This window comes from Pan paniscus, chromosome 10 (genome assembly GCF_029289425.2).
Source record: "Pan paniscus chromosome 10, NHGRI_mPanPan1-v2.0_pri, whole genome shotgun sequence".
Taxonomy (NCBI): domain Eukaryota; kingdom Metazoa; phylum Chordata; class Mammalia; order Primates; family Hominidae; genus Pan; species Pan paniscus.
Window position 1 is genome coordinate 33226514 of NC_073259.2, and position 72089 is coordinate 33298602.

A 72089-nucleotide genomic window follows, 5' to 3' on the forward strand; every position below is an offset into this window, starting at 1 on the left:
AAGCAAAGTTAATAAAGTTGCAGAATACAAAATCAATATACAATAATCAGTAGCATTTCTATCACCAAAAATAAACTAGGTGAAAGATAAATCAAGAAAGAATCCAATTTAAAACAGAAACAAAAATAGTAAAATACTTAGTAATAAATATAACCAAGAAGGTGAAAGACCTCTATAAGAAAAACTGCAAAACATTGATGAAAGAAATTGAAGGAGATACAAACAAGTGGAAAGATATCTGGATCAAAAGAATTAATATCGTTAAAATGGTCTTACCTCTGCCCGGACGCAGTGGCTCACGCCTGTAATCCCAGCACTTTGGGAGGCCGAGGTGGGCGGATCACAAGGTCAGGAGATTGAGACCATCCTGGCTAACATGGTGAAACCCCATCTCTACTAAAAATACAAAAAATTAGCCAGGCATGGTGGTGGGCACCTGTAGTCCCAGCTACTCAGGAGGCTGAGGCAGGAGAAAGGTGTGAACCCGGGAGGTAGAGCTTTCAGTGAGCCGAGATGGCACCACTGCACTGCAGCCTGGGTGACGGAGTGAGACTCCATCACAAAAAATAAAAATAAAATAAAATGGTCTTACTTCCAAAAGCAGTCTACAGATTCAATGCAATTCGTATCAGAAATAAAAATATTTTTCTATTTCATAGAAATGAAAGAAACAATCCTAAAATTTATAGGGCAACAAAAAAGAGCCTGGATATCCCAAACAATGCTGAGTGTGAAGAAAAAAGCTGGAGGCATCATTACCTGACTTAAGAATGTATTACAAGGCTATAACAAACAAAACTGCATGGTATTGGTATAAAAAAAAAAAAAAAAAAAAAAAAAAAAAAAAAAAAAAAACCTTTGATGAATGGAACAGAATAGAGAACCCAGAAATGAATTTACATATTTTCAGTCAACTGATTTTTGATAGAGGTTCCAAGAACATACATTAAGGAAAGGACACCCTCTTTAAAAAAATGATACTGGGAAAACTAGATGTCCATATGCAGAAGAATAAAAATAGATTTCTATCTCTCACCATCCACAAAAATTAACTCCAAATGGATTGAAGACTTACATGTAAGACCCAAGACTATGAAACTACTAGAAGTAAACCAGGAAAACAGTGCAGGACATTGATCTAGGCAATGATTTTTTGCCTAAGACCTCAAAAGCACAGGCAACAACGAAAATATTAAACAACCGAGACTTTACTAAACTAAAAATCTTTTGCAGAGCAAAGGAAGTAATCAATAGAGTTGAGTGACAATGTGTTCAATGGGGGAAATATTTGCAAACCATGCATCTGACAAGGGACTAATATCCACAGTGTAAAAGGAACACAAACAACTCAACAGCAGAAAAACAAATAATCACATTAAAAAGTGAGCTAAGTTTCTGAACAGAAATTCCTCAAAAGAAAACATACACATGGCCAACAAGTGTATGAAAAAATGTTCAACTTCACTAATCATCAGGGAAATCCAAATCAAAACCACAATGAGATATTATCTTATCCCAGTTAGAATGGTTACTAATATCAAAAAGACATAAAATAATAGATCATGGCAAGGATGTTGAGAAAATGGAACTTTTATATACTGTTGGTGGGAATGTAAATCAGTATAGCTTTATGTAAAATGGTGAAAAATTTATCTTAAAAACTAAAAAATTTCCATGTTATCCAGCAATCCCAGTAACTGGCTATTTAGCCAAAGAAAATGAAATCAATATTTCACAAGGGTATCTGCATCCTGATATTTATTGCAGCATGATTCACAATAGCAAAGATATGGAATCAACCTAAATGTTCATTAATGGCTGCATGGATAAAGAAAATATGGTCTATACATATAGTGGAATACTATTTGACCATAATAAATAATAAAATCTTGTCAATTGCAGCAACATGAGTGAAACTGGAGGTCATTATATTAAATGAAATAATCCAGGCACAGAAAGAAAAATATTCCATGTTCTCACTCAGATGTGGTAGCTAAAAAATGTTAATCTCATGGAGATACAGTGTAAAATAATAGTCAACAGAGGCTGGGAAGGGTGTATTTTGGGGTAATAATGGGCAAAGGCAGAGTATAAACATACAGTAATACAGAAAAAAATATGTTCTAATGTCCAATAGCAGCACAGAGTGACTATAATTACCATCAAAGTATTATATATTTCAAAATAGCTAGATGAGAGGACTTGAAATGCTCCCAAAACACAGAAATGATAAATGCCCCAGGTGATGGATATCCTAAATAGCCTGAACTTAACCATTGCACATTCTCTGCATGTAAGAAAATATCACATGTGCCCCATAAATATATACAAATACTATACACCAATAAAAGTTGAAAAATAGGGCTGGGCGCAGGGCTCACACCTGTAATCCCAGCACTTTGGGAGGCCGAGGCAGGTGGATCACCTGAGATTGGGAGTTGAAGAGCAGCCTGATCAACATGGAGAAACCCTGTCTCTACTAAAAATGCAAAATTAGCTGGGCATGGTGGTGCATGCCTGCAATCCCAGCTACTCGGGAGGCCGAGGAGGAGAATCACTTGAACCCAGAGGCAGAGGTTTCAGTGAGCTGAGATTGTGCCATTGCACTCCAGCCTGGGAAACAAGAGCAAAATTTCATCTCAAAAAAAAAAATAAAAAGTTGAAAAATAAAATAAAAAGTATTCCATGCTCAATTATTTTGTATTTTGTATATTTTTAATAGAATGTTTAAAGTTGATAAAGATCTACATCTAAAGATACTTGTTATATTAGATTGCGAGTTTGTATTTGGCTTATATAACCAATATCCCAATGTTTCTTTCCCCTAAAAGGCTTTGCATTTGTGCTTGTTCTGTGATAGGGACACAGCATCCCGAGAACAGCTTAACCTCTTTCCAGCATTTAGCAAGCATTTTCCATAATTATTCCTACCTTTTGGAAATGCTTATAAATCACTGTTTCTAAATTTTTATTTTCAGATACTTTTAATGTGGGATTGATTTGGATAATTTCCTTCACATGCTTAGACCTCCACAATAAATTACAATTTCTGCTACATTTTCGTTCCATTTCTCTTTTATGTAAGGCTCATAAGTCTGTCTAGTATGCTATGCCATTCTGTAATTGCTCTTTAACTTTTTTTCTTTTAATTAAGATGGCATCTCACTGTGTGTCCCAGGCTGATGGTCTCTAACTCCTGGCCTCAAGTGATCTTCCACCTTGGCCTCCCAGTGTTTTAGGATTACATACAGGCATGAACCACCCTACTCAGTCTAACTTTTTGTTTCTCTTAGTAGATTGTTTAACATGTGGTTTATTTGTATTTGAGTGAAGAAATGAGAAAATTTGTGTCACATGATTTGTCACATCAATACAGGTAACAAAATCTATGTTTATTTAGTCTTTTACCAGAAGCACTGGATGAGATTAAGTAAATTTTACAGAACTTGGTGTATTAGTTGATTCTCTTATTGCTATAAGGACATAGCAATAAGAGACCATAATGACTGGGCAATTTGTAAAGGAAAGAGGTGTAATTGACTCACAGTTTTGCAGGGCTGGGGAGATCTAGGAAAACTTAAAGTCATGGCAGAAGGGGAAACAAACATCTCCTTCTTCACATGGCAGCAGGAAGGAGAAGAATGAGAAGAATGAGAACTGAGTGAAGGGAGAAGACCCTTATAAACCCATCAGATTTAATGAGAACTTACTATCATGAGAATAGCATGGGGACAACCACCCCCCATGATTCAATTACCTCCACTAGGTCCCTCCCATGACACATGGGGATTATGGAAACTACAATTCAAGATGAGATTTGGGTGGGGACACAGCCAAACCATATCATTCTTCCCTGGCCCTTCCCAAATCTCATGTCATTTTCACATTTCAAAACACAATCATGCCTTTCCAACAGTCCCCCAAAGTCTCAACTCATTCCACCATTAACCAAGAAGTCTAAGTCCAACGTCTCATCTGAGACAAGGCAAGTTCCTTTTGCCTATGAGCCTGCAAAATCCAAAGCAAGTCAGTTACTTCCTAGATACAATGAGTGTACAGGCATTGGGCAAATGCAACTACTCCAAATGGGAGAAATTAGTCAAAACATAGGCGGCACAACCTGCAGACAAGTCCAAAATTCAATAGGGCAGTCATTAAATCTTAAAGTTCCCAAATGATCTCCCCTGACTTCATGTCTCACATCCAGGTCACACTGATGAAAGAGGTGGGCTCCCACAGCCTTGAGCATGTGGCTTTTCATGGTACAATCTCTCTGTCAGCTGCTTTCATGGGCTGGTGTTGAGTGTCTGTGGCTTTTCCAGGTACAAGGTACAAGCTGTCAGTTGATCTCATTCTAGGGTCTGGAGAACAGTAGCCCTCTTTTCACAGCTCTACTAGGCAGTGCCATGCCCCAGTGGGACTCTGTGTGGGGGCTCCATCCCCACATTTCCCTTCCACACTGTTCTAGTAGAGGTTCTCCATGAGGAGTCTGCCCCAGCAGCAAACTTCTGATTGGACATCCAGGTATTTCCATACATCCTCTAAAATCTACGTGGAGGTTCTCAAACCTCAATTCTTGTCTTCTGCATACCCACAGGACCAACACCACATGGAAGCTGCCAAAGCCTGGGGCTTTCATGAACCTCTGAAGCAATGGCCTGAGCTGTACCTTGGCTTCTTTTAGCCACAGCTGAAGCTGAAGCAGCTGGGACTCAGGGCACCATGTCTGGGGGCTGCACAAAGCAGGTGGGCCCTGAGCCTGGTCCATGAAAATATTATTTCTTTCTAGGCCTCCAGACCTGTGATGGGAGGAACTATTGGTAAGGTCTCCGGGATTCCTTAGAGACATTTTCTTCATTCTCTTGGTAATTAACATTCAGGTCCTTGTAACCTATGCAAATTTCTGCAGCTAGTTTGAATTTCTCATAAGAAAATTTGTTTTTCTTTCTATCACACTGTCAGGTCGCAAATTGTCCACACTTTTATGCCCTGCCTCCTCTTGAATGCTTTGCCACTTAGAAATTTCTTCTTCCAGATACCCTAAATCATCTCTCTCTGGTTCAAAGTTCCACAGATCTCTAGGGCAGGGGGAAAATGCAGCCAGGCTCTTTGCATAGCAAACTGACCTTTACTCCAGTTTTCAAAAAGTTCCTCATCTCCATCTGAGACCACCTCATCCTGAACTTCATTGTTTATATCACTATTGGCATTTTGGTCAAAGCCATTCAACAAGTCTCTAGAAAGTTCCAAACTTGCCCACATTTTCGTTTTCTTCTGAGCATTCCAAACTGTTCCAATGTCTACCTGTTAACCAGTTCCAAAGTCACTTCCACATTTTGGGGTATCTTTTCAGCAGCACCTCACTCTACTGGTACCAATTTATTGTATTAGTCTGTTCTCCCATTGCTATAAGGACATGCTGAGACTGGGTAATTTATAAAGAAAAGAGGTTTAATTGACTTAAAGTGCAGCACAGCTAGGAAGGCCTCAGGAAACTTACAATCATGGTAGAAGGGGAAGCAAACATGTCCTTCTTCACATGGTGAAGGACAGATAATGAGAACCAAGAAAAGCAAGAAGCCCTTATAAAACCATTAGTGCTCATGCGAACTTACCCAGTATCATGAGAATAATATGACAGAAACTGCCCCGATTATTCAATTAACTCCTACTAAGTCTCTCCGATGACACATGGGGATTATGAGAACTACAATTTGAGATGATATTTGGGTGGGGACAGCCAAACTATATCACTTAGGTTCTCTAACTTTTGTTTTTTACGTAAATTGTGAAAGAATACCTTTTTTAAAAAACGCTTTTTATTATTTGTCATATATTGCTCTAGATTGAAATCCATTCTGATCAATTTCAATTTTACTTATCTTTAATACATTTAAAAATTATTTGACTTAATTTATAGATTAGATTTAAGTTTACAGAAACGTTGGACAGAAAGTACAGAAGACTCCCATTTACTCTCTCCTCTCCACCCTCAATTTTCTCCTATTACTAACATTTTTATTTAGTGTGTTGTTGTTGTTACATTAATTAATGACTATAAATGTGTTTATTATTATCTTAAGGCCATGGTTTGAGTTTACTCTATGTGTTGTACATTCTGTGGATTTCGACAAATACATAATGAAATGTATCTACCATTAAAATACGAAACAGACAATTTCACTGCCATAAGAATTTTCTGTGTTGTGCCAATTAATCCCTCCATCATGTCTAAACTTTGGCAGTCACTGACCTTATTGTTGTCTCTCTAGTTTTGCTTTGTTCAGAATGTGACACAGTTAGAGTCATACAGTATGTCACGTTTTTAGATTGGTATTTTTTTCTCTTAGCAATATGCATATATTGCTAAATTTCTCTATGTCATTTTGGGATTAATTGTTCATTTCTTTTTATCGTTGAATAATGTTCCATTACTTTCTGTATATACCACAGTTTATCCATTCACCTATTGAAGGACATCTGAGTTGCTAAAAGTTTTTGCAATTATAAATAAAGACGTCATAAACATTTAAGTTCTGGTTTTTATAAGGATATATACTCCTTGGTACATTGGCAAATACCAAGGAGTATGATTAGTGGATTATATGGTATAATTATATTTAGCTGTGTAAGAAGTTGCCAAGCTGTCTTCTGAAGTGGCTATGATGATGGCTGTTGTGAGACCTTGGTTTTTGTCTTAGTTTATTATAATTTTTAAAAAAGACACACAGCAAAAGAGATACAGCATAGAGTAACTTTTGCAAAAGAAAAAAAGTATTCTGATAGTTAAGTATAGAATAGACAGTACACCCTGAGAGACATTTCAGGGAATGCTGCACGTAAGGATGAGACATCAAAGACTGGCACCATGGAGACTCCATTATGGAAGTCTTACATGATTATTCATAAGGGGATGAGGAGAGATGTTACTAGTAAGTATGTTTCAAGTGGTCCTTTCGGTGTGTATGTGCAGTAGCTGTACATGCTTTTTCATACATTGCAAGTCTTAAGGATGTTGTGTCCCAAGGACATGGTCACCTCCTTGACTACTAACCTGCCTCAGCCATATACCATTTTGTTTCTCCCATTTTGTTTCTCCAATAGTGATGGATGAGAGTATTTGTAACTAATAACACATCTTTACCAGCATTTCATGCTGTTAGTCTTTTGGATTTTATCAATTCTAATAGGTGTGTAGTAGTAATGTCTCTCTGTTGCTGTACTTTGCAATTTTTAAATGACATGTGATGTTGAGCATATTTCCATATGCTTACATGCCATCTTTACATTTTCTTTCAGATCTTTAGCTCCTATTTTAATTGGGTTGTTTGTTTTCCTATTGTTGAGTGTTCAGAATTATTTATTGTATCAGATAGATGTTTTCTAAGTATTTTCTCCCAATTTGTCACCATTTTTTGTTCTTAATAGTGTCTTTTTTTTTCAAAACTAAACTTAAATTTTATAAAGTTCTACGTGTCAGTTTTTTTCTTTTATTTCTAATGCTTTGGATATCTGAAAATTCATTGACAAACACAAGTTAAAAAATTTGTTCCTATGTTATGTTCTAGAAGTTGTATAGTTTTGCCATTTACATTTAGATCTATGATTTAGTTTGAAATAAATTCTGTAAAAGACGAAAGATCTGTGCCTAGATTATTTTTTGCATGTGTATGTCCAGCTGTTCCAGCACCATTTGTGCTGTGTATCTATATATGTATATATATCATACATAGTTACCATATTAATGTTTCTAAATTGTTTTTTGTCCCAAAAGATACAATAAACCTGTTAGCATTAGGAAAAGAGGAAGTCAAATTGTCCCTGTTTGCAGATGACATGATTGTATATCTAGAAAACCCCATCATCTCAGCCCAAAATCTCCTTAAGCTGATAAGCAACTTCAGCAAAGTCTCAGGATACAAAATCAATGTGCAAAAATCACAAGCATTCTTATACACCAATAACAGAGAGCCAAATCATGAGTGAACTCCCATTCACAATTGCTTCAAAGAGAATAAAATACCTAGGAATCCAACTTACAAGGGATGTGAAGGACCTCTTCAAGGAGAACTACAAACCACTGCTCAATGAAATAGAAGAGGATACAAACAAATGGAAGAACATTCCAAGCATTAATATATATTACCAAATCAAAACAGCTTCTTATTAAAGGAACTCAAACTACAAAATAGTTTAATTTGTGAGTGAAGGTGAATTTGTTTCACCAAAAAAGTCATATGTCTTCTATACTTCAAATAATGCTTTTTAGCTAATAGTGTCTTTTTGGGGGGCTTTACCTTCAGTTAAAAATTAAGTGATATCTAACATATGAAGTTAAAATAAGTGCTTTATTGCACTGAATCTTCTTTTCTAAACCAGGCATATTACAAGGCATGCATTTTTATGGAATGATGGAGAAAATATTACTTAAAATACAATTGTTTATTTGATTCTGCCAGGAAACAAAATCTTTTCATTCCTTTTTCTAAATTTTATTATCCCAACTAGTGGACTGAAATAATTGCTTTTATCTCCTGGGTCCAATAAAGCAATTTAGCTTTTTAATGTGTCTTGTTAGATTTGAAAACCAGTCCCTTTTCGGGACTTTTTTTTTTTTTTTAGCATTAGTGGTACATTACCTGCTGAGTCATCAGCATGGAAATCAGAGGTTAATTTCCTTCCTACTAAATGAAGCAGATAATCAGCCATTGGAGAATGGCTCCTACACTGTAAATAAGTCTTGACAAGCTGAGGGATAACACAATGCATCACTCAGTCCTGTTCATGCCATCTGTCCACAAATTAGGATGAAGTAAAGATATTAATTTGTTACATTTCAAAAGCTGTACTGACAAACCCATATGGACATTTTAAATGGCAATGGATAACTAAAACACTTTTCTAATATTCCATTGAGTCACGGGTTATAGTTTTGTGAATTTTCTTTCCAGCAACAAACATGTGGACAGTATTTTTTTTTTACCAGATGTACAGCTAATGACTATCAAAGCAGATGCTTCCCAAAGCTTTACACAAATAATTTTTTAAAAATCTAAGTTAGAGGTTACATCAGTTTGATGGCATAAAATTTATTTATTTTACTGAAAATGAATTACTCAGATACATGACTGGGATTGCTATGTGCTTGACAAAGAGATTATATTTATGAAATACTGCTATCTCCTTCAAAGAAATGTGTCACAATCTAAAACTAGGAAATTGCAAAGTTTGCCTCCTCCTATGTAGGAATAACATGTCAGACAACAGAGAGGCAGAGATCCAATTAATCTTCTTGCAAAGAAGAAATCAGCAGGTAGGTTTTAGGAAAGCAAATGACAACAGTCATAACCATATAAAGGTTATCTTGTTTGTCTTGTATTAAAAATAAATGTATATCTGCACACATATGTATATTTGAGACAAACTGTAGGACACATTGGCAAAAGATATTTTAATGCAAGTCCTTTGAAAGGATGTCATTAATATTAAATATGTCATTATATGAAATACCTTGATAACATATTTGTACAATTAATGTGATAACTAGCAAGAAATATATTTTATTCCTTTTTTGAATACCTTTTATTCCATTTCCTATTTTTTAAAAACTTTACCGGAAACATGTCATTAAGGTACATAATAGTTTACTCTTTTCACCCTCATTCTAAATAAAAAGGAGTGCATCTAAGACTGTGTCATGTAAAGCATCTCTTTCAAAATATATTTACGTACAATAAAAGCAAATAATAATTTACATAGAAACATATTTGGAGAGAAGTTCTGATGACTGATCTGGAATATAAAGTAATTCATTCCCTAGCTATCATTTTGGATGGACTTTATAAACTGTCAGCTAAACTATTTTAATGTAATTTCTTAAAACCTTTTTTTTTTTTTTTTTTTTGCTTTCTTCATATTGACTTACTGATCAAGGGAGAACTTGCAATACGATCCACAATTTACAGACGAGACAAGTGAGGTTCAGAAAGTTTTTCTGACTTGTACATGATAACATCATTTACCTTTGAATCTGATGTCTCTTTCTTCATTATTGTTATAAATTAAAAAATGGAACTTCTGGCATAGATCAATCTTAATAAAGCATATAGCAGGGGTCAGTTTTGCCTCTGTCATGTTAAGACATCATTGAAACACATCATGTCCAACCTGAAAACTGTTCTTAAATTGTCTTAAAACAAAGATGCCAAGAACATACACTGGGCAAAGAACAGTCTCTTCAATAAATGGTGCTGGGAAAACTGGATATTCGTATGCAGACAAATGAAATTAGATCCCTGTCTCTTGCCATATAAAAAAATCAAAGTGAATTAAAGAATTAAATCTAAGACCTCAAAATATGAAACTATTACAGAAAAAGGATGGGTAAGAAAAGGATGGTAAATTCTCCAAGACCTTGGTTTGGACAAAGATTTCTTAAGTATGTATGTATGTTCTTGGCATCTTTGTCAGAAATGAGTTTACTGTAGGTGTGTGGATAGGTTTCTGGACTCTTAATTATGTTCCACTGGTCAATGTGTCTGTTTTTATGCCAGTACCACATTGTTTTGGTTACCGTAGCTCTGTCATACAATTGAAGTCAGGTAATGTGATTCCTCTAGTTTTATCTTTTGACTTAAGACAACATTGGCTATTATGAATCTTTTGTGGTACCATATAAATTTTAGAATTTTTTTTTCTGTTTCAGTGAAGAAAGTCATTGGTGTTTTGATAGCAATTGCATAAAATCTGTAGATTGTTTTGCATAGTATGGACATTGTAACAACATAAAATTTCTTGAGTAATACTCCACAAGCACAGGCAACCAAAGCACAAATGGACAAATGGGATCACATCAACTTAAAAAGCACAGTGAGGGAAACAGTTAACAAAGTGAAGAGAAAAGCCACAGAATAGAAGAAAATATTTGCAAACTACCCATCTGACAATGGCTTAATAACCAGAACATATAGGGAGCTTAAGCAACTCTACAGAGAAAAATCTAATAATCTGATTTGTTAAATGAGAAAAATATTTGAGTAGACATTTCTCTAAAGAAGACATACAAAAAGCAAACAGACATACGTTAAGGTGCTCATCATCAATGATCATCAGAGAAATGCAAATCAAAACTACAAAGTGATATCATCTCACTCCAGTTAAAATGGCTGACATCCAAAAGATAGGCAATGAGAAAAGTTGGCAAAAATGTGGTAAAAAGGGAACCTTCGTACAGTGTTGGTAGGAATGTAAATTAGTGCAACCACTATGAAGAACAGTTTAGAGATTCCTCAGAAAAGTAAAAATAGAGTAAAAATATGATCCAGAAATCCCACTGCCGAGTATATGCTGAAAAGTAAGGAAATCAACATATCCAAGAGCTATCTGCACTTCCATTTGGAAGCAACCTAAGTGTCCATCAGCAGATTAGTGGATAAAGAAAATATACATGTACACGATGGAGTACTATTCAACCATTAAAAAATAAGATTCCGTTATTTGCATTAACATGGATGGAACTGGAGGTCATTATGTGAAGTGAAATAAGCCAGTCACAGACATTACATGTTGTAGCTTATGGTGGGATCTAAAAATCAAAACAACTGAACTTCTGTAGATGGAGTAGAATGAAGTCTATCAGAGGCTGGGAAGGGTAGTGGATTGTTGTGGGAAATGAATAAGGCTTAGCAAAACAGAATGACTATAGTCAATAATAATTAACTGTAGATTTAAAAAAACAGACAGTACAATTGGATTATTTGTAACTCATAGATAGGATAAATTCTTGAGAGAATAGATATCCCATCTTCCATGATGTGATTGCTATACATTGCCAGACTATTTCCAAGTAGCTCATGTACTCTGTAAATACACACACCTACTATGTACCCACAAAAATTAAAAATAACAAAGTAAAGAAATAAATTTCCATATTGACTCATATCATACAATGTTTTCTATGTTTTCGATTATTTATTTTCAGCCTCACTAACCTTTATTTGTATTTCTCTTTCTTTAATGCTATTTATAAGTATTAAACAAAAATCAAATTTTAAATATCAAAAGTTAAACAGATCATTATATGGCTTCCTTTCATCCTTTATACTTTCTTCTCTATGTGTTAATGCCATTAATAGCGTAGCCATTTGCCAGTAGATACAGTAAGCGCTTTCTGAACATTTTTTATGAACCATATTCTGCTATGCACAGGGCATAAGAATAAAAAAATATGATCTTTGCTTTGTGCAACTCATGCTTTAGAATGGGAAATATATATCAACTAATTAGTACATGTTGTAATAATTGAAATAATGTTTATTTATAAATGTTTTATTTCCATGAGAATGTTAATACAAATATGTGTTCAAAAAAGAGTGTGAATATTTGAATATTTAGTAATTTTGCTTCTGTTTCCTCCATAAAATCATTTATTATTTTTCAGATAACAAAAACATTTGTTTGTTTTGTGTCCCTGAAAATAGCCTAGTGTATCTCACATAAAAACCACCTTAAAATTGCTTTGAATGAACCAGGAAAAGTAGCTAAGTACAAAACAACAAAAGTTACAGAAAGGTGCTGGTAACTCTGTTGAGATTGAATGCTATAATTGTTAGTGAAATATATTACAAGTGGAAAAAATTGGATGTGAGATCCAATTTAACTTGTCATTAATTATAATTTTCTAAATAAAATGAAATTCAGTTATGCAGAAACTCACAACTACTATAATTCCCAAACTGCCTAATTAGAAAAATATATCTAAAATTCAAATTTTTAAGTAAAACAAAGACTTAAAGATAAACGTGGTTTGAAATGATTCTGTTTTTGCTTTTGCATTTCTACATTTTTTTCTCCCTTCAACTTACTTTGTGTCTTCTTACCTCTTCTGCCACTTTCAAATTAGTTTAAATTTGACCTAGATGATTATTCTTTAATGTAATTGAATATCACTTGCATACACTACTCACTAATTTTTAAATTTTTTAATACTTGATGAGGGATTGCTAAGGAAGTCCTGCAAATATGAACTTATTTCCACAAATTTTGTAATTGCTTTTTGGGGTGATATGAGAAGTGTAAAACAATTACTCTTAAAAGATAAATATGTAGAATGTATAGAGCAACTTGAAATGAGAGTCTAAGAAACGTCTACGTCTTTGTAATAAACCTTTTTAATATTCATTCACTCAAATCCATTTAATACTCATTTTCTTTACCGAATATCTGATTTGTGCCAAGGTGTTAATGTGCTAGGTGTTAATATGAGAATAAGAAAATGTAATCTTTAAATATTTTTGCATAAATAAGATTTAAAAACAATGTCACATCAAGAACAATTTTTTATTATTTTCTCTGATCATTAAACATACATATGATGCATATTTATTACTAAGATGCATAAAAAATCTTGCTTTCATTGAATTTAATTTAACAATAAACATTTTCTGATTTATGCTAATTTTTTCTTATAAACAAAGAATAATGTGATCCTCACTCTGGACTTCTCTTTTATTTTCCTTTTTTAAAAATGTATTTTACATTAATTTTTCCAGCTTTACTGAGGTATGATTGACAAACACAAATTGTAATTATGGCATACAATGTGATATTTTGATATATGTATACACTTTGTGGAATAATTACCACAATCAAACTAATTAACATATCCATCACCTCACATGCTTATCCTTTGTGTGTATCTGTGTTTGTATGTGTGTTGTGAAAGCATTAAAATCTACTTTGCTAACAATTTTTAAGTATGCAATACAGTGTCATTAACTATAGTTACCATACAATAGATCTACAGAATTTATTCATCCTGCCTAACTGAAACTTCTACTCTGAGCAAAGTCTCCCTACTTACCCTCAAGCCCCTAGCAACCGCCATTCTACTTTCTTCTTCTATGATTTTGACTTTTTTAGATTATACATATAAGTGTGATCATGCAGTATTTGTCTTTCTGTGTCTGGGTTATTTTACTTAGCATAATGTTTTCTAGGTTCACTTACGTTGTTGCAAATGGCAGTATTTCCTTATTTTTTTAAGGCTGAATAATATTCCACTGAATATACATACCAATTTTTTTTTAAAGCAGTTCATCCACTGACAAACCCGTAGGTTGGTTCCATATCTTGGCTTTTGTGAATGAAGTTGTAATAATCATGGGAGCCAGGCATATCTCTGACATGCTGACGTCATTTCCCATGTGTATGTTGGATCACATGGTAGTTTTATTTTCAATTTTTTGAGGAACCTCATTACTGTTTTTCGTAGTAGCTGTCCTAATTTACATTCCCACCAACAGTTATGCAAGGGTTCGTTTTTTTTGTTTTTTTTGTTTTTTTTCCATATCCTCACACCAGCTGAAGGGATCTCCCAAAGTGGTTTTGATCTGCATTGATTACTGATGTTGAGCCAGATCTCATAACCCTGGGGACATTAATATGTCCTTTTTTTTTTTTTTTTTTTTTTTTTTGAGATGGTGTCTTGCTCTGTTGACCAGGCTGGAATGCAGTGACACGATCTCGGCTCACTGCAACCTCTGCTTCCCGGGTTCAAGTGATTCTCCTGCCTCAGCCTCCTGAGTAGCTGGGATTACAGGCATGCGACACCACGCCCAGCTAATTTTTGTACTTTTAGTAGAGATGGGGTTTCACCGTGTTAGCCAGGATGGTCTCGAACTCCTGACCTCGTAAAACACCAGCCTTGGCCTCCCAAAATGCTGGGATTACAGCCGTGAGCTGCCACACCCAGCCAATTTATATGTCTTCTTTTGAGAAATGTCTGTTCAGGTACTTTGCCCATTTTTAGTTGTGTTCATTTCTTTCTTTGCCATTGAGTTATATAAGTTCCTTATATATTTTTTAAGTATTAATCCCAAATATTTTTTCCCATTCTATATGTTCTCTCTTCACTCTGTTGTTTCCTTTGCTGTGTAGAAGCTTTTTATTTTGATGCAGTTCTATTTTCTATCTTTTGCTTTTGCTTTCTGTGATTTGGGAGTCATATCTAAATTAAAATTTAAAAAAAATCAATGTCCAGACCAATGTCAAGAACTTACTTTGTAATTTTGTTAGTACTTTTGCAGCTTCAGGACTTATATATTTAAGTCTTCCATCAATTTTTGACTTGATTTTTATGTATGATGTGAGATTAGGGTGGAATTTTATTTTTCTGCATGTAGATATTAAATTTTCCTAGATCCATTTATTGAAGACACTATCCTGTCTCCATTATGTGTTATTGGCATGTTTGTCAAAGACTAATTGACCTTAAATGTGTGGATTTATTTCTGGGATCTTTATTCTGTTCCATTGGAATACGTGTTGTTTTTATGCCAGTATTATGATGCTTTGATTACTATAGCTTTGTTTTGATTAGTATGCCAGCATTATAATGTTTTGGCTACTATAGATTTTGAAAACACGTAGTGTGATATCTTCAATTTTGTTCTCTTTGCTTGTGATTGCCTTGGCTATTTGATGTTTTGTGTAGTTTCATATGAATTTTAAAATTATTTTTTCTATTTCTATATTTTTCTATTTTTCTATGTCTATAAAAAATGCCTGGAATTTTGGTAGGAATTGCATTGTATCTGTAGATTGCATTGTGTAATATGGACATTTTATTAATATTAAATATTAAATAATATTGGTGATGTTATTCTCCTCTGACAGTTTTCCTAAGGCATCTCTTGGCAGTAGAATAATTTATGCATAAAGTTTTTAAAAAATGGGTGTTTTCAGTTTAGTTCCATTCTTCTTTTCTTGTTCTTGGGACTTGTTCATCTATAAAACACAGCAGTATGCCTCTTATTCTCTAAGACTTTAGGTTAGTCAATACCTAAATCTTTTGAAGAGTGGGCCTGCTCTGGTGCTAAATTTATATGTGTTGTACTGTTTCCGCATTCTTCATTTTCTTTTATTGATCAGTTTAAATGTCATAATGACAATAGCAAAATGTATGAATTAATATTATATCAGGTTCTTTGATAACTAGTAGCATAAATCCAGTAACTTTCTTCTTTTCCATCAAAATGTTCCTTGTTATTTGTGAGTTTCCAAGTGAGTTTTAATAAAAACTAGTCAGAAACCCAACTTTAATGATTTTATGTGAAATTGCTTTGAGCCTAGAGATCATTTTGGGGAGAAATGATTTTTATTTCAATTTTAAGTCATTGGTTAATAATCATTGTATATCTCTCCATTTATTTAGAAATTGGAAATCCTGCTTACATTCCAAAATGTTTTGTAGTTTTCTTTTTAGAGGCCTTAATATATATTTCATTAGATTTGTAATATTTGTTTCTTTTAAACTTAGTTTAAATAAAATAATTTTACAATTTGCTTTTATGAGTGTTTTTGTTGCCAGATAGCAATAAAATTAACTTTCTTATATTGAACATGAACCCAGATTGTTTAAATCACATATTAATTAATTCTGATAGTTTGTCTATATATACTTTTGCATTTTCTAAAATCATAGTTATCTCTGAATTATTAGTTTTATTTCTTTTCTTATAAAACTTATACCTTACTTATTTTGCTTGTTTTGTTAAACTAGCTAGAACATCTACTACAATGTTGAATAGAAATTGTGATAGCAGATATTTTTCTCTTATTCCTGATTCAAGGGTAAAGTTGTCAATGTCTTCCCAATTAGTATTATAATTGTTGTAGTGTTTTTTTGCACATGTTCTTTATCTGCAAAATAAGTTCCCTTTTATTTTGAGTTTTCTTATAATTTTTTAATGATTTACCATTGCGTTTTTTGAAATACTTATCAGCATTGATCAAATAATCATATTTTTTCTTTATATTATTTATATGTAAATTGCATTGATTTTCTAATGCTAATCTATTCTTGCCTATCTGGAGTAAAGCCCACTTATTCATGATTTTTTTTTTAAATTTGAAGGATACTCATTTGCTAATATTTCTTGAGTATTTTCATCTACCTTTTTGAAAGAATTATCTGGTTTTTTTTTTCCTTTTTAGAATATTCTTTTCAGGTTTTGAAATCAAATTTACCATGGGCTAATAGCCTCATAAGTGTTTCCTCTTTCTCTATTTTCTGGAAGAGTTTGTAAAAAACTGGTGTTATACCTTCTGTATATATTTGGAAGAGTTACTGGCTAAAGCTATCTGGGCCTAGATTTATCTTTGTGATAAAATATTTTTCAATGGGTTTTATTTCCAGAAATAATTTCATATAAAAATTTAAATTTGCTTTTTAAAGTTGCTCTAATATATGTTTAATGTCCTATTGATGTATGTAAAATTTGATGTTTATGACACCCTGGTATTCAATTTTACAAATTTTTTTTCTTTTTATTTCTTTTCACCTTGGGAAATTTTAAATTACATTCTATGTTTAATTTTAGTTTCCAATGTTAATTGCTAGCATGTATAAATATGATTGTTTTTTGTGTAAGGATCTATATCTCACACATTAGATTCACTCATTTATTAGATTTAGGGAGTTTCTTGTAGATTCCTTCTGATTTTCTACACAGATTCTAATGCCACTTGCAAACAGAAATTTTTATTTTTCCATGGCAATCTATGTCCTTTGTTTTATTTTCTTGCTTTAATGTACTAGCTGAGACACCCACACTTTTTTCGAATGAAAATTGTGGGCCAGTGTCCTTGCTTTGTTCCTTAGTATAAGAGAAAAGCAGTGTTTTACCACTAAGTATGAAAACTACCATAGATTTATTGTAGATAATTTTTATCATGTTAAATTTTTAGTTTGCTGGTAGTTTTTGTTATGACTGGATGTTGAATTTTGCCAAATACATTTTTGTTTCAATTGATGGGATCATGTGGTGTTTTATCTTTGGCTTGTCAATATGATATATTAGTTGATTTTTTAATATTTAACCACCTGGCATTCATGGAATAAAATCTCTCGGATGTAGTGTATAATTTTTTTCTCTCTCTCTATATATATATATACACACACACATATATAAAATATATATTTATATATATGCACACATACATACATATTATATAAAACACTATATATAATCGTGAATTACTAATATTTGAGTATCCTTGTGCTTACAAAAGATTTCTGTGAAGTTTTTTATGTTTTTAATTGTGTTTATATATTTTAGAATGTGTATAATGTTGGCCCTATAAAACAGTCTAGAAGTATTTCCTTATTTTCTATTTTCTGGAAATGATCATACAGAATTGGTATTATTTATTTTTAAATATTTCGGATAGTTTAACAGTTAAATCATCTGGGACAGAGGATTGTTTTAGAAGAGTTTTACTGGAAATTTAATTCCATTAATTGCTATGAAACGATTTGTATTGTCTACTTATTAATGTTTGGTAGCTTGTGGTCTACAAATAATTGCTTTATTTTATCTAAATGCTGAAAATATGTGCATAAGGGTTCCTCGTATCTTTTAAATGACTGTGGGTGCTATAAGCTACCATTCTTTCATTTTGGATAACAGTGATTTGGTCTTTTTTCTTTTTTATCCTTCCATTTTCTAAAGCTTTGATTTTGTTGGTCTTTTATTGATTTTATTGGTCTTTTCAAAGAGACTCTTTTTGTTTAATTAACTTTGTTATTTTTCTGTTTTCAACTTTATTGAGTTCTGTTCTAACAGTTACTATTCTTTTTTCCTTTTACTTCTGCTCATTCTGGGTTTAGTTTGCTTCTCCTTTAGTGGTTTGTTATATTGAGAAATTAGATCATTAATTTGAGTACGTTTTATTTTTCAATAAAAGCATCTATCTATCATTTTTTCTCAAAGCACTGCTTTAGCTACAATTGGCAGATATTTTTAATTTGTATTTAACTCAGCTAAATATATATTTTAATTTTCTGTGATATTTCCTTTTTAACTTACAGATTGTTTTCAAATGTGATGTTTAATTTTCAGGTCTTTGGTATTATCGGTCTGTTACCGATTTTATACATTGATTCTATTTTTATTGGTGAAAATACATGATTCATATGATTTCAATTCTTAGGAATATATTAAATTTATTATTATTATTATACTTTAAGTTTTATGGTACATGTGCACAATGTGCAGGTTAGTTACATATGTATACATGTGCCATGTTGGTGTGCTGCACCCATTAACTCGTCATTTAGCATTAGGTATATCTCTTAATGCTATCCCTCCCCACTCCCCCCACCCCACAACAGTCCCCAGAGTGTGATGTTCCTCTTACTGTGTCCATGTGTTCTCATTCTTCAATTCCCACCTATGAGTGAGAACATGCGGTGTTTGGTTTTTTGTCCTTGTGATAGTTTGCTAAGAATGATGGTTTCCAGCTTCATCCATGTCCCTACAAAGGACATGAACTCATCGTTTTTTATGGCTGCATAGTATTCCATGGTGTATATGTGCCACATTTTCTTAATCCAGTCTATCCTTGTTGGACATTTGGCTTGGTTCCAAGTCTTTGCTATTGTGAATAGTGCTGCAATAATCATACGTGTGCATGTGTCTTTATAGCAGCATGATTTATAATCCTTTGGGTATATACCCAGTAATGGGATGGCTGGGTCAAATGGTATTTCTAGTTCTAGATCCCTGAGGAATAGCCATACCAACTTCCACAATGGTTGAACTAGTTTACAGTCCCAACAACAGTGTAAAAGTATTCCTGTTTCTCCACATCCTCTCCAGCACCTGTTGTTTCCTGACTTTTTAATGATTGCCATTCTAACTGGTGTGAGATGGTATCCCATTGTGGTTTTGATTTGCATTTCTCTGATGGCCGGTGATGATGAGCATTTTTTCATGTGTTTTTTGGCTGCATAAATGTCTTCTTTTGAGAAGTGTCTGTTCATATCCTTCACCCACTTTTTGATGGGATTGTTCATTTTTTTCTTGTAAATGTGTTTCAGTTCATTGTAGATTCTGGATATTAGCCCTTTGTCAGATGAGTAGGTTGCAAAAATTTTCCCTCATTCTGTGGGTTGCCTGTTTACTCTGATGGTAGTTTCTTTTGCTGTGCAGAAGCTCTTTAGTTTAATGAGATCCCATTTGTCCATTTTGGCTTTCGTTGCCATTGCTTTTGGTGTTTCAGACATGAAGTCCTTGCCCATGCCTATGTCCTGAATGGTATTGCCTAGGTTTTCTTCTAGGGTTTTTATGGTTTTAGGTCTAACATTAAAGTCTTTAAAACATCTTGAATTAATTTTTGTGTAAGGTGTAAGGAAGGGATCCAGTTTCAGCTTTCTCCATATGGCTAGCCAGTTTTCCCAGCACCATTTATTAAATAGGGAATCTTTTCCCCATTTCTTGTTTTTGTCAGTTTTGTCAAAGATCAGATAGTTGTAGATATTTGGCATTATTTCTGAGGGCTCTGTTCTGTTCCATTGGTCTATATCTCTGTTTTGGTACCAGTGCCATGCTGTTTTGGTTACTGTAGTCTTGTAGTATAGTTTGAAGTCAGGTAGTGTGATACCTCCAGTTTTGTTCTTTTGGCTTAGGATTGAGTTGGCAATGCGGGCTCTTTTTTGGTTCCATATGAACTTGAAAGTTTTTTCCAATTCTATGAAGAAGGTCATTGGTAGTTTGATGGGGATGGCATTGAATCCATAAATTACCTTGGGCAGTATGGCCATTTTCACGATATATTCTTCCTACCTATGAGCATGGAGTGTTCTTCCATTTGTTTGTATCATCTTGTATTTCATTGAGCAGTGGTTTGTACTTCTCCTTGAAGAGGTCCTTCACATCCCTTGTAAGTTGGATTCCTAGGTATTTTATTCTCTTTGAAGGAATTGTGAATGGGAGTTCACTCATGATTTGGTTCTCTGTTTGTCTGTTATTGGTGTATAAGAATGCTTGTGATTTTTGCACATTGATTTTGTATCCTGAGACTTTGCTGAAGTTGCTTATCAGCTTAAGGAGATTTTGGGCTGAGACAATGGGGTTTTCTAGATATACAATCATGTCATCTGCAAACAGGGACAATTTGACTTCCTCTTTTCCTAATTGAATGCCCTTTATTTCCTTCTCCTGCCTGATTGCCCTGGCCAGAACTTCCAACACTATGTTGAATAGGAGTGGTAAGAGAGGGCATCCCTGTCTTGTGCCAGTTTTCAAAGGGAATGTTTCCAATTTTTGTCCATTCAGTATGATATTGGCTGTTGGTTTGTCATAGATAGCTCTTATTATTTTGAGATACATCCCATCAATACCTAATTTATTGAGAGTTTTTAGCATGAAGGGCTGTTGAATTTTGTCAAAGGCCTTTTCTGCATCTATTGAGATAATCATGTGGTTTTTGTCTTTGGTTCTGTTTATATGGTGGATTACGTTTATTGATTTGCATATGTTGAACCAGACTTGCATCCCAGGGCCCACTTGATCATGGTGGATAAGCTTTTTGATGTGTTGCTGGATTCGGTTTGCCAGTATTTTCTTGAGGATTTTTGCATCAATGTTCATCAAGGATATTGGTCTAAAATTCAATTTTTTGGTTGTGTCTCTGCCCGTCTTTGGTATCAGAATGATGCTGGCCTCATAAAATGAGTTAGGGAGGATTCCCTCTTTTTCTATTGATTGGAATAGTTTCAGAAGGAATGGTACCAGCTCCTCCTCGTACCTGTGGTAGAATTCGGCTGTGAATCCATCTGGTCCTGGACTTTTTTTGGTTGGTAAGCTATTAATTATTGCCTCAATTTCAAAGCCTGTTTTTGGTCTATTCAGAGATTCAACTTCTTCCTGGTTTAGTCTTGGGAGAGTGTATGTGTCGAAGAATGTATCCATTTCTTCCAGATTTTCTAGTTTATTTGCATAGAGGTGTTTATAGTATTCTCTGATGGTAGTTTGTATTTCTGTGCGATCGGTGGTGATATCCCCTTTATCATTTTTTATTGCATGTATTTGATTCTTCTCTCTTTTCTTCTTTATTAGTCTCGCTAGCGGTCTATCAATTTTGTTGCTCCTTTCAAAAAACCAGCTCCTGGATTCATTTATTGTTTGAAGGGTTTTTTGCCTCTCTATTTCCTTCGGTTCTGCTCTGATCTTAGTTATTTCTTGCCTTCTGCTAGCTTTTGAATGTGTTTCCTCTTGCTTCTCTAGTTCTTTTAAGTGTGATGTTAGGGTGTCCATTTTAGATCTTTCCTGCTTTCTCTTGTGGGCATTTAGGGCTATAAATTTCCCTCTACACACTGCTTTGAATGTGTCCCAGAGATTCTGGTATGTTGTGTCTTTGTTCTCGTCGGTTTCAAAGAACATCTTTATTTCTGCCTTCATTTCATTATGTACGCAGTCATTCAGGAGCAGGTTGTTCAGTTTCCATGTAGTTGAGTGGTTTTGAGTGAGTTTCTTAATCCTGAGTTCTAGTTTGATTGCACTGTGGTCTGAGAGACAGTTTGTTATGATTTCTGTTCTTTCACATTTGCTGAGGAGTGCTTTACTTCCAAGTATGTGGTCAATTTTGGAATAGGTGTGGTGTGATACTGAAAAGAATGTATATTCTCTTGTTTTGGGGTGGAGAGTTCTGTAGATGTCTGTGCCGTCTGTCACCCCTTTCTTTGACTAGGAAAGGGAATTCCCTGACCCCTTGTGCTTCCCGGGTGAGGCAGTGCCTTGCCCTGCTTTGGCTCATGCACGGTGTGCTGCACCCACTGTCCTGCACCCACTGTCCGGCACTGTCCAGTGAGATGAACCCGGTACCTCAGTTGGAAATGCAGAAATCACCCGTCTTCTGCATCGCTCACTCTGGGAGCCATAGACTGGAGCTGTTCCTATTCGGCCATCTTGGCTCCACCAGGAATATATTAATTTTTTTTATAAAACAGGATACTGGCAATTCTGTTAAATGTTCTATGTGAGCTTATAAGGAATGTGTATTCTGTTGTTGTTGTATACAGTGTTTTATAAATATCCAGTAGATTTTACTAGTTGGTTGTGTTATTTAGTTGTTCTATATTTTTGATAATTTGCAGTTTAATGGATCAATGAATGAGGAATAAATATTTGGTAAGCTGGATATGGCCACTATAAGACATTCATATCTTAATCTCAGAAGTCTGTAAATATTTGTTCTTACATGGCAAAATGTCTCGACACACTAAGTTAACAATCCTCAAATAAGGAGACTATTTTGGATTGTATGGCTAGGCTCAATGTATTAACAATGATCCTTAAAAGTGGGAGGAAACCAACCGAAATGTCCAACAATGATAGACTGGATTAAGAAAATGTGGCACATATACACCATGGAATACTATGCAGCCATAAAAAATGATGAGTTCATGTCCTTTGTAGGGACATGGATGAAATTGGAAATCACTATTCTCAGTAAACTATCGCAAGGACCAAAAACCAAACACCGCATGTTCTCACTCATAGATGGGAATTGAACAATGAGAACACATGGACACAGGAAGGGGAACATCACACTCTGGGGACTGTTGTGGGGTGGGGGGAGGGGGGAGGGATAGCATTAGGAGATATACCTAATGTTAAATGACGAGTTAATGGGTGCAGCACACCAGCATGGCACATGCATACATATGTAACTAACCTGCACATTGTGCACATGTACCATAACACTTAAAGTATAATAAAAAAAAAAAAAAAAGAGGGAGGAAAGAGGGGAAGAGACAGAAAAAGGAGATTTCATGATGTAAGCCGAGGTTGGAGTGATACAAGGAAGAGACCACTATAAGCCAAGCAATACAGGTCATCCCTAAATGCTGGAAAAGAAAATAAACTGGATTTTCCACTAAAATGTTTTAAAGGAACATAGCCTTATCAACCAATTTTAGATTTCTGACTTCCAAAACTGTAAGATAATAAATTTATTCTATGCAAGCTACTAAATTTGTGGTAATTTGTTACAACAGCAATGGGAAACTTATTCAGGTGTTGAAATTTGTAACTAACATTGTGCATTTATTTATTTATTCTTTTAGTTCTGTCCATTTTTGCCCCTTTTTGGTTGATATGCGTTTAGAATTTGTATGTCTTCTTCATAAATTGATGAATTGCAGTTTTTATCATTATGTAATTACCCTCTATTTTTCTAGTAATTTTAATTTCCCTAGCACTAAAGTTTTGTTTATTTGATGTTGATATAGCCACTTTAGCTTTCTTGAATTAGTGTTTGCATAGTTTATATTTCCCTTCTTTTCACTTGTAACTTATCTGTTTATTTATTTATTTTAAAATAAGTTTCTTTTAAACAGAATATAATTGGGCCATGTTTTATTTTATCTAATATTTAAATTCTTATATTTTCCTTGGTGTATTTAGACATTTGTAGTTAATGTGAATTTGATGTTTATGATACCCTTGTATTCATTTTTAGAGATTTTTTTAAATTTCTTTTTACCTTTGGGAAATTTTAAATGATATTCTATGTTTAATTATGTTTACTGTGATTATTGATATATTAGAATGTAGGCCTTCCATTTTATTTGCTCTCTCCTCTTTTTTTTTCTATTTTCTTCTCTCTTCTGCCTTTCTAGAGTTACTTGAACATTTTTTTTAAGTTTGCTTTGATTTTTCTGTAGTGATTTTGAGTACATTTATTTTGTTTGTTTTTATTGTATTCTCTTGGGATTTCAACATACATTACTTATTCTAGTCTGTCAGTATCAACATGTTGCTGGTTTAAGTGGACTATAGAAATTTTATTACCATTTAGGTCGTTTTGCCCTCACCCTTTTATAGTATAATTGTATTGAATTGTATTAAATCTTTCCTTTACAAATACTGAGAACAACATTAAACACAGTTAATATTTTTTTCTTTTGGTGAAAAAATATTTTTAAAAATTAAAATATATTTTAATTTTTGGTGAAATCTATTTTTAAAAATTCTAAAGGAGAATAGTGTATCATATTTACTCATGTATTTATTCTTTTCTCCTCTTTTTTCATTTCTGATTTTTATAGTTTCTACTTTTAAGCCTTTTCTCTCTGTTGGAAGAATTTTCTTTACCAGTTTACTTAAGGCATGTATGCTAGTGACAAATTTTCTTAATTTTCTTTTACCTGAGAATGTCTTTATATTAACCTTTATTCCTGAAGAATAGTTTCACTGGCTACAGAATTTTGACTACACATTTCTTGTAGCACTTAAACAATGTGCTACTTTTTTCTTTACTCCATAATTTTTGACCAGAAATCAGCTGTCATTTTAATAAAAATTTTCATAGGTAATATATTCTCTCTGGCGGCTTTCAATAATTATTTTTCCCATTTCATTTTAAAAAATGTGATTATCATAGTGCGTATTTCTTCAAATTTATTCTTTTAGAGGTGCTCAGCTTCTTCAATCTGTAAGCTTATGGCTCTTGCTAAATTTGGGAAGTTTTCAGCTATTATTTCTCTAAATGCTTTTTCCACACTCTGTCTCTTCATTTAAGATGCCAATGAAATGAAAAATAAATAATTTTTAATGTCCCACTGGTATCTGGGTCTGAGTTTATTTTTTAAAATATATATTTTTTTCTTTTGCTTCAATTGGATCATTTCTATTGATTTATCTTCAAGTCCACTGCTTATTTTTCCTCTGTCATCTACATGTTGCTACTGAGTCCATCCAGTGTTTTCTTTTATTTCAATTATTATATTTTTTAGTTTTGAAATTTCCATTTGTTTCTTTTTTACTTCTTCTATGTTTTTTGAGACTTCCTATTCTTTTTAACTTGTTTAAGGGATTTTTTTTTTATATATTGTTATTGGGAGCATGTTTATAACAGCTGCCTTAAAAGTCATGTTGGATATTCTAACATCTGTTTCATACCAGTCTTGGCATCTGGTAATTGTCATTTCTCATATGAGTTAAGATTTTTCTGGTTCTTGGTGTAATATATAATTACTAATTATATGCTGAAAATTATAGGTATTATGAAAATCATGTTCTCTTTAAATCTGCTATTTTCACAGGAAAAAAATCTGTTAGGTTTCAGAGAACATGTTCTGTCCCACATTTTTGGGCTATGATTCAAAGGCCAATTTAATTTTTGGTCTTTGTCGTGCTATTCTTGTCTTCCATGCTTGCATGCTACCCAGAAGCCAGTGTAAAACCTGGTCAGTATTCCACACTATAGCTCATTCCTCAAACTTTTCACAGTTAATTCTAGTTGGTTCAAGCATAGGAGCGATGTTGGGTCAGTTTGGGGTTCCATTGAGGACTTAATGTATAAATTTAAAAATATTTTTTCTCCACCTTTTTTCTGTCATCTTTTTCCATACACTAGTTGGAAAAGGCTTGCTGACTCATTACTGAAGAGTGGAAACAGAACTTAGGTCTCCAGACACAATGTCCATGGCCATATTCCCATGATTTATTTATTTAATTAATTAATTTATTTATTTTTAAAAGCATAATTTTTAAAATGTACTAGAATGCTTTCAATATTTTGTAATATTTTGTAATAATATACAAAATGAATACAAAAACATTTATGCTAAATTGTGTTTAATTCTCTCATGCGAAACTTTATTAAAAGCATTGTTGTTTCAAAGATATTACTCTATTTTTGTTTACAGAAAATATTTCAAATAAAATGTTATTTCTAAAAACTTTTGAAAGCGTACTTTTTAATATAGAGAATATTTAAAATTACATATTCAAAAATTTATTTTAATTTTATTGGAAATACACACATAATTTTTTTATATTTATATATACTTCATTTTTGGGGGACTATAGATGAATAAAAATATATATTACATATATTTAATTTTCTTGGAAATATATAAATATAAATATAATATAAAATACTATATATTATATCTACATTATATATATTTAATTTTATTGGACATATGTCAATATTTAATATAAATATATCTATATATTTATAGATAACTATATTTTAAGCTCTTAAAATAGCATCTAATTTTATTAAAAATCTACACTAAAGCCCTTTGGCAGATTTTGAATTGAATTTCTACTAACAAAAATTTTAATAATTGGGTGTTTCCTTGAAATATTTTTATGATATAATTTTGATTCCTACTAATAGTCTTTTGTAGATAAAATAAGGGCACATATTTTTTGAAGTGAATTATGCATAAGATTAGTTGGGGAAAATGCATAATAGATTTTAAATCCTATTATTTCTAATAATTATTTCTAAATACTCAAAGTGCAGAACTTTGGCATTCAGGGCTGTGTTCCATCTAGAAAACTAATAGTCAATAACAACTCATAACCTGTGTAGCCAACAGAATATTTCTGATGCTTCTTAGACATTCTTTTATGTCTAAGAAACACAGAAACACCTCAGGGATGTTGAAGGTTCTGTTCTAGACCACTACAATAAAAAGCAAATTACACAAAATTTTTGGTTTTCCAGTGCATGTAAAAATTATGTTACAGTCTTTTAAATTTGCAATAACATGTCTAAAAAATGTATACAGCTTAACTAAAAATATTGTATTGCTAAAGCATGCTGACATGGAGGTATATAATAAGCACATGCTTTTGGAAAAATAGTACTAATAGACTTGATCAAAGCAGTTTCTACAAATCTTCAATATGTAAAAAACACAATAATTGTAAAGTACAATAAAGTGCAATAAAATGAGGTTTGTCAGTATTCAGCATCGTACTATTAAAAATAGATGCCCCTTTGAAAATTATTTTATTGCTATCTCCAAGAATAGCCTCCTCCTAACACACAGGAATATGGGATGCTTAATACAGAAGGTCACTATTTTAAGTCTCCATTGCTACTCAAGTTTAAAATGCTGATTGTCATCACTGTAATCTGAATTGTCTTAATTTAACAAGTGCAGTATAACTTCTTTAATTAGTGTTAATTTAATTAGAAGCCCAAAGAAAAAAATATGAATTTAATTATAATTTTTGCCAGTAATAAATTGCCATGGTACACTCAGGCAAATTTAACCTCTGTACTTCAAGGCAAGGTCAAAAAATTTTTAGAGAAAGTAAAAATTTAGTTGATCAAAGAAAATAACAGGGACATTTTTACTCCAAAAAGAGTGGAGTCAGCATATTTCAGGCAAAAAAGACTTGGCAAAAAGGTTGAGCAAAAACAGAAAATGATCCAATTTGATCTGTTAGTCATTTTTATTTTTAATATATTAAATATACTTTATCATAAATAAATCAGTTTTTCTAAATATGCACATTTTGAGCATTATACAATAGTCCTCCTTATCCACGGTCTCACCTTTTGGTGTTTCAGTTAATCATGGTCAACTGTGCTTCACAAATATTAAATGAGATATTTCAGATATCAACATTTCTTCAGTTTTAAATTGTGCATCATTCTGAGCAACATGATGAAATCTCATGTCACCCACTCCATCCCGCCCTAGACATAAATCCTCCCTTTGCCTAGTGTATCCACACTGTATATGCTACCTACCTATAGTCACTTAGTAACGACCTGGGTTATCAGATTGACTGATGTGGTATTGAACTGCCTGTGCTTCAGTAACCCTTACTTTACTTCATAATGGCCTCAAAATGCAAGATTAGTGATGCTGACATATTGTTATAATTGTTCTGACATATTGTTACAACTGTATAATAAATTGTTCTATTTATTATCATTGTTGTTAATATCTTACTGTGCCTAATTTATAAGTTATAATTTAAACTCTGTCATAGGTATGTATGTATACAAAAAAGTGTTCTTAATTTATATATATATATCTCATATGTATATATGCAGATGCAGATAAGAGGGAATTACTGCACATATAACCATGGTCCTTCCAATCTTATTTTCACAGAAGAGAAATCTGATCACATATAATTAGGGTATGGTGCATGTGGGGATGAATATAGCTATAAATATTCTTGCAAGTGCCCCTGCAAATTCTTGAAAGATGTTGGATCAGGAGCATGATGGATCCTGAGAGAGGAAGTCCAGCTGTGCTACCTGAAGTTTATTCTCTGAAGCAGCTTGGAGCAGAGAAACATGTGCAAGACCTTACAAGCTTCTGGGGCACCACAAAGCAGGTCATTTAATTTGTCCTATTTAGAGTTTAATTATAGAACCACCACTACATTTTTTCTTAAGGCAAAAAAGGTCAATATTTTGAAAGCAGAATGTAGAATTTTATGTTATGTTGGTCAAGCCTTATTACTGAAAGTTGCCTCCACAAACTTTCAAAAAGTATTAAATAAAGTGAGCTTGGGGTGATTTGATTATACTTTGACAGCTAAAACTAAGAGACATTATTTCCCAGCTTCTTGAACCATTTCAGTATAGCTGAGCTCATGCTGTCCATGGTGAATTATTAGAAGTCACTCTGTGTGCTCAGTTTCAAAGAAAAATGTTCATTTCACCCAGCCTCAGTACCATTGCTTTGTTTGGTTTTTATAGCATCTAACAGATTTTGTCATCTGGAAATTTATATTGCTGCAAAACTGGCAGAAAAGTACTGAGAAAAGAGTATATGAGGCAGTTTAAAGCAACACTGAATGATGCAAAGCTCAATCAAAAGAGGACACATGAGGCCCCACTTGTTTACTTCCTTAGTCTGAACTATTTAAAACTTGCATCTATACTGAGACAGTGGCACATTTCATGCACACACAGGAGAATTACACTATAATGTACACTATTTCCCTATGTGTATATATGTGTTCATGTATATATATATATGTATGAGTTTTCACTCATATAAACCACCCCATAAATGTTATGAAAACCTAGTAAATAAACAAAAGATAAAGAGAAATAATTAAAGCATACAACTATAAAATGCAACACATTAAAAGGACAGCAAAATTGGAATAGAAGAACAATATAACTACAGATCAGTTTGTAAAAGTAACAAAATATTACTAGCAAATCCTTACCTATCAATAATTAATTTACATGTAAATGGATTAAATTCTCCAATCAAAAGACACAGAGTGTCTGAATGGATTTTTAAAAGATCCAACATACGGTGCCTACAAGAGACACACTTTAACCTTAAGGACACACATAGATTGGGAGTGAAGGGACGGAGAAAGATACCTTAGGCAAATGGTGACCAAAAGATAACAGGGGTAGATATTTAAACAAAATAGACTTTAAATGTAAAACTATAAAAAGAAACAAAGAAAGTCATTATGAGAAAGAGGTCAAATTCATTAAGAAGTTGTAAAAATTTTAAATATATATGCATCCAACACTGGAGCACCTAAATATATAAAGCAAATCTTATTAGATCAGATGGGTGAGACAGACTGCAATTCAGTAAGAGGAGGGTACTTCACTACACTTTCAACAATAGACAGATCACCTGGACGGAAAATCAATAAGAAAATTGTGGACTTTAACAGTATTATAGGCCAAATGGTCTAACAGACATATACAGAACATCCTACCCACCGGCAGCACAATACACTTTCTTCTCAAGCTCACATGAAACATTCCTTAAAATAAATCATATGTTAATTCACAAAACTAGTCTTAACAAATTTGAAAAGATTGAAGGTAGTGCTTATGGTTCAATACAAAGAAAAAAGGAAGCAATATTTTATATGCCAAATGTAATCAGTTATTAGTGCTTTCTAGCATGACAGCAATATAAATTACTAGTCTAGTATCACTAATAAAAAAGAAAAGAAGGATGAGGATGAATTTGAAGAGAAGGAGAAAAAGCAAAAAAGGATGCTACATTTGAATCGTGGGTAAGGAAACCATGGCTAATTCTCTAATCTTCAACTTTTCTATGTATAAAGTTAATAAAAGATATGTTGGCCTTGCCTACCTCACTTGATTTTAGAAAATACCAAGTTTGGTAAAATACGTAAAATGTTTAAACTCAAATTGCTATACTTTAATGATTATTTTGATATTTTACGAGTCACTGGAGATACATGTTGGCTGGCAGAGATGCATTACTTCATATGTTTGATCAAGAATTCATTATTTCCTTTTATAAAGAGTAAGTAATAGTTTATGCTTCTTCTGATTCAGAATTTCAGAAAAGAGAAAGGGCGAGTTTCTATATTTTACAATCCCCAGGTAGAAAAAAGCACATGAAAACAAAATGAGGAACAATACATTTTTTAAAGGCTGTATTTTATCTTTAATTTTCAAATTCTAAAGGGAAAACAGATGATATTTTATGCAGTGCCATGGTTTAAATATATGAGAACATTTAGATGTTTGAAACATTTTTTAACAAATTCATTTATTCTTTAAGTAAATGAATATTCATCATAAACCTACCGTGTTAGTAAGTGAAATGTAAAAACAAATGTAAGAGTCTTTCTTGCTATTCAGGACTTTGCAAAGCAATCCAAATTTTTATGTCAGTCAACAAAGGTGAAACTGTGGCAATATGGTATTGTGGTTAGGATTGCAGGTTTGCTTGCAGACGGGGGTTTGAACTATCCTAGTTTGGCAGTGTACTAGGGTACAATCTCAAGCATATTATTCCATCTCTGTAAGGCGCAGATTCTTCTAAATAGAGGATAAATGCACAAGTCAAAGGGGAATAATAATAAAAATATATACTAAGCAGTTGTTGCCAAAATTGATTGAGCTAATAGATGGAAAATGGATTACACAGTATTTGACATACACCAGTGTTTGATAATGGTAGTTATAATTTTTATATTATATCAAACACATATTTAGTATTTTTGTTCTTCATAAAAAGGAAGACTATTTTAAAATGAAGAATACTATACGAAGACAAGAAATTCAGGATAATGGGAAATATTAGAAGTGCTTTATATGGTTTCAATTGTATCTTTTATTCAGCTATGAAAACTTGCAAAACATTACTTCACACTATTTTATTTTGTTTCCTCTTGTAATAAACAGCATAATAACAGCTACACTTCAAGACTGTAGAAAAAGTCAATGACATAATGTAGGGAAGAACCAAAAATCCTCTAAAAAGGAAAATGCCTTTTTTGGAAAGAATGCTTACATACATATTTTGAGGTAGGAGAGGAGATGCTGAGAATAGTAATCTAAGTGATGTCCCCTCTCCCCAAATGTTTTCATTAGAAAATAAGAATAACTTCCATTTACTGCTGAGAAAAGAAGGGAGAACAATGATGAACAAAGACCTGATTGACAGGGGAAATGAACTAGCTGTAAATACAATAAAATCTTTATATCATTAAGTAATGATGCTATCATTGTTACTGTTGCAGGTAATGAGTTCTCAGTTTTCTCAAGTTCTCGCATTTTAGTTGCAATGACTCTGCTCAATTCTGTGGCTCTTCAATTAACTGTAGACCTCTCAATATATTATATTTCTATGTTGTAATGTGGTAGGATGCAGCAAATCTAAAAACATTGAAATGCGTATTTGATTAATGTATTCAATCACATCTAGTTTACCTAATGGCAAAATAACACCTTGCAAAGGGACATTCAGTCAATCAATACTTGCTCTGTCTCTGTAGTATTAAATCAATGAGTTTTAGATGCTCCTACACCACTTGCCATTGGCTGGGATCAACATTAGTTTAGACAAAGTGAAAATGTAATCATATTTGTGTTTTTATTGTAGTTAGTAAAAGTATTTTCAAGTAAAATAGAAACTCTTTCAACAAACCTGATTTGTTTCTTCTCGTATGAATGAAGCTAAACCACTCACCAAGCAAATACTGGGAATGCCCCAAAACTTGTTAGGGTCACTGGCACCAAAATTCAATCAGAAAATCTTCAATTTAGTTGTGCCACTAATTCTTGTTTCTAAAATTATTAACCCCTCAGGGCCTTTGCCTCTCTGTTATTGTTGTTTTGGTTTTCTGTGGAACTCAGCTCTAGGGGTTTAACTGCCAATTTCAATAGATAACACGCGACATCTTTATTTGTCTAGCTTTTATCCATAAAAAGCCCTAGGACATTGACTTCTATATTTGCTTATGGCTCCATGACTACATTTAAGATGAATCTAGCCTAAGTACTACCAGCTAGGCATTGCAGCGTCTATGGGACAGGTTTCTAAAAGAGCCCACTTCTCATAAAACTTGCCCTCAAAATCAGCTTTCATTCACAGCAATGCGACACCAGATCTGGTGAAAACCAGACTTCACTAATCATAATTATTATAGGTAAATATAATTTTATAATATATAAATTTGTAGATGCCAGAAAGGAATACTGCTTTAGCCTGTTTTAGGGCAAATTTACATGCTAAGACTTTATCACAAATAAATATTAAGGCAGAGTCAGTAAAGTGAGGCAAAGAAGGAGGAAACACAAATACATTGTTGTGTCTTACTAAGCTAGTCATACAGTTGTAAGAAAACAAGTTGTTAAGTCCCAGTATTTTCTGAAGGAGGCTGTGTGGAATTGCCCCACTTGGGACAGACGGGTGGTAGGAAAAATAAAGTGAGAAAAATTTATCTGCCAGAGGTTTCTTTCTTACCTAAATTCATAGCACATAGCATTGGATCCCTTGAATTTCCTGGTTTGATACCTGTCCCCTTCAAGCAACTGCCAGGTAAGTCAGATCCTACACACACAGAGGAGGAGCCACTGGCTTAACTCAGACTGTGGCAGACATAGTAGAGATTAGGCCACCTGAAGGAACATGAGACAGGTGGTGAGGCTACAGAGAGGGCAACCAGAGTTTTACAGTGATGAAGTTGTTGAGGTTTAGGGCAGATTAGTTTGAGCAAATCTGGGTGGATTTATACATTTGGAAGGTTAGAGAAATTTTTAAATCAGAAATGTAACCCTCAAATTGATGCCATAGACGATAATCTGATATAAACTCTTGAGAAAAAGAGCTGGTAATGTAATAGTAATGGAAGAATTAGAAACAAGGTTTTATACCTTGTGCTATAAATCAGGCAACAGAAAAGTTGCTCCCAGAAAAGGAAGTTTTAAGAATACCAATCTTTAGGAACAAGGAGGTTCATTTCTTCTGTATTCTGAGTAGGGGAAAAAATCCCCATAATAAATTGTAAAGATAAGCATCTAAAATACATAAACGTGGCCAGGTGTGGTGGCTCACATCTGTAATCCAGCAATTTGGAAGGCCAAGGTGGGAGGATTGCTTGAGACCAGAACTTCACACTAGCCTATGCAACATCGTTAAATGCCACCTCTACGATTTTTTTTTTTTTTAATTAGCCAGGTATGTTGGCACATGCTACTTGGGAGACTGAGGCAGTAGGATTCTTGAGCCTACGGGTTTGACGCTGCGGTGAACTATGATTATGCCACTGCACTCCAGCCTGGGTAACAGAGTGAGACTGTGTCTCTAAAAATATAAATAAATACATAAATAAATAAATAATAAAATACATGAAAGCAAATTCAAAATTATACTGCCCTGCTGGGGCAGGAATCCCCAAATAGAAAAATTAATTTTAGAACAGTTCTGTGAATTTTTAAATATCCTTATGCTGTTATGAATTGGCTATTATCAAGTGATTAAAATAAAACTCTTACCTAGGACCTTGGATATTAAGTTGTTTGAATTTTCCTACCATATCAAATTGTACTGGGAGCAATCACTCTACATCTGCCCCAAATATTTTTATGAAGCTTCAAACTGCCTCCACAAATAATAATCTCTGAAAATAACCTTCTTTTCAAAATCTAAAACTCACTTTTTTGGCACTCCGCACTGTCAAACTGAAAATAAAGCAAATGATGAAAGAAACTATATACTGTGATATACAAATGCACTGAGCAAAATTAAGAAAATGCTGTCTTGATTACATATCCTTAAAAGAATTCATTTTGTGACAGAATGTTGCCATTTTATATGTACGTTATTAATATGATATTGTTAATAATGATACTGGTCTTATTCAAAATTAACTTCAGATCACTGAATAAAATAAATTAGAAATTATATTGATATTATTAAGAATCAGGATTTCCACATAGAACAAAAGATACAGTATAAAATCAAAGAAATGAAGAAGGAGTGCTGTCATTTTGAAACAAAATTGAAAATACCAGTGTTTGTTAATGATTTTAAAATAATGTGAATTAATTTTAGCTCTGTACAATACAATCAACTACAGAGATGTCATTTTACCAGGATAAACCTAACATAATGCTCTTGTGGTTCAGATTATCATTTTCCACTCAAAGGAACCATGGCTTTCTACTTGAAGCAATGGTCAATTTCATGTTTGGGGGAGGAAATATACAGGGTAATACTGGCACATCTTATTTTAGCCGACAGCAAGGAATTTTAATCTGGTTGTGCCAAGAAACTCAAGAACTACATTGAAAGGTCAATCTGACAGTAGTCAGATTGTGATAATTTAATTATCAAAATAATAATAATTGCAAAAGGTTGAGACATGGTGTATCTATAAAATTCCATGTGTACATAATGATATCATAAATAATATTGAAAGGTTATCTTCAATATATAGTGTCAAAAATTTTGATACACACAAATCTTAGATTTCACTTAAAGCTTAATATGTGTTAATACTTCACTGTTATCTGGTAATGAGGTTTTAGGAGAAGACAACCATAGCTCTCGCTCCATATATTATTTGATAGGCAGTATGTTAACCAGGAACAAAAAGAGTCATGTTCTGTGGATTTGATGATGTCCCTGATTTCTGCCCTTCTAAGCTTCCAAATCACGTTTTTTTTTTTTGTTTTTTTTTTATAAAAGGCTCAGTAGAGGACTATTCTGGTGCTAAGATATAACTATTTATTTTTCCAGTTAGGATCTAATGAAACATAATCCTCTAATAATCAGCTCTGACCAGAAACTCTTCAGACTCCAAACTAGGGTGTAGGCAATCAGATGTAAGATATTATTATGCCTTTTTCATGAGATAATCACAATGCTATACAATATGTTTAGTCGATCCATACACATTTTCTCGTTTCATTAGTGAAAAATAATTGTTAAGATTTACAATTGTTCTTAACAAAGCCTTGGGTGATAAGTGGTGGTCTACATATCTATTCTGCCTATCGAAAATGTATTTTCCTAAAGGACCTAATAATTATAAAGGACCAATTGCTTTGTTTGCAATACCAGCCTAGAAGATTCTAATGAGCCTAAACTCAAATTTTAATAGGTTTAGATGAGACTAGACTCAATATTGAGTCTCAGTTTTAAGTATTTTCTGCCATTCAACATGAGATTACCAGGTCTTACAATGAGGCTCTTCCAGGCAAATGGCACAATACAATCTCTTCATGGAAGTAATGGACTAAATAAGTGCCCTCTCATTAGTTGATGCCGTTTCTTCCTAGCTTCGATGGTCTTTACAATTTGGCATGATTTTGCAGTGGCTGGTACTGGTTGTTCCTTTCCATGTTTAGTGCTTCATTCAGGAGCTCCTTTAGGGCAGGCCTGGTGGTGACAAAATCTCTCAGCATTTGCTTGTCTGTAAAGTATTTTATTTCTCCTTCACTTATGAAGCTTAGTTTGGCTGGATATGAAATTCTGGGTTGAAAATTCTTTTCTTTAAGAATGTTGAATATTGGCCCCCACTCTCTTCTGGCTTGTAGAGTTTCTGCTGAGAGATCAGCTGTTAGTCTGATGGGCTTCCCTTTCTGGGTAACCCGACCTTTCTCTCTGGCTGCCCTTAACATTTTTTCCTTCATTTCAACTTTGGTGAATCTGACAATTATGTATCTTGGAGTTGCTCTTCTTGAGGAGTATCTTTGTGGCATTCTCTATATTTCCTGAATCTGAATGTTGGCCTGCCTTGCTAGATTGGGGAAGTTCTCCTGGATAATATCCTGCAGAGTGTTTTCCAACTTGGTTCCATTCTCCCCATCACTTTCAGGTACACGAATCAGACGTAGATTTGGACTTTTCATATAGTCCCATATTTCTTGGAGGCTTTGTTCATTTCTTTTTATTCTTTTTTCTCTAAACTTCCCTTCTCACTTCATTTCATTCATTTCATCTTCCATCACTGATACCCATTCTTCCAGTTGATCGCATCAGCTCCTGAGGCTCCTGCATTCTTCACGTAGTTCTTGAGCCTTGGCTTTCAGCTCCATCAGCTCCTTTAAGCACTTCTCTGTATTGGTTATTCTAGTTATACATTCGTCTAAATTTTTTTCAACGTTTTTAACTTCTTTGCCTTTGGTTTGAATTTCCTCCTGTAGCTCGGAGTAGTTTGATCATCTGAAGCCTTCTTCTCTCAGCTCATCAAAGTCATTCTCCGTCCAGCTTTGCTCCGTTGCTGGTGAGGAACTGCATTCCTTTGGAGGAGGAGAGGCACTCTGCTTTTTAGAGTTTCCAGGTTTCCTTCTCTGTTTTCTCCCCATCTTTGTGGTTTTATCTACTTTTGGTCTTTGATGACGGTGATGTACAGATGGGTTTTTGGTGTGGATGTCCTTTCTGTTTGTTAGTTTTCCTTCTAACAGACAGGACCCTCAGCTGCAGGTCTGTTGGAGTTTGCTAGAGGTCCACTCCAGACCCTATTTGCCTGGGTATCAGCAGCAGTGGCTGCAGAACAGTGGATTTTTGTGAACCGCGAATGCTGTCTGATCATTCCTCTGGAAGTTTTGTCTCAGAGGAGTACCCGGCCGTGTGAGGTGTCAGTCTGCCCCTACTGGGCAGTGCCTCCCAGTTAGGCTGCTCGGGGGTCAAGGGTCAGGGACCCACTTGAGGGATCAAATTCACACATAACAATATTAACTTTAAATGTAAATGGACTAAATGCTCCAATTAAAAGACACAGACTGGCAAATTGGATAAAGAGGCAAGACCCATCAGTGTGCTGTATTCAGGAAACCCATCTCAAATGCAGAGACAAACATAGGCTCAAAATAAAAGGATAGAGGAAGACCTACCAAGCACATGGAAAACAAAAAAAGGCAGGGGTTGCAATCCTAGTCTCTGATAAAACAGACTTCAAACCAACAAAGATCAAAAGAGACAAAGAAGGCCATTACATAATGCTAAAGGGATCAATTCAACAAGAAGAGCTAAATATCCTAAATATATATGCACCCAATACAGGAGCACCCAGATTCATAAAGCAAGTCCTGAGTGACCTACAAAAAGACTTAGACTCCCACACAATAATAATGAGAGACTTTAACACCCCACTGTCAACATTAGACAGATCAACGAGACAGAAAGTGAACAAGGATATCCAGGAATTGAACTCAGCTCTGCACCAAGTGGACCTAATAAACATCTACAGAACTCTCCACCCAAAATCAACAGAATATACATTTTTTTCAGCACCACACCACACCTATGCCAAAATTGACCACATAGTTGGAAGTAAAGCACTCCTCAGCAAATGTAAAAGAACAGAAATTATAACAAACTGTCTCTCAGACCACAGTGCAATCAAACTAGAACTCAGGACTAAGAAACTCACTCAAAACCACTCAACTACATGGAAACTGAACAACCTGCTCCTGAATGACTACTGGGTACATAACAAAATGAAGGCAGAAATAAAGATGCTCTTTAAAACCACAGAGAACAAAGACACAACATACCAGAATCTCTGGGACACATTCAAAGCAGTGTGTAGAGGGAAATTTATAGCACTAAATGCCCACAAGAGAAAGCAGGAAAGATGCAAAATTGATACCCTAACATCACAATTAAAAGATCTAGAAAAGCAAGAGCAAACACATTCGAAAGCTAGCAGAAGGAAAGAAATAACTAAAATCAGAGCAGAACTGAAGGAAATAGAGACACAAAAAACCCTTCAAAAAATTAATGAATCCAGAAGCTGGTTTTTTGAAAGGATCAACAAAATTGACAGACAGCCAGCAAGACTAATAAAGAAGAAAAGTGAGAAGAATCAAATAGACGCAATAAAAAATGATAAAGGGGATATCACCACCGATCCTACAGAAATACAAACTACAATCAGAGAATACTATAAACACCTCTACGCAAATAAACTAGAAAATCTAGAAGAAATGGATACATTCCTCGACACCTACACCCTCCCAAGACTAAACCAGGAAGAAGTTGAATCTCTGAATAGACCAATAACAGGCTCTGAAATTGTGGCAATAATCAATAGCTTACCAACCAAAAAAAGTCCAGGACCAGATGGATTCACAGCCGAATTCTACCAGAGGTACAAGGAGGAACTGCTACCATTCCTTCTGAAACTATTCTAATGAATAGAAAAAGAGGGAATCCTCCCTAACTCATTTTATGAGGCCAGCATCATCCTGATACCAAAGCCAGGCAGAGACACAACCAAAAAAGAGAATTTTAGACCAATATCCTTGATGAACATTGATGCAAAAATCCTCAATAAAATACCAGCAAACCGAATCCAGCAGCACATCAAAAAGCTTATCCACCATGATCAAGTGGGCTTCATCCCTGGGATGCAAGGCTGGTTCAATATACACAAATCAATAAATGTAATCCAGCATATAAACAGAACCAAAGACAAAAACCACATGATTATCTCAATAGATGCAGAAAAGGCCTTTGACAAAATTCAACAGCCCTTCATGCTAAAAACTCTCAATAAATTAGGTAATGATAGGACGTATCTCAAAATAATAAGAGCTATCTATGACAAACCCATAGCCAATATCATACTGAATGGGCAAAAACTGGAAGCATTCCCTTTGAAAACTGGCACAAGACAGGGATGCCCTCTCTCACCACTCCTATTGAACATAGTGTTGGAAATTCTGGCCAGGGCAATTAGGCAGGAGAAGGAAATAAATTAGGAAAAGAGGAAGTCAATTAGGAAAAGAGGAAGTCAAATTGTCCCTGTTTGCAGATGACATGATTGTATATCTAGAAAACCCCATTGTCTCAGCCCAAACTCTCCTTAAGCTGATAAGCAACATCAGCAAAGTCTCAGGATACAAAATCAATGTACAAAAATCACAAGCATTCTTACATACAAATAATAGACAAACAGAGAGCCAAATCATGAGTGAACTCCCATTCACAATTGCTTCAAAGAGAATAAAATACCTAGGAATCCAACTGACAAGGGACGTGAAGGACCTCTTCAAGGAGAAGTACAAACCACTGCTCAAGGAAATAAAAGAGGATACAACCACATGGAAGAACATTCCATGGTCATGGGTAGGAAGAATCAATATTGTGAAAATGGCCATACTGCCCAAGGTAATTTACAGATTCAATGAGATCCCCATCAAACTACAAAAGACTGTCTTCACAGAATTGGAAAAACTACTTTAAAGTTCATATGGAATCAAAAAAGAGCCCTCATCGCCAGGTCAATCCTAAGCCAAAAGAACAAAGCTGGAGGCATCACGCTACCTGACTTCAAACTATACTACAAGGCTACAGTCACCAAAACAGCATGGTACTGGTACCAAAACAGAGATATGGATCAATGGAACAGAACAGAGCCCTCAGAAATAATGCCACATATCTACAACTATCTGATCTTTGACAAACCTGAGAAAAACAAGCAATGGGGAAAGGATTCCCTATTTAATAAGTGGTGCTGGGAAAGCTGGCTAGCCATATGTAGAAAGCTGTAACTGGAACCCTTCCTTACACCTTATACAAAAATTAATTCAAGATGGATTAAAGACTTAAACGTTAGACCTAAAATCATAAATTCCCTAGAAGAAAACCTAGGCATTACCATTCAGGACATAGGCATGGGCAAGTACTTCATGTATAAAACACCAAAAGCAATGGCAACAAAAGCCAAAATTGACAAATGGGATCTAATTAAACTAAAGAGGTTCTGAACAGCAAAAGAAACTACCATCAGAGTGAACAGGCAACCTACAAAATGGGAGAAAATTTTCACAAACTACTCATCTGACAAAGGGCTAATATCCAGAATCTACAATGAACTCAAACACATTTACAAGAAAAAAACAAACAACCCCATCAAAAAGTGGGTGAAGGACATGAACAGACACTTCTCAAAAGAAGACATTTATGCAGCCAAAAAACACATGAAAAAATGCTCACCATCACTGGCCATCAGAGAAATGCAAATCAAAACCACAATAGATACCATCTCAGACCAGTTAGAATGGCAATCATTAAAAAGTCAGGAAACAACAGGTGCTGGAGAGGATCTGGAGAAATAGGAACACTTTTACACTGTTGGTGGGACTGTAAACTAATTCAACCATTGTGGAAGTCAGTGTGGCGATTCCTCAGGGATCTAGAACTAGAAATACCATTTGACCCAGCCATCCCATTACTTTGTATATACCCAAAGGACTATAAATCATGCTGCTATAAAGACACATGCACACGTATGTTTATTGCGGCACTATTCACAATAGCAAAGACTTGGAACCAACCCAAATGTCCAACAACGATAGACTGGATTAAGAAAATGTGACACATACACACCATGGAATACTATGCAGCCATAAAAAATGATGAGTTCATGTCCTTTGTAGGGACATGGATGTAATTGAAAATCATCATTCTCAGTAAACAATTGCAAGGACAATAAACCAAACACTGCATGTTCTCACTCATAGGTGGGAACTGAACAATGAGAACACATGGACACAGGAAGGGGAACATCACACTCTGGGGACTGTTGTGGCATGTGGGGAGGGGGAAGGGATAGCATTAGGAGATATACCTAATGCTAAATGACGAGTTAATTGGTGCAGCACACCAGCATGGCACATGTATACATATGTAACTAACCTACACATTGTGAACATGTACCCTAAAACTTAAAGTATAATAATAAAAAACAAGTGCCCTCTCAAAATTTATATGTTGAATTTTGAACCCTCAATGTGACAGTATTAGGAGCTCAGCCTTTGGGAGGTCATTAATCATGCAAATGAAACTCTCATGAATGAGATTAGTGTCCTTATGAAAGAAACTCCAAAGCACTTTCTTGCCCTCTTTCTGCCATGCAAAGACACAGCTAGAAGTCTGTCCTGTAGAAGAGGGTTTTCATCATAACCTGACTATGCAGGCACCCTGTCCTTGCTTCCAGCTTCCCAAACTATAAGAAATAAATTTCTGTTGTTTTTAAACCATCCAGTCTATGGTAATTTTTTATAGCAGCCCAAAGTGATACAATAGTGGATTATTACAAATAGGTCATAAATTATATTATGTCCAGGCAAAAATGACATTCCAGTTATCTGTTGCTTTGGAACAAACCACCATCAAACTTACTAGCTTAATAACAAATGTTTTATTATCTCTTATAATTTTTGTGGATCAGGAATATGAGAAGAGTTTGGTTGGGTGACTGTATTTTGGGTTTTTATGATTGTAACCAGCTGTTACCTAACACAAGACAACTGAGGACTAAAGCACCCAGTATCTGGCTGGACGTCACTCTCTTTCCCTCTGTGCAGCATTAAGACACTACCATGAGGTCTCCATAGGTGGAATAGTATGGGCTTCCTCACAGCATGTCCACCTCAGAGTAGAAACACTATTTAAATTTTCAATACAATATCTGACATAATTTTCATCCTGTGTAGCATCCAGTAATAATTTGGCTCATATTTTGTATTACCCTGTATGTAAAAAATGGTAGCAGCTACAGTTAAAAATCTTAATTACAGGTGTGTAAATTTGCCTGCTATGAATTTGCCTGCTGAGGGAAGGAAAGGAACCCTCAGCTGGACTCCACCATTTCTATTTGTATAACCTTGGGAAAATTATCTAACCTCACTAGGCCTAAATTTTCCCATTTGTAAATTGTGAATAAAACTACCACCTTATAGAGTTATTGTTGATATGATGAATGTCAATCCCACTGTTGAGATGAGATAATGCATGTCATCTCAAGATGACATTTACAAGACAGGAATTTACAAGAGAGGAAGCATTATTTATATATGACTTTTAAAAGTAAGACTAAGGAAGCCTAAATAATTTGACCTGGATCATACAAAGCATGGGAATAGCAAGTAATCATTTTTTTCTTCTTTATTTATTTGCTTGTAAACTAGAGTTTTGGACTTTGATAAAACTATTTGTAATTTAGTGTCATAATAATGTAGGAGAATGGAAAGCAAACCAGAAATGGAGGATTTTAGGGATAAAATAGTCTTAACACCTTTGAAAAGCGGTTCAATCTCTACAATATGGTAGACAGGCAAACCTCAGAAATACTGTGGGTCCGGACCACGGCAATAAAACTAATATTGCAAAAAGCAAGTCACACAAATTCATTGGTTTCCCTGTGTGTGAAAAGTTATGTTACACTATACTATAGTTTATAAAGTATGCAATAGCAATGTCTCCAAAAACAATGTACACTCATTAATTAAAATACTTTATTGTTAAAAAATGCTAAGAATCATTTGAGCATTCAACAAGTCATAAACATTTTGCTGGTGGAGTATCTTGCCTAGATGTTGATGTGTGTTGACTATCAAGGGGATGATTGCTGAAGGTTGGGGTGGCTATGGCAATTTCTTAAAATCTGACAACACTGAAGGTTGTCACATTGATTGACTTATCTTGTCATACAAGATTTATCTGCAACATATGATGTTATTTGATAACATTTAAAAAACTTTTATTTTAGGTTCAGAGGTACATGTTCAGGTTTGTTATATAGGTAAATTGCATATTGTGGGGGTTTAGTGTACAGATTATTTCATCACCCAGGTAATAAGCATTGTAACCAATAGGTAGCTTCTCAAGCATCACCCTCCTCCCCCACTTCACTTTCAAGTAGGTCCTTGGTGTCCTTTGTTCCCTTCTTTGTAACCATATGTAATCGATATTTAGTTCCCACTTATAAGTGAGAACATGTGGTATTTGGTTTTCTTCTCCTGTGTGAGTTTGCTTAGGATAATGACTTTCAGCTCTACCCATGTTGCTGCAAAGGACATCATTTCATTCTTTTTCATGGTTGCATAGTATTCCATGGTATAAATGTACCACATTTACTTTATCAAGTCTACTATGGATGTCCATTTAGGTTGATTCCAAGTCTTTGCTAATGTGAATAGTACTACATTGAACATACAGGTACATGTGTCTTTATGGTAGAACAATTTATATTCCTTTGGGTATATACCCAATAATGAGATTGCCAGATCAAGTGGTAATTCTGTTTTAAGTTCTTTCAGAAATTGTGAAACAGATTTTAACAATGGCTGAACCTAATTTATATCCCCAACATCAGTATGTTAGTGTTCCCTTCTATCCACAACCTTGCCAGTATCTATTATTTTTTGACTTTAATAATAGCCATTCTGACTGGTCTGAGAGGGAATCTTATTGTGGTTTTTGTTTGCATTTATCTAATGATTACTCGTGTTGAGCATTTTTTCGTATGCTCCCTGCCTGTGTGTCTTTTGAATGGTGTCTATTGATGTCCATTGCCCACTCTTTAAAGTATTTTTGTTGTTTTTTGCTTGTAAATTTAAGTTCCTTTTAGATTCCAGATATCGGACCTTTGTCAGATTCACAATATGCAAGTATTTTCTCCCATTGTGTAGGTTTTCTGTTTACACTGTTGATAGTTTCTTCTTCTGTGCAGAAGCTCTTTAGTTTAATTAGGTCCCATTGTCAATTTTTGCTTTTGTTACAATTGCTTTTGGTGCCTTCATCATTATAATGAACTTTGCCAGTTCCTGTTTCCAGAGTGGTATTTCCGAGGCTGTCTTCCAAGGTTTTTATAGTTTTAGGTTTTACAATTAAGTCTTTAATCCAAGTTTCGTTGATTTTTGTATATGGTGTAAGGAAAGGGCCCAGTTTTAATACGCTGCATATAGCTATCCAGTTATTCCCGCATCATTTATTAAGAAGTTCTTTCCTATTTCTTATTTGTGTCAACTTTGTCAAAGAGAAGAACCAAATAAACATAATCAGAAATGACAAATGGGACATTACCACTGACTCCACAAAAATACAAACAAACAAACAAAACCCCCAGGGACTACAATTCTACCAGATGTATAAAGAAGAGAGTGCACGATTTCTACCAAAACTATCCCCCGACAAAAAAAAAAAAAAAACTGAGGAGGGACTCCACACTAACTAATTCTATGAGACCAGCTTCATTTTGATTCCAAAATCTGGCACAGACACCACAAAAAAAGAAAATGTCAGGCCAATATCCTTGATGAACACGATGCCAAGATCCTCAACAAAATACTAGCAAACTGAATTTAGCACATCAAAAAGTGAATCCACCACAATCAATTAGGCTGTATTTCTGGCATGCAAGTTTGGATCAACATATGCAAATCAATAAATGTGATTCATCACAAACAGAACAAAAAATAAAAATGACATGATTATCTCAATAGATACAGAAAAGGCTTTTGATAAAATTCAACATCCCTTTATGTTAAAAACTCTAAAAAATCTAGGCATTAAAATAACATACTTCAAAATAATAAGAACCATCTAGGAAAGCCCACACTAAACCTCATACTGAATGGGCAAAAGCTGGAAACATTCCCCTTGAAAATCAGAATAAGAAAAGGATGCCCTCTCTCACTACTGTTGTTCAATATAGTACTGTGAGTCCTAGCCAGAGCAATCAGGCAAGAGGAAGAAATAAAAAGCACAGAAATAGGAAGAGGGGAACTTTAAATATCCTTGTCTGCAGACAATATGATTCTATACCAAGAAAACCCCATAGTCTCTGCCCAAAAGCTCCTTGATCTGATATAGAAATTTTGTAAAATTTCAGGAAACAAAATTACTGTAAAAAAGTTAGTAGCATGCTTATATGCCAACAACATCCAAGCTGAGAGCCAAATCAAGAATACAATCACATTCACAATAGTCACAAAAAGAATAAAATCCATAGGAATACAACTGACCTGGAAGGTGAAAGATCTCTATAATGAGAATTACAAAACACTGTTCAAAGAAATCAGAGATGATGTAAACATATTAAAGCTGATTGATAACAAATCAATATTGATTCTTCCTATCCATGAGCATGGAAAAACATTTAATGCTGATGAATAGGTGAGCATGGAAAAACATCCCATGCTCACAGATAGGAAGAATCAATATTGTTAAAATGACTGATAGTTTGATAGGAATAGCTGGAAGGCATTTGATAGATTCAATGCTATTCCTATCCAAATACTAGTAACATTCTTCACAGAATTAAAAAATAAACTATTTTAAAACTCATGTGGAACCAAAAAAAAAGCCTGAATAGCCAAGGCAATCCTAAGCATCAAAATAACATCAAATAACAAAGCTGGAGGCATCACATTACTTGACTTCAAACTATACCACAAGGCTACAATAACCAAGACCTCTTAGTACTGGTACAAAAGCAGACACATAGACCAATGAAACAGAATAGAGAGCCCAGATATAACGCAACACACCTACAGCCATCTTTTTTATTTTACCCACAGCATTTTACCCACAACAGAACTTCTTTCAAACATTGGAATCAATCCTCTCAAACTCTATCACTGCTTTATAAACTAAGTTTTCGTAATGTTCTAAGTCCTTTGTTTTCATTTCAACTATGTTCATAGCATTTTTATTATGAGTAGTTTCCATGTCAAGAAACTATTTTCTTTGCTCATTGTTAGAAGCAACTCCTCATTCATTAAGGTTTAATCATGAGACTGCAGCAACCTTGTCACATCTTTAGCTTTAGGCTACTTCTAATTTGTTTCCTTCCTACTCCCATCGCCTTCTAATGTTACTTCCTCCACTGAGGTCTGGAATCCCTCAAAGTCATCCATGAGAGTTGAAATAAACTTCTTCCAAACTCCTGTTAATGTTGATATTTTGATCTCTTCTCATGAAATACAAATGTTCTTAATGGAATCTACAATGGGAATTCCTTCCATGTGGTTTTTTATTTACTTTGCCCACATCCATTGAGAGGAATCACTGTCTCTGGCAACTACAGTCTTTTAAAATGTATTTCTTAAATAATAAGACTTGAAAGTAAGAAATTACTCCTTGATTCATGGGCTGGAGAATAAATATTCTGTTAGCAGGAATGAAAACAACATTAATCTCCTTGTAAATCTCCATCACTGTTCTTCAGTAACCAGATACATTGTCAATAAGCAGTACTCTTTTGAAAGGAATCTTTTTTCTTTATTCTCAGCAGGTAGGTCTCAACAGTAGGCTTAAAATATTTACTAAACCATTCCATAAACAGATGTGCTTTCATCTAGGCTTTGTTTTTCCATTTATAAAGCACAGACAGAGTGCTTTATAAAGATGATTTAGCATCATTCTTAGGGGCCTTAGCATTTCTGGGATGGTAAATGAATACTGGCTTCAACTTAAAGTCACTAGCTGCATTAGTTCCTAACAAGAGAGCCAGCCTGTCTTTTGAAGCTATAAAACCAGGTATTGACTTTTCCTCTTTATTTGAGAATTCTAGATGGTATTTTCTTCCAATAGAAGGCTGTTTCATCTACATTAAAAGTCTGTTTTTTATTGTAACCATTGTAGCTAAATATTCTGAATAACTTGCTATAGCTTCCACATCAGCATGTGCTGCTTCACCTTGCACTTTTAAGTTATGGAGATGGCTTATTTTCTTAAATCTCATGAACCAACTCCAGCTGGCTTCAAACTTTTCTTCAACTTCTTCACCTCTCCCAGTCCTCTAGAATTGGAAAGAGTTAGGGCCTTGTTCTGAGTTAGGCTTTGGCTTAAGGGGATGTTGTGGCTGGTTTGATCTTCTATTCAGACCCCTAAAACTTCCTTGATCTCAGCAATAAGCCTGTTTTTTCTTTCTTATCATTTGTGCGTTCACTGAAGTAGCACTTTTAATTTCTTTCAAGAATTTTGCATTCACCAGTTGGCTGATTGGTGCAAGAGATACAGCTTTCAGCCTTTCTAGGATTTTGACATGTCTTTCTCATTAAGCTTAATAATTTCTAGCTTTTGATTTAAAGTGAGAGATGTGTGACTCCTTCTTTTACTTCACCAGGTAGAGGCCATTGTAGGGTTAATAACTGGCCTAATTTCAATATTGTTGTGTCTCAGGGAAAGGGGAAAACTAAAGTATGTGAAAGAGATGGGGTCATGGCTTATTGTGGAGCAGTTAGAACACACACAACATTTATTGATTAAATTTACTGTCTTAAATGGGCATGTTTCATGGTGCCTCAAAACAGTTAAAATATTAATGTCTGTACATTGATTTTGTATCCTGAGACTTTGCTGAAGTTGCTTATCAGCTTAAGGAGATTTTGGGCTGAGACAATGGGGTTTTCTAGATATACAATCATGTCATCTGCAAACAGGGACAATTTGACTTCCTCTTTTCCTAATTGAATACTCTTTGTTTCCTTCTCCTGCCTAATTGCCCTGGCCAGAACTTCCAACACTATGTTGAATAGGAGTGGTGAGAGAGGGAATCCCTGTCTTGTGCCAGTTTTCAAAGGGAATGCTTCCAGTTTTTGCCCATTCAGTATGATATTGGCTGTGGGTTTGTCATAGATAGCTCTTATTATTTTGAGATACGTCCCATCAATACCTAATTTATTGAGAGTTTTTAGCATGAAGGGCTGTTGAATTTTGTCAAAGGCCTTTTCTGCATCTATTGAGATAATCATGTGGTTTTTGTCTTTGGTTCTGTTTATATGCTGGATTACATTTATTGATTTGCATATATTGAACCAGCCTTGCATCCCAGGGATAAAGCCCACTTGATCATGGTGGATAAGCTTTTTGATGTGCTGCTGGATTCGGTTTGCCAGTATTTTCTTGAGGATTTTTGCATCAATGTTCATCAAGGACATTGGTCTAAAATTCTCTTTTTTGGTTGTGTCTCTGCCCGGCTTTGGTATCAGGATGATGCTGGCCTCATAAAATGAGTTAGGGAGGATTCCTACCTACCATCCCATTACTGGGTATATACTCAAAGGACTATAAATCATGCTGCTATAAAGACACATGCACACGTATGTTTATTGTGGCACTATTCACAATATCAAAGACTTGAAACCAACCCAAATGTCCAACAATGATAAACTGGATTAAGAAAATGTGGCACATATAAACCATGGAATACTATGCAGCCATAAAAAATGATAAATATATGTCCTTTGTAGGGACATGGATGAAATTGGAAATCATTGTTCTCAGTAAACTATCACAAGGACAGAAAACCAAACACTGCATATTCTCACTCATAGGTGGGAATTGAACAATGAGAACACATGGACACAGGAAAAGGAACATCACACTCTGGGGACTGTTGTGGGGTGGGGGGAGGGGGAAAGGATAGAATTAGGAGATATACCTCATGCTAAATGACGAGTTAATGGGTGCAGCACACCAGCATGGCACATGTATACTATGTAACTAACCTGCACATTGTGCACATGTACCCTAAAACTTAAAGTATAATAATAATAATAATAATAATAAATTAATGTCTATGATTAGTGATTATAGGTCACTATAACAGGTATAGCAGTAATGAAAAATGTTTGCAATATTGTAAGAATTACCAAAGTGTGGCACTGAGACACAAAGTGAGCACATGCTGTTGGAAAGTTGTGTCAATAGACTGGCTCCAGGCAGTGCTTCCACAAACCTTCAATTTGTAGTAAATGTTAAAAATCTCCAAAGCTCAATAAAGTGCAATAAAACCAGACATGACTTTACTTTCTTGCCAAGGTTGGAAGTTAATAAGTCTGATCACATCTTTGAGTTTCATTATCTCTATATTATTTAGGAAACACTAATTTAGATCAAAACCACATAGAGATGAATCCCAGTAGCAACAACAACAGCTGAAGACCATTGGACATTTTCCATGTTACTCTTTTTCAGGCATTGTTGCAATAGCATTGCATGCTTTAACTGGCTGAAATTTTACCACAACTATCTATACGGCATGTTACTATAATTATTCAAATTTTATATGTTATGGACCTGCAACCTGGATCTGTTAAACAGCGTACTGCTATGTTTTAAAGTTTTGTGCTTCAGAACAAAATGGCATGGCCCTCATGATTGAGATTTGTGCCCTTATAAAAGATTGCAGAGAGCTAGGTAGCCACTTCTACCATGTGATGTTACACTGAGAAGACAAATGTGTCTTAGTCTTGGACTTCCCAGTCTCCAAAACTGTAAGAAATAATATCTAGTATTTATAAACTATGTAGTTTATGATATTTTGTTATAGCAGCCTGAGCAGATTAAGACATTAATATGGTTTGAATATTTTTCCCTCCAAATATGTTGAAATGTAATCCCCAATGTTGGAGGTGAGAGGTGTTTGGGTCATGAAGGCAGCTCCCTCATTAATGGTGTGGTGCCCTCCCCATGGTAATGGTGTGTCCTCACTGTGAGTACAGGTGAAATCTGGTGGCTTAAGAGTGCGGCACCTCCTTCTCTCTCTCTTGCTCCCGCTATCGTCATGTGACATACCTGCTCCCCCTTTGCCTTCTGCCATGACTGTAAGCTTCTTGAGGCTCTCACTAGAATCAGATGCTGGCACGACACTTCCTGTACAGCCTGAAGAATGAATTAAAACTTTCTTCTATATAAATCATTCAGTTTCAGGTGTTCATTTTTAGCAACTCAAAAACAGCCTAACACATGCATGTACCAATATTACAAAGTTAAAAATCAGGAATGAGTTTCAAATTCAAACCACTGAGCTCTAGTTTACACTCATCTATTATATAAGAAGTTACTCCCAGATACAACGGAAACATCCTCAACCATGAACAAGGAATTAGGCCCCTTGTTAATCTTCCATTCTTTTCTTTGGAGCACAAATTAATGAGAGAAACATTCCTTATATATTTGGAGATGACTGACATGATTCCTTGTGCCTGGCTATGTTTGAACTGCTTCAGAATTTGCTTTACCAGTGTGCATTATAGAAATCTCACTGAAAGAATGTCTGGAAGGCATTTTCACTGATTACGTGCCTATTAATTCTTCATCTAAAACCTCCCATAGTTTCCATATAGACTCAATCTAAACCTTACGTTTCTCTAAATGGTTGACCATATTTAGAAAAAAGGAGCTTAATATATGTGTCCAGATAAGTCTGCAACTTAAGCCTCATAGTGATAGCAGTGTTTCTGTGTACCTTCTTGATTGCATAATTAATTACCCTAGGGTAAAGCTAATAGATTCCCAAATTAATTAGGTTCACAAAATGTCTATGATAGAAATGTGAATCCACATGCTTCTACACTTAGTGTACAGTTACCTTATAACTGCACAAGAACATTAAAATATTTTTAATGGTGAGTAATACAGTATACATGGCTATGCACACTGACAGATATTTTCAGTAGTTCAGGCTGTCCAAAACTAATAACATTAGGACAGACAAATGTGTTGAAAAGTGAGAGTACAAAGGTTTCCACAAGAGTAACAGAAAATAAAAAGTAATTTGTTACAAAAACTGAGTTTAGATGTGAATTTAGTTAGTGCCTTAGAACAGCATAAGATAAAATTAATGTAATCTAATTTTAGACATATTACTTATTACAGATTACCTCCTATATTAATTAAATTTCCTCTAGGAAATTAGCAAGTTAAATCCGAAATGCTAATAATTAGACAAAAGACATGTAGTGATTTAAAACATTTTTTCGCTGTTACAGATCAAAGCCACTTATTTTTTGAACAAGAATATTTGCTTTGAGAAACAATGAAACAATAGATTTTTCAAGCTACAAGTTTGCTATAAATTATCTATCTTGAACAGGAAGAGTTAAAAGTTGGGAATTTTAAATTGATTTCAAGGAGTTTGAGGGATGTATGATAATACCATTTAGTATTATATAGCCCTTAATAAGAAATTTGTTAGTTTCTCCTTAAAGTTTGAATGGGAATAATATTCTTTACAGGTAGCTGCAGTACTTAAAAATAGAGAATATCAATTGAGCATAGTTAAATATTGAAATAAGTGCCAGAAATAATTTTTAGCATTTTCCTCTTTAGAGAATATTAAAAAATAAGTTGGCTAGATCCTGTTAACACCCAATTGAAAGATTCCCTCTACTTTCTTTTATTTGAGGTTTATAACCTATTGCCATTATAACTTTGATGAATTGATTCTTACTTCTTCAACCACTATTTCTTTGGCAGTATAAGGTATTCTTAATTCAAAAAAATGTGTTCTTAAACCTTCAAATAACCAATGTACAATAATCAAGTTTTTACTGTGTATACAAGAAAAAATAAATCTGCTTTACCATCAGCTTGTGTGGCACAATATCATGTTATGTGGCAACAAAAGTAACGTCCAATGAGCACTAAAAACAAAGCTCTATTATGATTATGTGCTCTATGTAATAAAGAATTTAACGTCAGCCAAAGAGAGTTCTGGCCTTTGCCCTTGTCTCTGGGGAGGCAATCTCTATGCTCTGAGCAAATGTCTTCATTTATCGGGAGCCTTAAGCCAGTCAGATAATAACAATGTGATTTGTAGTTGGGGCTTTAGGTCTCATGGTACAAGCTTAACTTCCAAAGGTATTGGAGACTGAAGTCAGCCAGGTGGCCAGCCAACCAGGCTTACATGATTGACCCTCAGGAAAGACTCTGGACATGGAGACTTGGATGAAATTTCCTGGTTGAAAATCCTCTGTGCATACTGTCACATATTGATGCCAGGAATATAAGAAATGTTCATGATGCTGGAAGCTCCACATTTGGAACTTTTTTGAACTTTGCCCCATACATCCCTGCCCTTGGCCAATTTTAATATGTATCTTTTACCTTAAATAAACTGTGAGTATAATAGTTCTGTGAGTCCTTCTAGCAAATTATTGAACCTTAGGTTTTGTAGTACCCCTGAACTTGCAATTGGTGTCAAAAATGAAGGTAGTCTTGGGAACCCTGGTTTCTCTAAACCTGCAGCCATCTACCATAAAAATACTTTTAAAAAATCATCAAATACTTCTTATTATGCTTATGCAATCTTATAGTGAAATCCTTTTCACCAGGTGGCATAAAATTCTTTTGAAAAGATGTATGTGTGGACAACCTATAGAAGAAATGACCTTTCTATTTCTCTTCTCAATTCTACTAGCTAAAACCCTGCAGTGATATTACTTATCAATGCTATGATCAATAAAGTTTGAAAAGAAACACTTATTCAATTTCCATTGAATTACATGATAGGCCTGTAATGATACTAAAATGAAAATAATCATGTAGATAACAAAATTCTTGCCATGAAATAATTTACAAAAATCTTGCATAATATATGTACAAAACTATCTATAATTTCAGTTAGAAATACAATAAAATTAATAATATTCAGTGTAGAAATAAGAATAACCTAGGACATACCTTAAAATGAATTTGGATATGATGAGTTTTTTTTATTTATTTGTACATTCTTCAGTTTCTTTCAGCAATGTTTGGTAATTTTCATTTCACATGTCTTTTACCTCTTTGATGAAGTTAGTTCTTAAATATCTTTTGATACTATTGTAAATGGAATTACTTTCTTAATTTAGTTTTTGTGTTGTTTATGGTTAGTGTATAGAAACCCATTGGTTTTTGCCTGTTGATTTTGTATCCTGCTATTTTACCAAATTTGTGTTTGTGGTGTGTCTGTGTGTGTGTGTGTGTGTAGAATCTTTAGGGTTTTCACTTGTAAGTGGGAGCTAAACATTGAGTACACAAGGATGCAAAGAAGAAAACAACAAACACTGGGACCTACTTGAGGATGGAGGGTAAGAGAAGGATGAGGATTGAAAAACTGCCTGTTAGGTATTACCCTTATTACTAGGTGACAAACTAATCTGTACACAAAACTCCTGTGGCACGCAAGTTACCAATATAAAAACCCATACATGTACCCCCAATCCTAAAATAAAAGTTGGAGAAAAAAATGTAAGGACATCATGATTATGAAAAATTGGGAAAATATGACACACCAAAAGAAACTAAGAAATTTTCAGTAATGGAAGAAAAATGAACTTTATTCCTAATGAAAAATTAGATTAGTCACAGTATGCAAAATAAATACGTATGTTCCCTGTGGATTTTCCAATATTGTACATGATATCTGATTTTTAGTTACGTTGATAAACAGTTACATATTTAAATAAATGTCACAAATATATAGGCAAAAATTGTTCTCGAATTTATGTAATTTAGAATTTAGCTTTAAAAGCTACTAGATTTATTCAGAACTCCGCAGTTCTCAACCTTTTTGGCACCAGGGATCAGTTTCCTGGAAGATAATTTTTCCACAGATGGTGGGGAAGGGAGGATGGTTTTGGGATGAAACTGTTCCACCTCAGATAATCAGGTATTCGATTTTCATAAAAAGCACGCAACCTAGATTCCTTGCATGTCCAGTTCAAAATAGGGTTTGTACATCTATGAGAATCTAATGCCACCACTGGTCTGACAGGAGGCAGAGCTCAGCAGTAGTGCCTGCTGGCCCACTGCTCACCTCCTGCTATGCAAACCGGTTATTAACAGGACATGGACCGGAACAGGTCTGTGGCCCAGGGGTTGGGGACCTCCTGTGTTAACTCATCAAAGTGTATACTAAAATGTGTGCATTTTAATTATTTGTAAACGGTACTTCAATAAAGTTCAGTCAAAATGGAATACCAACAGAAAAAGCAAAATGGAATACCAACGGAAACAGACACTTACTTTATAGTCAACATATTTTTTCTTTTGTATATAGCATGTAAATATAAAAAAAATCCATCCTTTTAATTTAATGAAGCTTGGGTAGGGCTACTGTGTGGGGGTACTGGAAAAAGGTATGTTAGAATAAACTACAACTTTATTCTCTTATTGCATGAATATATTATAGCATTAAAACTGAGATTTATACAGCAGTAGAGATTAGTAAAAGAGAAGTCATTTTTCCCAGTTAATTTCTAAAATCTTTTATTTAGTAATTTTTTAAAACCTGTAGAGGTAATATAAAAAGCAAATCAAATAAGACTAAATGTTCAAGAGTGCACTTAACAATTGAATTAGTTCTTCCCTGGGGACTGAGATAAGTGTCACTAGTTTGTGAGTTAGTCATTGGCCATACTAATTCTGAAGTTATTTTAGTAGCTATGCTTGATATTATCTTATCTGTTTAGCTACTCTTTTTCTCCCAAAAATATTAAATGCTAATGAATGATCCACAAATTGCTATATTGGTATATTATTAAAATTGTGAAGGTTCTGGTAAGGTAAGGACATCTATAATTTTAAATGAAATATAATTTTAAAATATATATGTTATCTAAATTCACTGCATTGGTACTAGCACGCATTTTGTAATACTGCAAGGATATCTTGTCTTAACCAGTTATCAGCTATTCAACAAATACTTTTTGTGTATGTGCACTTAAAAGTATTCATCACTATTTTAGGTGTTCTGGAGGTGAATAAAATATGAAACTTTTCATATGCCTTCGAATCAGCTTCAAATTAGCTGCAGATATAACTAAGAAAGAACAAGAGCCCTGAGCTATTTCAGAAGAAAGGGGAATATCATTGTGGGTTCCTGTAGATGAATTCTTCACTGGGTGCATATAATATGGATTGAGAATAGTCTTAACTGGAAAAAATATAAAGAATCAGCAAGTAAACTATAAAGATTCAAGTCTTTTAAATTCTCATTATTCTTACACAGAAGCCAAGGGGTTCTGTTGGGCATCTGTTCTGGGTTTGCCTTTCAGGGAAGGGACTCTATCTTTTTCTCTCATATTTGTAAGGAGGAAATACTTATGTCAGTGAAGAAATAAACAGACTATTATTGTATTATCCAGTGGCCTGGATTTGGTGTATCAATTGCATACTGGATTTGCTGGGGAAATACAGCTGCTCAGCACCTTAGGTACTGGCAACCATAGGGAACTAACCTCTAAGGGAAATTGTATATCTCTCCCCAGAAGAACATAATCTCCACTCATTATCTTCCTGGTGCTATATGTCCCTTGTGTATCTAAATATATTTTTCCCAAATAGTTGTTCTACTTCTTTGTAACCATCATCTATGCTTATTTGTCACAACCCAGGAATTCTCTTTCTGGATGTTCTCTCATGCCCATCTGTGTTTTATATTAGTGCATCGGCTTTCCATCGCTGTTATTGCTGACAAAGTTCAAAGAAATTTGGTTTATTAATATCCATGAAAAACTATATGAAAAATGTAGCTTTTCTATTAAACCAGACTGTAGCCTCCATGGCAATACTGCCTTTTGAATTTAGCCATTATCTTCACATCCATTTTATGAGTGTGGAAGGCATGTCTTCTCCTCCAGATTAACCAGCATGGTACTTTGTTCTGAATCAAAGCCCCAGTGAACCTCTCCTTCCTACCTCACATTAGGCCTCACTCAGTTACATGAAGAAAAATAAAGAACTAAGCCTCTTATAATTTTTGCAGCCAAGAAGACATTAGTAGATGGAGATTTATTTTCTTCCCAGACATTGTGACATTTCACATGTACCTGATTTTTTAAAGCCCCTACATGGTGCATTGGTTAATTAATCAACCACCCATTCATCCATATGGCAGCCTGTGGAATATTATTCAATGTCCTTTGTAACTGTAGTCATGAGGGGACAGCAAGACCTATGGATTCATAAGGGTAAGTCAAAAGACCAAATTAGGAACATTCCTCTATGAAAATAGACATCTCAAGAAGGTCACTTATATTCTAAAGACACAAAATATCTGCCTCTCCCCCCCCGAGAAAGGCCAAAAAATCTCTATTGATTAGATATAGACATATTTGACACCCTATCTGAACCCCTAGAAATAATGAGGTGCAAATAAATCACTGTCAGTAATCACTCTCTTTTCTGTTTCTTATAGGGACAGGATAATTCCCCAGATAAACTGAACACATTTGACAAGCATTGAGCATCAGGGAATGCACTGTGATATAAGGAGACTGAAAATAAACTTTACACTGTTGGTGGGAGTGTAAACTAGTTCAACCATTGGGGAAGTCAGTGTGGCGATCCCTCAGGGATCTAGAACTAGAAATACCATTTGACCCAGCCATCCCATTACTGGGTATATACCCAAAGGACTATAAATCATGCTGCTATAAAAACACATGCACACGTATTTTTATTGAGGCACTATTCACAATAGCAAAGACTTGGAACCAACCCAAATGTCCAACAATGATAGACTGGATTAAGAAAATGTGGCACATATACACCATGGAATACTATGCAGCCATAAAAATGATGAGTTCATGTCCTTTGTAGGGACATGGATGAAATTGGAAATCATCATTCTCAGTAAACTATCACAAGGACAAAAAACCAAACACCGCATGTTCTCACTCATGGGTGGGAATTGAACAACGAGAACACATGGACACAGGAAGGGGAACATCACACTCTGGGGACTGTTGTGGGGTGGGGGGAAGGGGGAGGGATAGCATTAGGAAATATACCTAATGCTAAATGACAAGTTAATGGGTGCAGCACACCAGCATGGCACATATATACACATGTAACTAACCTGCACATTGTGCACATGTACCCTAAAACTTAAAGTGTAATAATAAAATTTAAAAAAAAGAAAATAAACTTGAAATCTCACTTCAACTTTTTAAAAATTCTTTTAAATTATTCATTCATTTATTTTTTTGAGAGGAGTCTCACTCTATCACCCAGGCTGCATTGTAGTAGTATGAGCATTGCTCACTATAACCTCAAGCTCCTAGGCTCAAGAGATCCTCCTGCCTCAGCCTCCTGAGTAGCTAGGACTATAGGCACATGACACTACACTTGGCTATTTTTTATTTTTTTAGCAGATATGTGGTCTTGCTATGTGGCCCAGGTTGATCTCAAACTCCTGGCCTCAAGTGGTCCTCCCTCCTCAGGCTCTGAAAATGCTGGGATTACGGGTATGAGCCATTGCACTGGGTCTGGAATCTCACTTTGACTTTTTGTAATAAAGAGCTTCTTGGGACTAGGAATTCTGCTTTACCAGCAGGATAAGTTTCATTTAACCTTAGCTTACCAGTAAATTGGTGTTTTCTGGTTTTGTTTGTTTTTGTTTGTTTGTTTTCCCTCTAACAAGAAGTATTGTGCCTGACTCTAACTTCCCATTGACCTCAAGTTCTACAGGTGCTTAGCAACTGTCTTACCCATAAACTTGACAAAATGGTTTGGTATTAAGACATCTGTTTATAGACCAATGGTAGGGTTGTAGTTGCTCTTGTCTGATGAAATTGGAGAGAAACATGAGGTGGAATACTTTCCTTAGAAAGGTAACCTACAGCACATGCAGAAGAGTACACTGGGCTCAGCAAAACTCTCTGTGGGGAAGAGGGTCTGATTACCTACCACTTACTAACTTTATTTTCAGCACTCACGTATGTTTCTCTCTTCATTCTCCTCCTTTCTTTAGCATCCTAAATGAACAACAGTCACATTTCTAAATATTCCCTTAAAATTGCTGTACCAAATAGAAGATCAGTAGAAACTAAACATCTAGAGCTGAGCTGAGGACTGCAATTAAGGGTTTTACTAAACTTTGGAAAAACAAAAAAAATTGGTGCTGAATTTCAAATACTGATTACTTTAAACACTTTTTCCTATGCTACCAGTTAATTAAGGTCTGACTAAATTAACTGGTAGCATATGCTGTCTCCCGAGTCTGACTCCATGTTTCTCTCCATCTCAGTTTTCCTATCATTCACCTATTCCTCATTCTTTCCACACTTCTCAAATTTTGCTAAATGAAGACATTCCTTTGATTACTGTAACTGCTTGCATATTTTATTTCCTCCTTTGATGTTGGGAAGCTATTATTTAAGCTTTAGTTTAAAATTAACTTTGTGAAGCATGTTTTCAACCATATCTCATCAATTAATCCAATATCTAAACTGTAAACCAACTTGTTTCTTGTCACTTTATAACCCTTGCTTGTTGTATTATAATTTATTTTCTTATATGTTCTTCTAAAATGTTATGTAATCTTCATAACATCAGTACCTTATTTATCTGTGCATCCCTTAAGCCAATGACTGAAGTATTTCAATAAATGAGTGTTGAATGAATAAATAAATGACTTCTCTTCCAAACACTGGAAACCCTTAAAGGTATTTGGCCACAGAAGAAGCCATACACACACCAGAAAGTAAATAAGTGTTGCTGACTTTGGATCATCTGTGCTGAGAGTTAAAACTGGTGAAGTTTTAATTCATGCCTTATTTCAAATATATTCCAGCTGTTTCCTGTCTCCTAGACAATATTTATCCAGGCAGTCGCAATTCCAACTAATATTAGCATAAGCAAATATATAATTATATAAATAAACTGACTAGAAAAATTCTAAACACTCTTTGAATTGTCTAGATGACTATTCCTATCTGTTGACATAGAAAATTGAAGGCGTCGTCTGTTTAAAGCTTTGCCAAACATGCAAACCTTTGTAAAAATGAACATAAAATTTGAAAAAAGGATTTCCCACTTCCTTTATCTTTTTAAGAGAATGTGTAGGTGTATTACAAAAGTTCTTAAGGCTGGTCAGGGTTATAGTAGACCCAGATGCCCTAGCAGTCCCAACATCATGAGAACAGCTGTGGGGTACAAAGAAGACCCAATACATCTACAAGGGAGACATAACACCCACACAAGTCATGCAAAGCATATATATTACTCACAAATGGGTGGCAATAAATAGAAGCACCTTAGTTCATGTGAGCTGCTATAATAAAATATCTTAGCCTGGGTAACTTATAAATGATAGAAATTTATGGTTCACAGTTCTGGATGGTAGGAAGTCCAAGATGAAGATAGCAGAAGATGTAACATCTTGTGAGCGCTCACTCTCTGTTTCAAAGATGGTAACTTTTCTGTGTGTCTTCACATAGTGAAAAAGGTAAACAAGCTCCCTCTGGCCCTTTTTATAAGGGCGCTAATTCCATCTATGTGTATGTGTGTACTCTGTTTTAGAAAATTCCTATAAAATCATCTATCACCTGCCAAAGTCCCCACTTCTTAATACTATTACATTGGGATTAAGTATTAACATATGAATTTTGAGGGGGAACAAACTTGCAGACCATAACCCCTAGGATCTGAAGTGAGCCAGTGCCTTAGGCTGCCCAGGGCTTATGAAGGCATGTCTGTGCATGCTTCGTTTTGCACCATGGGTGATGAATTTGTAAAGAACGTCACCCTGAGTTCCACACCTTTCATAACTATCAGATATAAATGACTTTTTTTCACTGCACTTCAACTGGATTTAAAAGTGCTTATGGTCTTTATCTGCGATAAACTCAAGGTATAACCAAAGTCATTTCTCCTATTTTCCAATAAGATCTCCTTTACATTATACAGGCTCTGCAATTGTTTTTTGTTTATTTGTTTGTTTTATAAAGGAAAAACCTATCAGCCGATTTTTAAATGTTTTTGAAACAGGGCATGGCTCTAACTTCAGCACAGAGTAGTTTTAGGGTGCTTGGATGGGTTTTTCTTGAATCACTAAGGTGTTTCTTGGATCACTTGGGTGATTCTTGAATCACTAAGTTCAAGTGTTGCAGAATATCCTGTTCTAGGAGTGATGAAGACATAGCTCAGGTTTTGCCAGCACTTTCTCTTTAACTTAGGATGTTGCATTTTTGTATCTAAGAACTACAAGCACAAGGGGGAGAAAATGGATCAAGCAAGGTCATCTGAGTAGCCGTCCTTCTATATGTATAAGTGTATATATGTGCATATATATCCACACACATATACATATAAATACACATATACATATATGAAGATCTGTACATACACACAGACACACATGTGCATGTGCTTGTGTACGTGTGTATTCTGTTTTAGAAAATTCCTATCAAATAGTCTGATATTTTTACATTACATAATGCTATACTTGCTTAAGTAGGCACTATGAGGAGGCTTCCCTCCACTGGAAATTGACCTGGGAATGTCTGCTATGTTTGGACCTGTTATCATGCATTCAACATGTATGTGGCTAGAATATAATGGAATAAGGTCCCAGGTGTCCTTCTAGTAATAATTTTATTTACTTGGTTGTTATCTATTTTCAAGTCATTTGAGTCAGTGATGTTAACACTTTTATTGAAAAATGACCATTACTGATATAGATTTAAACAGTGCATTATTAAGCATGTCTTTAACTTTGAAAATAGATTTTTCCAATCATATAAGTTTCTTAGAGATTTTGAGAAACATTTTTAGATGATTTTGACCAACACAAAGAAGGGACCATTGTTGCCTAATTTACCTTGGGAAAAAAATATGTATAAAAGCCACCAATGCCCCTGAGAGATTCTATATTTTTAATCTTCACCCAAACCAATTTTTGCAGTTTACAAGTCTCAGGTATAAATTATATATATATATATATAGCATTGTTAGTATTGCTGTATGCATCAAGGTCAATAATACTACCTGTATATACAAAATATTTTCAAATTATGAGATTAAATCATGCTTATGAGAAACCACCACCACCACCAACAAAATGGGTACACATCTTTCCTACCTTTCTCCTTTCTTTTTTTTATTTTTCCAAGTTCTGGATAATATATTGTCTAGTTTCTAGTACTAGTTGTGCCACTAATAAATTCTATAATCTTTCAGAAATTACTCATTATTCATTATTTCTTGGCTTTATGTTCTCAACAATAATTTGATGCTTCTGTACTAGATAACACTAAAAGAGATAAAAGCAATGTTTTAGACTCATTATTATGTGTGAGGAACTAATCTAAATAGTTCACCTTTACAACCATAGAGATAAGTAATATTATAATTCTCAATTTACGAAGAGGAAACTAAAGGCAGAAAGGTTAAATAATTTGTCTATAGTTATCTATGTGACTGGGTAACTGTAGACAGGGAATAATACTAAACTGTCTGATTTCAGAACCCATGCACTTCACCAATGCCTCAGAGGAGATGAAAGTTATTTTCAATCTCAATGTGTAGTCACTCTAAAGTTACTACTTAATCTATAAGAACTTACATCTAAGGTTTTAGAACAAACTGAAAAGGGAATATTATCTTGTCAAAAGACCAAATATTTAAATACGGGATTTGTGCTGATCAAAACATTGAAAAAATAGGACAATGAGACCATCTAGAAATTTTTACTTTAGTGAAGGAAAGTAGATAGTAATAGATTATGTTGAAATATAATGACATAATTACAAACTAGCTTTATGTTAACCTATGGCTACTGTAATTCTATTCATTGTTCAGTAAAATTTATTTACATGGAATTTGTGTGTGTGTGTGCATGCATGTGCGTGTGTGTGAGTGAAGTGATTATCTGTCGATAGAACCTCATAAAAGAAGAAATCCCTAAAGATTTTTGAAACCCATTTTCTTGTTTACTAATTTATTATATTCAATAAAAGACATATCTTAGTTATTTTGTTTTTCTGACTTCCAAATCTATAGATAGGATTGACATTCATCCAATTAATAACATGTGCTGTGGAATGGAAAGGTAGAGGGCATATGATATGGTTTGGATCTGTATCCCCTGCAAATCTCATGTTGAACTATTAATCCCCAATGCTGAAGGGAGGGCCTGGTGGGAGGTGATCGAATCATGGTGGCAGTTTCTCCTAGTGCTGTTATCATAGTAGAGTGCTCATGAGATCTGGTCGTTTAAAAGCTTGTGGGACATCCCATCTCTCTCTCTTCCTCCTGCTCCTGCCATGTAAGACATGCCTGCTTTCTCTTCATCTTTTGCCATGATTATGTTTCCTGAGGCCTCTCCAGAAGCAGATCCTGTCATACTTCCTGTACAGACTACAGAATCATGAGCCAATTAAACCTCTTTTCTTAGTAAATTACCCAGTCCCAGGTGTTTATTTATACCAGTGTGAGCATACACTAATAATATGTGAGTGTGTGTGTGCGTGCGTGCATGTGCATACTCTTCTGTAGTTATATTTTTTTCCATACAAACTCATGATAACATTTCCAGATGGAAAGAAATGGAACATTTATCTGGATTAAGTAATGATAATTTAAAAGTAGGCATTAAGGTCAGCGAGTTGACAGAGCTTTGGCATCCTGCATGTTTTTTCTTTCTCTCTGACCCTTCTTGCTTCTTGCTTCCTACATTCTCTCATTGTTTTCATATATATATATATATATATATATATATATATATATATATATATATATATATATATATATAAAACATTCTTTCCCTTCTCACTCTACTACTTGTTTCCTTATTCTTTCCCATGGCCAATTCTTTAGGTTTCTATGGGGAAGTAATGAGTGCTGCTAGTACATGAAGGGCTAAAAAAAGGACACTAAACTCATGTATTTCTTCTTCCCCCAACTACAAACTCATATTGACCAAGGGAAGTCCTACAGACCTTGTTTTTTTGTTGCTGTGGTTCATAAAGAGACACTGAGTTATCTCACAAGAACTGCTACTGAGGAAAATGAATAATTACAGTGCACAAATACTGATTATAAATATGGAATTCAAAAATGTGTAGGTTTTTAAAAACCTATAAATCCCAAATTACATAACTGATTTTATACATTTCATCAAAATGCTTATAAATGTGATGTATCAGGTGATGTTAGGGGCTCAATAAGTAAAAATGAACTATAAATATTATTTAATTTAAAGGGACCTAAAAACTATTGGGAAGTGACAACCACATAAAGAAATATTTTAATGCAGTGTGATAATATGAAAGATATGATTGGGTATAACAACATTTGTAAGACAACAATATGGCATGTAAATGCCAGCACTATAGTTAGTAGCAATTGCATCTCCATAGTCTTTAGGTCATTCTTTTAAAACTATGGTAAATTCAAAATGACAGTGATAGATTGAATAACTCTGTCATTAATTGGAATAGAGACTTCAAGATTGTTAATTAGGTTCTGGATACAGATAAACATTTTGTATGTAGTTTATTTCATATAAAATAAAGTCCCACATGCTTTAGGAATGGGAAGTGCTGTTCATGTTCAATACCCTGATTTTCCAGGTATCTATTTTGTCTGTGGTCATCCATTTGTAAGTTTAGGGGTTAAAATTTTATTAAAAAGCTTATTTGATTCAGTATTTCTATACTGTACTTGAAATTTCCAATATTAAAATATATTAACTATAAGAACAAAAGTCTTCAGTACAGTAAAATTTTGAGAGACATGGAAGTAAGTACATTAGAAGGTTATATCTCCCCCAGCAACAGTAACTCTGCCCCTGTGCACAGATGGAGCATTTTGGCACTGAATATATACTCTAACGTGTATGTCTTTTTATATATACTATATGTAGCCTGCCAGAGCTATTTTCACTCTGGGAACCATGAACTGAAATTTTCTGACCCAGGTGTATTCATAATCAAAGTCTTAAAGTCATAGTAGTACAGTTTTTGGCAAACATTTCCTTTCCTTGCTTATTTTCAAAATATATGAAGAAAATAGTGATATTGATTGCTCAGAGAAATAAAGGTAGTTTTGAATAAGTATACATTCATAAACTTACATTTTATAACTACCTAACAGAAGACATACAGGTTCTGTCGAGGGTCCAGTAACTTATTATTTTAATAAAACAATAGTAAAACTACATGCCTTTATGATGATAGCTCCTTGTTCTCTAATATTTTGAGGCCAATTTGCAGCAGCAATAATAACCGTTACTCTCTACCTAAAAGAGAAGTGGTAGAATTTGATCTATCCAAATATTCATCCACGAATTTTTTTCTCTTTTGTATTTTTTATTTTCACTGATCTGAAGTATTTATCACACTGAAGACAAATGAAAGAGACACTTTTATTGATAATTTTCTTTCTTGAATACTTGGATTGATTTTCTGGAGTATAACATATCCCAAATATATATTCTGAATGACGTTGGAATGCTTTGTTCCTTTGGACTGAAAATTATTATCCTTTTGGTTGACGAGGGCAATAGTCTTGCCATGAAACCCAAGAAAATGACATGAAATTGAGTGTGCTACTAGAATGGCCCTATCTCATTTGGTCACAAATTTAAGACTAGAAACATTGCTTCAGTAGTGTGCTGGTAAATGTCTAACAACAAGCTCTCTAAAGGGAATTTTTAAAAATCTCTGGTTTGTAGTATTTCTGCATTTTCATGATGTAAATATTCCCACCACAGTGGGAATATTTCAAGCTATAAATGCAGTGGCAACCAATTTTGAGAGTTTTTAAAACCAGCAATTAGGTATTTTAAGCCACATATACTGGTTCTAGCACTGCAGTGCATTGGTGTTACCTAAGAAGGTATGAAATTGTCCATTTCAAATAACATAACTTTAAGTCAACCTGGTGCCATAAAGAAAAACTCCTGATAAGAGGACATTAACTTTGGTCTAGTAGTTCTTATGCATTCAATATTAATAAATAATTTGTTTCTTCATTTCAAATACCTGAATATTTAAAACTCTAAAGAAATTTATGTTGTATGTCTATTGGGACTTTTATGGTAATATAGATCTGAGAATGATTTTTGCCTACATTTTACCTGAGCTAGCCTTTGATTAAGACTATAATGAATTCCCTTGTAATTATGACACATGAACATTCTTTATGAGAGTACAGATCTTTTGGGGGGAAGAATCCAGATGAGATTAATCTTGGTAACCTAGTCGGTATTTAACAGGGGGTTCTGAAGTAGTCAGAATATTGAATAAATATATTTATTGAATAAATGTATTCAATTCTGGATAAATGAACAAATGAGTGAGTGAATGAAAAATTGTGCTCTTTGGCATTTGACATGCAAGCATATGACAAGGAATATGAATATGTTACTTGTAAAATAAATTTGAAATAAATGATTTATTGTTTCATTATTGTGACAGAGAAAAATTTAATCCCTGAACTTTTATTTGTTTTAAAAAGGAAAAATAATTTGAAGTCTGTAGACACCACTGTGGTAAAGACTTTTGTAAATAGAATCTGAACAGGCTAAGGACTTATTGATTTAATAATCGCAGCTTTGTTACAGTAGGTGGAATTGAGGGACTCTACACTAATGTTGTTTGATGAAGAACAATGGGAAAATAGACACAGACATTGTTATATAGGAGTATATCTTACAGTGATTCATGTATAGGATATTCTATTAAAAATTCAATGAGCTATGCACATCATTAGACATTCCTGCTGTCACAATGAATCACCTTTCTGAACACTCTGATGCACCTTGACATGGGGTGGGGAGCTCAGGCTGGCTGACTTGCCTCTAAATAAGGATCTGCTGACTAATTCACATAAACTTCTCTTGCATTTCTAATAGGTTCACAGAGACTCCTCTTTAAAAAAGCAGCATCTGAAAACAAACAGAATCTCCTATTTCACATATTGCTTTCTACTGAAAAGATTTTGGAAATGTCAGAGGGAATTTCTTATTTCCTCAATGACTGTCATTCAATTTCATGGGGAAGAACAGAACACAGAGATGGAGAGGATAGAAATGGTAACATACTTTTTTTTTTTGAGACAGAGTTTCACTTTGTAACACAGGCTGCAGTGCAGTGACACAATCTCAGCTCACTGCAACATCTGTCTCCTGAGTTCAAGTGATTCTCATGCCTCATCCTCCCCAGTAGCTGGGATTACAGGTGTACACCACCACGACCGGCTGATTTTTGTATTTTTAGTAGAGATGGGGTTTCACCATGTTGGCCTGGTTGGTCTCAAACTCCTGACCTCTAGTGATTCACACACTGTGGCCTCCCAAAGTGCTTGGATTACAGACATGAGCCACCATGCCCAACCCCCAGAAATGGTAACATCCTTGAATACACAGGATATTCCTGCACAATATACAACTGTTCTGCCCAAAATGTAGATTAATGTGTTTGATGGCCAGCCTCTAAGATGCCCTGAAAGATTCCCAACTCATGGTGTGCACACACTTGTGTATTTCCAGCCTCCATATTGTACCAGGGTGGTCTGTGTGTTCAACAGTATATGGCAAAAGAAATGATATGTTACTACTGAGGTTAGACTATAAAAGACACTTAGATGCACTTGCTTTTCCTCTATCTCATGACTTGCTCTGGAGTAAGCCAGCTGCGCTGTCATAAGGACATTCAGGACTGGCTAGGAAGAGGTCCACAAGTCAAGGAACTGATGTCTCTACCCAATAGCCAAAGGGGAACAAAGTTCTGCCAACAGCAGTCTGAGTGAGATGGGAAGCAGAGTTGTAGCGTTTGTTGAGCCCCAGTTGAGCATTCATTTGTTTGACCAAAGTCCTGGCCAACAGCTTTACTGCAATCTCATGAGAAATCTTGAGCCACAACCACCCAGCTAAGCTGCTCTGAGAAATCTGGTGGCAAATATTTTACTGATTTATCTGAGAAATTCCATACATATAAATAATTGGTCCATTTGTATTCCATACAAAACCTAAAATACTCCTTACTGACAAGGAAATTTTTGAGACTTTCAATGTGGTCTTTAGCATAGATTAGAAACAATATCATATGAAATATTTTCATAGTCTACTTTTCTTAATAATTCTATAATATATTTAAATATGTATATTGTATGCCACATTTTTAAATATTAAGTTTCCTGTTGGTTATTTGAAGGAATTGTTCAATATTTGCAATATGTTCAGTGTAAATCTGCTTAAATATCCAATTTGATATTTTTCTCATTTGATGTTATACATTGTTGTGAGTTGGATGTTAAACTAATTGAATTGGTGGTGGGACAAGAAAAAATTAAAAGTATGAAACCATTCCACTTTATGTGGACCTTAAAATCAATTCTCTTTTGTTAAATAAATGGTTTTAAATATTGTCTTGTTTTAAAAGTCTATTTTATTCATTTATCCTTTTGAAATATCCATGTATTACTCCAGATGCTCCATTGTGCTGGTAACCACATTGATTAAAATGAAAGTCATAGAGATGAGAATAGAGAATTTTCCTATACTTAGAATGAGTTTTTCAAATTGGGAGTATAAGAAGAGAGACAATAACCTGTGTCTCAATATTGTCCTCTGTGACTTAGAAGTGTAGAAATTTACTTGGCCTATTTTATGGATAAAGTTCAACTTCTCTTTTATTCTTTAGATCAATGTCCTGACCCTGGCTGGTCCTAGGAAATGATAAGAAATGAGAGATTTTTGAGAATACAAAAAAAGAAAAGAGAAAGAGTGTCTCAAACAAGGGAAGTATTGATAAAATAAGATTTAAGGTCAAGATTCTGTAAACGATCATATTTAGCAACTAAGATAATCATTCCTGAGCATGGGCAATCTGTATAACACAGTGTAATTGGAAAAATGCTGATAATTTAAAGTCTTATACTGACATACTTGGTCCTATGGGTATCAATTCTGATTTATGGTTTATAATATTGATTCACAAAAGGAATATCATTCCTAAATAATACTTGGACTACAGGATTACAATGTTTTCTTTTATTTGAAAACAACAATAATTTACTGAATTCCACTGTAGGATCTAGGAACATTATCGTGAATGAAGAAGAAAAATAAAGTCCCTGTCCTCATGAATGTATTCTAGTGTGGTAAGACAGCAAGTAAGTAAATACATAACACACTTTGTACATCAGGTAGTGTAATAGTTTGAATACTATCTCCCACAAATTCTTGTCCATCTAAAACATCAGGATGTGACCTTATTTGGAAATAGGGACTTGACAGATGCAATCAAGTAAAGATAAGTAATACTGGACTGGCGGGGGGACCTAAGTCCAATGGGATGTGTCCTTATGAGTAAGGAAGAAGACATACAGAGGAGGACCTGAAGATGGAGGGAGATTTGGAGTGGTGCATCTTACAGGCCAGAGAACACCAAGGACTGAATGGAGTCGCCAGAAGCCAGAAGAAGCGAGGAAGGATTCTTTTCCAGATTCTTGAGTGGGAAAGCATGGGCTTTCTGACACCTTGATTTAAAATTCTTGCCTCCAGAACTGTGAAAGAATACATTTCTGTTGCTTTGAGACACGCAATTGGTAGTATTTAGTTAAGGTAGACCTAGCCAAGTAATATAGGTGATAATGAGAACTACAGAAAAAAATAAAACAGAAAATGTGGTTAGGGAGTACTAGGGTAGGAGAGTGCTATTTTAAATAGATTGATTTTAAAAATTCAGTGATGAGGTGACATTGAGAGAATTTGCTATTGTGTATTCTTCATAAGGCTGGGCACTAGCCTCTGAACTCTGTATGAAGGCCCTTTTCCTCTTTTAGCAGCAGGGGTAATTTGAGAAGACTGTAACACAGGAAAAAACTCTTATCTACTGTCTGGGCTTCTTGGCACCTCAATGATACAGAATGCAAAGAAATGCAAATTAGTGATAATATATGTAATATGTAAAAATAGATACCACCGAAGACAAATACTTTTATATCAAAAGAGCTTCAGTTTGATAAAGTAAAATTATTTGCTAGTTTAACAAATTTAGTTCTCTTGTATGCAGTACTAAATAAAATACTAAAGAATATAGGCAGAGCCTGTGTAAAGCTGATCTAATGAGAAGCGATAATGAACAATAAGGATATACAGAAGCAATGATAAAGTAGCTACTGCCTATTCAATGTAGATGCAAATGACTCTGTACACCCAGGTAGAGCCTGAGAACAACATTGGATTAAAATATGTAATATTTAAAAATATTTATTGATTTATGACTTTTTAAATTTTCTTCTTTTTTCATTCATTCAGAAAAATCCCTGGCAAATGTCTAATACATGTTATTGGAATTATGGCCCCTTACATGGCCCAAGTTTATAGTCACAGGCTTACTGGATTACAGATATATACAGAAGGGCTTAAAATATTACAATATATGCTTTATTATTTGGTTAGTTTTAAGTGCCATGAGAAAAGTAAAGAGAGTAATCAATGCAGTCTACATTGTTGTAGAAAGGTGTCTCAGGGTATTGTTATTTGACCTGAATATTTCAGGATATGTAAGTTAGCCTCTAAGAATGGATATGCACAAGTCAGAAAATGAATAACATGAGAAAAGATAGACATTTAAAACTTTCTATGACATATTTTATTTTAAAAACATTTTTTCCCGATTAACTAGAACAATTATTCTTAATTCTGACTTTACAATAGAATTTTCAGGGAACTATTTAAAAGAAACTTATGCCCAGGTCCGACTTGTGACTAAGTAAATAAGAATCTTTGAAGATGGGACTTGAGTATGATTGCTATTTAAAATTCTTTAGGTTATTTGAATGTAAAGTCAGCAGTTAGGACCGCTACCTAGAAGATACTCTAAACTGGAGAGCTGGTGGAAGTTGATCGTAGAAAGCTACACTGACGGTAGTTGATGAATAACCTAGTATTGCATAACAGGGCATAGGGACATGATGTTTATAGTCATAAGTCTAGATCATCAAATATATTTCTTATAGTAATAATTCCAATTAAATTGTAAAATTGAACATTTGGATAAAATTGCTAAAAAATGGTATCAAAAAATGTCACTTCTGTTTTCTCATTAACTTGTTGCAGAATTTTCTCAAACTGGAATCTGTGGACAGATGTTGCTCCTTGATTTATTTTCTGGGGCCTGAAGACCCTCAAGATTTGTTTTCTAATATTATATTTTCATTTCAGTCATAATTACAAAAACATATGAATATATTTGTCATATTTTGCATATGTACACTCAAATATGTGTGTGTATTTCTCACATGTATCTTCTGGTGACTGTTGTAAATAAATATTACACAACTATCTGTACTTACAATCATATTAGAACCAACTAGAACTACTTCACTTAGCAGGAGACAATACAAAAGGAAAAGAGGCAGATTCACAAACATAAACCAAAGGCTCGCTGATGGCACACCACAGCATAACATAGAAATACTGGTTTCATGTATTCCAAAGAGAGACAAAAGGTGGAAATTGAGGTATCACATAGTCAAACATGGATTTAGGCATATGCAAGCAAAGTGAACTTGTCCTATTAGCAATCAGCTACATAGAGTCACATTGTGAGCAATGATGATTAGAATTTAGTGACAATTCGATCATGTTAACTTGAGCTTCATTTTAATTTTGTATATTTCTCAGATGTTCTTTTTTACTTTGTTTTTATGGTTTTCAAAAGTTATTACATAGTATGCTTAATTTTAAATAATATTGTACTTTTAAAAATGAATGTTAACACTTTTCAGAAAAGAAAATTACTTTTATATAGAAATTATTTCTATTTTAGAAATACACACGCACAGTTTTTTTTTAAACTTAGCTTTAAAGGTAGAAGAGTTTAATGGAAGGAATACATAAGATGACATTGAAGAATGCATATTAAACTACTTTCATCATTGGTTAGTTTCGTTCATTTTGTAAAACATGTAACTTCTATGAGCTTTGATATTTAGTATGCAAATTGAGATAAAGAAAACATTTCTTCAGGGTCATACCTAGGATTTTGTGAATATTAAATAAGATTACTTACATTAAATATTTTAGTAAATTAGTAGACGTTAAACATTCCTGGCTTATAGATTCTATGAAACTATTTGCAGCAACTTTCCCTCTCTCATTCATCTTTTTCTGTGTGTGTGTGTTTATGTAATGTGATGGCAAAATGGTACTCTAGGAAAGGATCCCAGAGCCTTAAAGCACTTACCTTTTGTAATCTACAGCCCATAAGTCTCCAGACAATATCAAGAAGAAACAAAGAGAGGGGCAGTGATTGATTGGGGAATACTCAGGCAAGAGGGCCCTGTGCTGGGGCCAAAGCCTGCACATGGATTTGGTCTTAATAACTTTCCATTACACACACTTCCTTTGGCACCAGGGAAACAAGGTTTGATTTATTTTTGATGGATCTTCTCAACATCAGAACTCTATTGCTTTCAAAGCTGTTGCTGCAGCAACACCTGAAGTGATTTTTATCACTGCCATGAAAACATTAAATGATTTCAGGTGCCAGAGACCTTTTTCAGGTTCTGCTGTTTGATAAGTGAAGTCAGTTGTTAAAAAATGTTTTTCTGCTGCTTTAACTTTTGACATGCCCCCTAGAAAATCTATATTCTGTACCCAACAGGATGTGTGATGCTTTATAAATGTGGGGAAACACTGACAGATTGAGATTTGTGAGGTATTTGTAATATTCTATGCAGAATCACTAACGACATTTAAGCAAAATTATATGATTATAATTATATATTGAAATTATTGCTTGTTAGGGTTATTTGGGATTGGTTTGGTTTAGTTGGCTTTCATGTGGTTTTAGCAGGTGGGGGCTGTTAGAAAGAAGGTTGTGGGAGGATCCTATGGGCTCTTCTTACTTCCAACTTAGAGAATTAAAGGATAATTATTCTAGTACATCCCTCACTGATTAGGCAATTATAACTAAAGCAG